This window comes from Mirounga leonina, unplaced genomic scaffold (genome assembly GCF_011800145.1).
Source record: "Mirounga leonina isolate KUSES-001 unplaced genomic scaffold, KU_Mleo_1.0 Mir_151, whole genome shotgun sequence".
Taxonomy (NCBI): Eukaryota; Metazoa; Chordata; class Mammalia; order Carnivora; family Phocidae; genus Mirounga; species Mirounga leonina.
Window position 1 is genome coordinate 26,330,370 of NW_023270377.1, and position 72,089 is coordinate 26,402,458.

The window sequence follows — 72,089 nt, forward strand, 5'->3', positions numbered from 1 at the left end:
CCATTCTAAGAAGTGTGTAGTGGAATGTCATTGTTTTAATTTGCATTTCTCCAATAATATATGATATGGAACGTCTTTTCAAATGCTTATTTATCATCTGTAGATCTTTTTTTGTAAAGTGTTAAAGTCTTTGTCCCATTTTTTAATTATTTTTTTTTGAGTTTTTTTTTTAATTTATTTGACAGAAAGAGAGAGAGAGAGGCAGGCAGAGGGAAAGGGAGAAGCAGGCTCCCTGCTGAGCAAGGAGCCGGATGTGGGGCTCAAGCCCAGGACCCTGGGATCACGACTGGAGCCGAAGGCAGATCTTAACCAACTGAGCCACCCAGGCACCCTTTATTATTATTATTATTATTATTATTGAGTTTTCAGAGTTCTTTTTGTATTTTGTATTTTTTTTTCTTTTTGTATTTTGGGTAACAGTCTTTTATCAAATGTGTGTTTTGTAAATATTTTCTCCAAGTCTGTGGCTTGTTTTCTCATTCTCTTGATATTATCCTTTGCAGAACAGAAGTTTTTAATTTTAATGACGTCCAACTTATCCACTATTTCTTTCATGTATCATGCCTTTGGAGTTGTATCTAAAAAGGCATCACCGCATCCAAGGTCATCAAAGATTTCTCCTCTGTTATCTTCTAGAAATTCTATGGTTTTGCATTTTACATTTAGGTCTGTAGTAATTTTTGAGTTAATTTTTGTGAAATGTGTCTAGTCTGTGTCTAGATTTTTTTTTTTTTTTTTTGCATGCCCAGTTGTTCCAGCACCATTTGTCGAAAAGACAAATGCTCCATGGTATTGCCTTTGCTTCTTTGTCAAAGATCAGTGACTATATTTGTATGAGTCTATTTCTAGGCTTTCCATTCTGTTCCATTGAGCTGTTTGTCTATTCTTTTGCCAAAACCACACTGTCTTGATTACTGTAGCTTTATAGTAAGTCTTAAAATTGGGTAGTTTTAATCTTCCAACTTTGTTCTTCTTCAATATTGTGTTGGCTATTCTGGGTCTTCTGCTTCTCCATATAAACTTCAGAATCATTTTGTCAATATCCACAGAATAACTTGCGGGCATTTTGATTGGGATTGCACTCTGAATCTATAGGATGGCAAGAACTGACATCTTGACAATATTAAATCTTCGTATCCAAGAACTCTCCATTTATCTAGTTCTCCTTTGATATCTTTGATCAGAATTTACAGTTTTCCTCATATGGATCTCGTACCTATTTTGTTAGACTTAAATCTAAGTATTTCCTTTCTTGTGTGCTAATGTAACATATTGGTAAATTGGTACACGGTATTGTGTTTTTAATTTCAAATTGTACTTCTCCATTGCTCGTATATAATATAGGAAACCACCTGACTTGTATATATTAACCTTATTATCTTGCAACCTTGCTATAATCACTTATTAGTATAGGAGATTTTTGTCAATTCTTTTGGATTTTCTACATGGACGATCATATCATCTGTGAATAAAGACAGCTTTATTTCTTCCTTCTCAATCTGTACATCTTTATTTTCTTGTTTTATCTTACTGCATTATCGAGTACTTCCAGTACTATGCTGAAAGGGAGTAACAGGAGGGGGCATTCATGCCTTATACCTGATCTCAGTTGAAAAGCTTCAAGTTTATCACCATTAACTATAAGGTTAAGTGCATGCTTTTTGTAGATATTCTTTATCAGGTTGAAAATGTTAAATTATTTTTACTAGTTCAAAAGAAAAAATGTCTTCTGTTCAACTAGATGATTCAAATGACATTCATTTTCTCACCTAGAGGACCTCAACTACAGTGCCCAACAGCTTCTTTCTTGATCTGAATAATCTATAGTTCTAATCTACACATAGAAAAACTATTTCCTTTACGAAAATAACCAGCATTACACTTATATTCTTATTTTGTTTTCTGTTGCATTGCTTAATAATTAAAAAAAAAAAAATCAACACTGGAGGCATAATCTTTTACACGTGGCTAATAACATTTGCTTTTAAGAATTTTTAGAAGGCAGGTTAGAGAAATGATGGATTTAATATGCCAACACAGGCTGCAATGCTTATATGCTGGGTTATCTCTTGCTGAAATACTCCTTTCCGTTTTGATTGTTTCTTCCATTGTGTGGTTCTCTTTTTTTAATGAGCCAGATTATGTTGCTGTGTGTGTGTGTGTGTGAGAGACAGAGAGAGACAGAGAGAGACAGAGAGAGAGAGAGAGACGGGGGGCAGGGATCGAGAGATGTATCAGGCTGAGATTTGGCACCATGTTATAGTCCCTATGTTTCTCTCTTAAGCAGTAGAGGGCACAATTGTGGTACTTACTATGTGCCAGACACTGTGCTCTGCCCTTAACAAAGCTCAGGAAATACAAGTTTCCCACACTCTTTAAAAGTAGAGCATTTCTACGAAAACTTTTGCTAGCCCAAATGTCATAAAGTGAAGAAGCCATTACTATTAATTTATATGGAAAATGCTTTGGAGTGTTCCTAGACCACTAAAATAACCTCTCTTAGGATTCTCTGATACCTCAGGACACATCTTACGAATGAATGCACAGCTGAATGAAGACACATTCAAAGCTACGGAGGCCTGATGCTGAGATGCTCAGGGCAGTTCCCGGGGGAGAGCTTAGCAGGGTCCGCTCTCGCTTGGAGTACATACTGTCTCTATAATTCTCACCGTAAAACAAATGCTGGAGGCTATTTTTGCTTTTCACCTTTTTTGTAAAAGCAAAACTCCTCTTCAGATTTCTTTCAGTTAGCAAAAACAGGCACTGGTGTAGGTCTTTTCATAAAAAGCGCAGTGGTGTAACATGAACTTTCAAACAGCAGAGGATATCTTGCTTACAAATTTAGGAGGCAGATGCTATAATTATCTCCATTTCACAGATATTGAAATGGAAGCACAGCAAATTAAGTAACTTGCCCCCCACCAAACAATGAACAGTAAAACCACAAATCATAAAAGAAAGAATGCTTTAGAGCAATTCCATATTTTCAATTTCTTCTTAATTATGAAGTCTAGCTTTCCCAGAATTAACACCATTAACAAGATAGTTAGAACATACCTGCTAAACTCTGTTCGCTTACAACTGACAAATGTTACAAATGGCAGAAGTTGACAATGTGGCGAATTCTTAAATTTATTCTTGAGCGAAGGATGAGAGTGGAATATTGGCATTCTCCAGCTTATGAAGAATATTAGATATTACTTGGGTTTCCCAGCTAGCCCACAGAAATCTATTTTACTCACAATGTGGTTGAATCATAGGACAAACCTGAGATGAAAGTGTTTTGGGGGAGCACAAGGCCTGGAACACGCTAATGGCACCACAGATGCTGAATGGATGACTCAAAGAAAGAAATATGAGTTGTAAATGAAGAAATAAAACTGGGTTTCTATTTCGACTTTTTGTACTGCAAACTAATAGATAAGCATCTTTGTTATTTAAAAAAGGTAGAATTTTTCCTTTGCTTGTCTATGCTCTCAATGTCTAATTTACTTTATCTACAGCCCAACCATAAGTTCAAATCTCAACAAAAAAATCCCCTTCAGGTCTTTCCAACCTCCCTGAATTTCCATTATACAAAATTGCCTAGCTCTCAGACTCCATTAAAACTCTCCTCCACAGCAAATTCTACCTGGAATATTCAAAATAAATCAATAACTGAACTGAATGGATGTTTACTGGCATCTTAGCTTTCTCAGAATACATGCACTTTTTTAAAGTTTATTTTTTTGGTAATCTCTACACCCAGTGTGGTGCCAAACACAATCCTGAGATCAAGAGTCACATGCTTAGAACTGAGCCAGGCAGGCACCCCTATATGCATTTTTTAAGGGAAATCTTTATCAGATGCTGTCTATCAAATAAACAGCCATGGTTGAATTCAAGGCAATAACATAGATCCAAACAAAACCCAGACATCATAGGGCACCTGGCTGGCTCAGTCAGAGGAGTGTGTAACTCTTGATCTCGGGGCGTGAGCTGAAGCCCACGTTGGGTGTGGACATTACTTAAATAAATAAAACCTTAAAGGAACAAACATAGTATCATAAAATTAAGAATAATCATGATTACAATGGGCGATGAGCACCCTTTTGCTGTCTTCCTATACAGATCATGGGCTATTTTCTACTTTTTCAGTTAGGAGTCCTGCGAACCAAGGCTGTATAATTGTTTTTGCCCTTCAATGGCTAATCTTAAATTCTTTCTAACACTTCAAGGCCTTCCTGAAAGAAGGCTGAGAATAACTAAATAAATTTTAAAAAACATGTGTATGTATACGTGTGTACAGATATACATGCACAGTTCGGTGCCTCCATGAGATTTACCAGGAGCACCCAAAGCAAACAGTCCCAATATTCCCACATAAAATTGACCAAGCAAATATTAAATGCATTTCTGGGATTATATATGTATATATAAAATCAAATAGTTACTGCTTGTTGAAATTCTGTGGTCTCAGTTTAACTGTTATTAAAATAAATGTAAAATTTTAACCCCAGAATATGCTTTTAGGCTTTCATTCTTCTTCACTCTGCTCCCCAGTAACCCAGTGTGGCAGCATATACATTAACTTGTGATGGTACCACAGATCTATTTGTCTGAATCATGTACGCTCAAGGGGAGGGAGAGGGGAGGAGGGCAGGGTACACATTGCTAGAAAGTAGGACACTTGCAGCCAGAGTGGTGGGCTTAATTTGGAGAGGACAGAATAAGAGCAGAGAACTCCTCCTGGAGACAACCTGGCCACCATGGGCTATAAGGCTGAGGCAAGCCAAGGTCTAGTGGGGAGAGTTTAGATAGAAATACCCAAGAGACTGAATTTTAAATGCTTCATTAGAGACCAGAAACAGATATTGTGGTGAGAGTCAACGAGCCAAAAGAGCACGAACTGAAGTCGAACTGTGCATTTCTGTCCATGGCTTTGCTCTCAGTATGTTCCACAGAAAAACAGGTGCCTTGAGGCCATCACCCAGAACACACCCATGTGATCCCAGGCCCGTGTGTGTGTGTGTGTGTGTGTGTGTGTGTGTGTGTGTGTGCTGAACCCAGCTCCTACCTGCTTGCAAGAGCCAGTGATGGGCTTCTCTTCCCAGCTCTGTGGTCAGTGACATCCTGATGGCAGCTTGGAATCAGCCACAGGCGGGGGCTTTACACACAGAAGCCCGCTAATTCTACAAATTGGGGCTTGTTTTCCTGCTGCACCTGCCTTCCCCTTGCGAGCCAGCTTGCCAGCACACTATTGACTCTCAAAAGTTTGAGATTCTTCCTTCTTTGGACAAATTCTTACACTTCTTTAGGCAGTGGTAACATCCCCAAATACCTCACTTGCGGATGAGGACAAATTAATTAAAATGGTACAGACAGTTAAAAAAATAAAGAGTAATAGAGGCATGAAAAGAGGAAAAATGACTTGAAATGACCTGAACTTCAAAGGAGTGGTTCCAGTTACCGGCACCAGGACTATTAGGTGGTGGTATTAATGGCAGCAATGATAATCAGAGTGGGCACTTACCCCTGGACATCATCGTATCGTTTATCAAGCCATTTCCTGTATGTTATCTCATATATTCTTCAGGAGAATCTTGTAAAGGTTGGGGGGCCTGGAAATTGTTCTCCTCCCACACACCCATTCATAAACTCAAACTTCTGGTTCCTGGAGAAAGCAACACCAGCACCTATGTTGCAAGATTTCCAGTTCTGGATGCTCCTCCTTATGCCACACTACATCCGAGAAATAAATGTGTGTTGTTCTTGCCGTCTCATGTTTTAACTCTCTGTTTTGTGATGACTCCGCACTTTCAAATAGTGTTTGTTAGATTTTTCAAAAATCCCCCAAGCTAAATTAATTTTCATTTGAGTTCATTTTAAAAGTGCTGTAAAAGCAACCTTTGGTCCTACACGTAAGATTTTTAAAAGGGGAGACCATATAGCAAAAGGCCTGATGTCATAACACCGTGAGGAAGGATAGAACTGCTGGCCTGCTTTCTTCACTCTAAATTCCGATGTTATTAAGAGCATAAATTCAACATTATTTAAATACATTACGTTCTTGGCACGGTGCTAAGTCTGCCTCTAGCCTTAAAAATAGAAGTAGATGGAATGGGTGCAGGAAGTTGTTATAAGCGAAGGTTCCAAATGGCAGCGGAGACATTTTTGTTCATAACAGGTTAGGGTTTGGCAACTTTACAGAAAATCGGAAACAGTAAAAAGAGCTAAGTCTGTCCATAATTAAATCTTATTTTATCCTAAATATTTTTATTTATAAGAGTTCCTATCTGTTACGTTCACAGTGGAGATAAAATTAGAATATATGCTCTTAATAAACACGTACACATCTTTTTGCCTCGGCAGAAACTTCCTGGGCTGTGACTCCATAACAGAAATAATTCATTAGATCCAAAAGTGCACTTAGTCACTTAGAGCCATTTAATTTTACCAGCGGCATGGGACACTGAGCAGGGCATGGCTTTGGGATGAGTCTCGAGTTTAAAATTGAGTTCTGCCATTTGCTCGCGGTAAAGCCGGGGGAAATTAAGCAGCCTAGACTCAATAAATCGCTACTTCATAAGACATCATGCGAAATACATAATTTGAGGTGGCCAAAGTAATAGTACCTCCTACCCTCCCAAAAAAGTTAGTCCCCTTTCTTTCTTAAGAGGCCACACCATCCTCTGGTTTCACTAGAAAGGAAATCATTTACGGCTTCCACAGAGAGAGCCTCTCAGGGCATGTACAGTTGCTCAAGCCACAGATACTTTTTCTGCCAGACTACCAATCTTTAAAATTGAAATCCTTATCTAAACCAGGCAAAAAAAAAAAATCTTGGAAATAAATACCATTAGGCGTTTCACTCACATTAACTTTGCACATAGCAAAATTCTCAAAATGTGTTCTAAGACAGGACAGGTACACTGGAGCTCTTCGGGCTCCAGGCAAGACCATGATGAGCACATTCCAAATGAAAACACGTTTGAATAATTACGAAGTTTACCTTACTGAGGGAACACAATGGGATTTCCAGAGTGAATAATGTAATAGAAGAGAAGGCTTCTAAAAGACAACATTTTATTAGGTCACTTTTCAAAGGAATAAAATAAAAATTGACAGATGAAATGGGGAACACTAACTGATCAAAAATCAACACTGAGGAAGAGGCACACTATGAGGACAGCACCTTTTCTTACCCAGATGACACTTTCTAACAGATACGTACAGACAATCTATTTCTATCTAATGCTGGGGAAGTTCCTTTGTTGCAGCTCTCCATTTTTCCACTGATACAAAAAGGATGGATTGTATTTTTTTTCCACCTAGCCCTTTAAGTTTGCACCCAATCAAATCTTTCCTTCCTAGGCCAACAATTAGTGGTATGGTAACTTGGGATCCTTTATAGGATGTCCTTGATGGTGTTTGAGATTAAACAGCATCATCATCATACATCTTCTTCTGATTGTGTTTTGCTTCGAACAAAACTGAAATAAAATATGCTATCAGAAGGGACAGGAGAAGGATCAGGGCGACCTCCTCAATGTGACCAGGAGACCCTACCTACATTAAAATCCCTCATGCAACGTATACACAACTTAGCACTCATTTGGGGGGACCTGAGATGACTAAACTCTGAGGAGTTTTATTACTTAATTATATTCGACCAAACAAGAGTACCTTATGAGAACTGTGACTAGTAGGAAGTGTTTCCAGAAATATTTTATCCATGACAAAACCAGCTCTATTCTTGGGTCTTCTGAATATTGCAACTGTTACAGCCTTTAGTTAATTGCAATAACTAATCTTGATTACTTATTAATCATCTAAAAATTGTCTCTTGCAACATTTCCTAAAGGTTCTAGCTATATCTGGTTAACTCTGGCTTAGAAGTTAAGAAATACTATCCAAGAGTCTGTTTTATAGTCATCATCAACATTTCAAAAGTATTGTTTCAGGTTCAGAGAAAATATCAAATGTAGGAATTAAAATCAGAGAAGTCAAATATTTTTGTGAAAAAAATGCAACAAACTTCCAATTTCTTTGAATCTTTTACTGAACTTTTCTAAGTGGACCTAATAATACATTTTTAACTTAGCACTCATGACAGTCTCTTGTTGAAATTTAGGGTAAACATTACTTTATAAAGCATGATCTATTTTATTGCTATAATCACAAGCATATGGAATCCCTGCCCATTCACTTTTCTATCAAATAGATGTTCTGAACAGCTTCACTACTGTTTTGAGTATGGTTTGATAGTCTCAGAGGAGAGGGAGATTAGGGATGCTGTTTTTAAACATGGCACTTTGTTAAGTATCTTATTCCAACAGCAACCACACTTTAAACATTTCTAATGTAAAATACAGAGTTGACTAATGCACCACTATAGCTTCCATGAGAATTAACAATAACGGAATGAACCAAATGTTTGCTTTCTTTCTCTAAAACCACTCAAAATCCCTTAAAAAATTTTTTTTGGGAAGATCTACAAATAGATTATGTTGGAACTTTGTGTTATAGTGAGTCAGCAACTTTTCCATCATTTGAAGCACAATAAAATCAAAAGTTATTAAAAAGTATCCAGGTTGGGGTGCCTGGGTGGCTCAGTCGGTTAAGCGTCTGCCTTCGGCTCAGGTCATGATCCTGGAGTCCCGGGATCGAGTCCCGCATCGGGCTCCCTGCTCGGCGGGGAGCCTGCTTCTCCCTCTCCCACTCCCTCTGCTCGTGTTCTCTCTCTCGCTGTCTCTCTCCCTCTGTTGAAAAATAAATAAAATCTTAAAAAAAAAAAAAAAAAGTATCCAGGTTGGGGCGCCTGGGTGGCTCAGTCGTTAAGCGTCTGCCTTCGGCTCAGGTCATGGTCCCAGGGTCCTAGGATCGAGCCCCACATCAGGCTCCCTGCTCCGCGGGAAGCCTGCTTCTCCCTCTCCCACTCCCCTGCTTGTGTTCCCTCTCTCGCTGTCTCTCTCCCTCTGTTGAAAAATAAATAAAATCTTAAAAAAAAAAAAAAAAAGTATCCAGGTAACCTTCTCCATATAATGTCAATGGGCAAAATATGCAATTAAGATCAGCTTGGCTTTGTTCACCATCAATTGTAAAGATGCAGAAAACCTATGGTTCCCAGAGGGTCGGAAAGAGAAGCTAAGGAAACTGGAGTTGCTCTTAAAGTGTTTAACAAGGCAGAAACTGTAACGGATGTGCCACAAACCAATATCCATACTGCAAAGCAATTGCTAAAATTTCTTGTAAAATAGCTATCAGCTGGCCTATTCAGCATCATCCCATTATAGCTAAAAAGAGCATCCAACTTGTGATTGTTACCATGAAAACAGCAGGCAGTAGAACATACAGTAGCTACAAAGAAGAAAACAATATGCTTCAAGAAGTTTTCTGACAAATTTAAATCTACGTCGGTTTCTCTAAAGATCTAAGAAATGTCTCTCTAAAAAGTGTTTTTTTCCAGACATCTAGTACGGTGACTTATTTATCAGTAAACAATGTGTTTCTAGTTATCCCTTAAAGATAATTAAAATTGACTTTCAGGAATAATAACACAGTTCTAGAGAGGATTTCAATGAGCACTCGATTGATTTAGGGAGGGTTATGGTGTGAAAGGGTGAAGCCACCAGAGTCAACTAACTTTTCTGCTGGTCCACTCTGGAGAAAAGACTGATTTTCTCATTGGTCAAAGACAGGTGTGCAGATACCATGCATTATCTATTCAATAGCAATTTTCCTTAGCCAGTGATTGGTTTGGAGTGGGGAAGTAACAAATAAAAAGGAAAATATCCTGAAGAGTGCCTTTTGTCCTAAATCAAAATACAAATCTTCAGGAGGAAAAAGCCTTTACTATTCTTTTTTCTTGCCTGGAATACCGACATAATACCTGAAGGTGCAGCAGCCATTTTGTGAGCATGAGGCAAAAAGTATGATTGAAAAGAAGTCAACATTATCAAGATGCAGAAAGATGTAAAAAGATATAAGGATACTAGGTATCTCATGATATCAATGAACAACTGATCGCATTTTTGGCAGATAGATTTCTGTACTTGTATCATTTCTATGACATCTGAAAAGCTTCTCTTCCTATATTTGTCAAAATGATACATAAAATTATGTGTGGATTCAGCCAAGAGCATAAACTCTGCTAACTCTAATATATATATATATATATATATTATAGCTAAAGGGAAAGGAGATAGAAGGTCTGGTGAGTAGCAGAAAGAGGTGAGTAGCAGAAAGAGGACAAATAAAAAAGTACAAAGCCTTCCTAGACAGACTGTCATCTTAATTGTCCCTCTAAGCACTGATTAATTGTACCTAGATACAAATACAAGATTTGTGGAATTCTTCACTTTCCCTACCAAAGCTGAATGATTTGTCTCCTTGTAGGGCGCCTTACAGGTTTTTATTAGAATAATGTACATTTAAGCTACTCACTCAGGAAATATTTTCCTACTGATGCCTGGATCCTGAAGTCTGATTTAGTGTGGGATGTTCAATGATTTACATGCGTAGATGAACTGAAGCAATCAGGACATTTTGTGTCCAGATAATAAACAGCAATTTATTTCTGGTGTTTTATTGAGAAAAAGTACTATATAAAGCTTCACTGTTTGAGTAAAAAAAAAGGGGAAAGGAGAAGCCTTGTGTTCTTATTTCTTTCCTTTCTTCCATTTAAAAACTGTCGCACAATGAATATCATTTTTGGTAAAAAGACTGACTATATTCTAGTATCAAAAATGTGAAAGAATTCTAGCCTTCAAGCACATTTACAAGTTTGTTTCCATGCAATATGAAATCACATTTATTAATAATAATAATGGAAATTACAGCAACAACTAATCCTTATTTTAACTTCACTGTGCTAAGTGTTTTACATGGATTTCTCATTTAATCCTTACAAATTCTTAGAACCACTATGAGGTCAATGGTTTTATTTTCCTCATTTGACAGAGGGAACTCAAGCACAGGGAAATTAATATGGCCAAAGACACACAGCAAATAAGTTGTAACAGCAAGAATTTGAACTCAGGTGATGGGACTCCAGAACCCTCATATTCATATGAAATATGGCTATTTTTATTACCAACAATACTTTTTTCCTCTTCTTTAGAACTTTCAAGCTTTAAAATCTGCTGGCATTTTAAGCATTGCTATAAATTAAATGTCATTATTTGAAGCTCATTTACCTTGAAAGTGGTGATGACTAAAAAAATTACAATGTGTAAAGAATTTAAAAACTGAGTAGGAGGAAGACTGGGGACTTTTACATTGGTGGAGCAAGCATACTGTTTCATTCAAATGAATGTTTCGCTGGTTTTCTTTTTTGCGGGAAGTGGCTTTGCATGCAGATTGGGGGGGGAGAAGTAGAGTACCAGAACCTCCAAGGCTATTGCTCCAAATCCAACTTTGCTCAAGGGTCCTGCTTCCGAGAGTGTCTCTTCACACAACCCCAGCACCAGCCAACACGAGTATTTATGGGAGATGCAGTTATACCAGTTTATAGTATCTAAAACAAAACCACAACTTAGGATATGTATAATCGGGTGATTTTTCCCAGTTGGACAGATAAAGTGAGCATTTTAAATACTTTCTTTCCAAATACATATCAGACTTTCCTTTGATTTCTTGTATTTATTGACTCACTAGAAAGTCATAATGTGTGCTCCATCTCTGAAGCATTTCTCTAGCAATTGAACTATGTAAATTCATAATTTCATATTTTAGTCAATCTTCCCGTTGTACTCAAAGACAAAACTAGTGAAAAATAAAGGGGAAAGAGTTTTAGTTACTTAATTCTTCTAAAAATCTGGATTATATGGAGAATTGTTACATAACAATGTTACAAAAATGCCTTCTAATTTGGGCCAACTACATGGTTTTGGAAGCCAAGCATATCATATTCTTTATCTCATTTTTAACAACGTATGTCCTTTTGAGACTCAGACAAATTCTTTCTTCACTCCTAGGGGCAGGTCAACTGCCTCTTCTATGTGCTTAACACATTTCATACTGCCTTATTTACTTCTCACAGCTTGTCTTTTTGACATACATTAATTTACAGGTGAGGCAGCTGGGGCTCAAAAAGATGAAAAAATAATATAAGCAGTGAGGGGCAGACACAATTGAAATTCAGCTTTATCTGATTCCATAGACCAAGCTTTTTCTCTATGACAACACTGATAATAAAGAACCACATGATCATTTGACTTTTTAGATATAGTATTAAAGATACTCTCGCACACAAATAGATACATAGATATCCATATGTATATGTAAAGATACATACATACATACATATTTAGTTGTGTAATTGAATATATATGTATACCAATGTGTATATACCCATATACACAGTGTGTACCTACATGCATGCTTACAAAGGTACACACACACATACACACACACACAGGTATATATGTACTATACAAACACCCATACACATGTGAAATGAACAGGACTATAAATTACAAAAAAATTGCATATCCTAAATTAAGCTTGTTAAATATCTACTGTTACATGTAGCTTTAACTCAGTACTATTCACTTCCTCACAACCAGCTGAAAACATAACTATTCAGTTTTATTTCCACAAAAAGCTTCTGAATTACACCCACCTTCTTTTCCTTTTAATTAAGGGTTTAAATTATAACAAAACCAAAATACAAGTGCAGCAGTTTGTGTGCTACAAACAAGCAATAAGGTAAGTTTTCATTTGATTATTTAAAGTCATCCTTTACTCTTACAAAAGAAAAGCCATGATCAATTTAAACAGAAAACAAACTCTGTGGTTAATAGGATATTTACTAATCATGTGACTTGACTAATCCTGTTACAGTACTGTCAGGTGCATTGTTTCCATAATATTGTTACCAGGTCAATTGATTTTTATTCCAAGCTCTACACTGTGAAAATTTTTTAAAAATCACCATTAAAAAAATATTAATTCCCTGTCTGTTGAATTTTACTACGACTTGTTTCTCTGATTTAGATACCCAACAGTGCAGGTTAGGTAACTTTACAAAAGTGGATGCCTTTCCAAAGGTGGATTTCATCTACAAGAGGATACTATAGGGAAGAATCTATTAAATCCTTAAGACATAGACAGATGGTAAAGTGTAAATTAAGGTTCAGCACATTGCAGGAAACTCACTACTTTCAGTAATTGGTAGAGTATAAATAACCTAATTTAAATGTGTAAAAAATCCAATCACTGCCAGATCACCCCACCCACCCAAAAAAGAAAACTCTTATCATTATCCCATAGTTGAAATCTTAAAAAATTAACAGCAGTGTTCTTCCTTAAAAAGTGGCAAAAATAGTTTGGATTCTATTTTATCTGCTACCATTTCCACTGCTCATGTTCTGATAGATATTTTAATGAGCAGTGAAATGGCCAGAAGAAGAATATTCTGCTTTAACAAAGGCTGATGCAATTTAGACCCTACCTACTGGAGCCCTGAAAAATCAAGTATTGGCACAATTGCATTTTATTTTATTTTTTTAAAGATTTTATTTATTTACTTGAGAGAAAGAGAGCACGAGCAGAAGGCAGTGGCAGAGGGAGAGGAAGAAGCAGACTCCTCACTGAGTGGGGAGCCCAACGTGGGGCTCCATCCCAGGACCCTGAAATCATGACCTGAGTCAAAGGCAGACGCCCAACTGACTGAGCCACCCAACTGACTGAGCCACCAAGCAGCCCCTCTGTAATTATATTTTAATGCACACAAAAAAATACTGATGGTTTGCAATGCTGACTACATACAGAATTTAATCACATTTATTGGGTTAGTATGTATTTTTTTAAATGGATCAGGAATCTCAAAGTGAGCAGTCCATGAGTGTGATTTCACTCTTATGTCTCTACCCAGCAATGCAAGGGTTTCTCAGAAAATAATAGCTAATATATATTAGCATTTACTGAGTACCAGTACCTTACATGGATTATCTCTTTTAATTCTAAAAAAAAAAAAAGCCTGCAATGAAGTATTCCCATTTTATACAAGAGGAACTGTGGCTTTAGAGGTGAGTGACTTGCTCAAGGTTCTATCCTGCTGTGCTGGCCTGAGCAGTGATTTGTGAATATATGGCACATCAACAGAAGCCAGAACCAAGCAGTTCCAAATGATAGACATAAAATAAAAGCAGGAGGGGAAGAATGAAGGGGGGAAATCGGAGGGGGAGACGAACCATGAGAGACGATGGACTCTGAAAAACAAACTGAGGGTTCTAGAGGGGAGGAGGTGGGAGGATGGGTTAGCCTGGTGATGGGTATTAAAGAGGGCACGTTCTGCATGGAGCACTGGGTGTTATGCACAAACAATGAATCATTGAACACTATCAAAAACTAATGATGTAATGTATGGTGATTAATAAAAAAAATTTTTTAAAAACCTTAATTATTTTAAAGTCCTTATGCTCCTATAAATAAAACCCACATATAATCCTCCCTTCCACAGTCAAGGTGAAAAACTGTTACTCTTCTTTCCCCACTGCCATAAAGATTCTTTCCAATTTCATTTTGTTATTCTTGTTATTTTCAATATTATCTTGATATTGCTGGGGCAGAGGAAAAAAAAGAAAAAAGAAAAAGGAAAAAGAAGGATTAAAAAAAGGATACAAATAGAATGAAAGCTTTTAGGGAGGGAAGCCTCATATATTTATGACACAATTATTATTTTTAAACAACTACAAAATAAAACTTGATACCATATTTTCATGCAGCTTTAAAGCCAAGATTTCAATGCTCTTTCTCTACAGAGAAATGTATTGAGAGAAAAAACATACCATTCTAAACAGCTCTTAAAATCTTTAAAATATGTGTGGCATCTAAAGAAACCTGAAATAATCCTAAAATATCGAAACAGATGCAAAATAGCTTTAAATGTTTTCCAAGTGTTATTTTACCCACCATGTTAGACTACAGTAGCCCTGATTAAGTACAAAAAACAGTTTTATTTTCTAAGCATATCTGCAAATACTATCCTCTATAACATAATTTATATGTAAAGTTTATTCATATCTGACACCAAATAGGACTTGTCTCTTGAAGTTTTATTTTATTAAATAATGATACATATATTACATTGTATATTTTTATTAGATATATTTTTTATTTATAGATCTTGAGACTTTATTCCAAAATATATGGCTAGAATATCAAACTATTCTCTTCCAAAATAATCCATCGACACCAATCTGCCCTATGTTACAAGTTTCAGGTTTGCTTTTAAGAAGAAAGAGTTAATAAAGTGCAATATAGCGGCACCTGGGTGGCTCAGTAGGTTAAATGTCTGCCTTCGGCTCAGGTCATGATCTCAGGGTCCTGGGATCAAGTCCGTCATCAGCCTCCCTGTTCAGCGTGGAGCCTGCTTCTCCCTCTCCCTCTGCTCCTCCTCCCTGCCTGTGCTCTTTCTTTGTCTCTCTCTCAAATAAATAAATAAAATCTTTGAAAACAAAAGTGTAATATATTATGGAAGGGTAAAGTGAAATATGTCTGGCACTGGAATCACACAAACCTGAAGAGTTTCATGACTTATAAATTGTATGTTCTTAGGCCAGTTGTTTGATTCCTCTGGCCCTCCACTATACAACCTACCTTGCAGAACTGTAGAGAAAAAATGAGAGCATGTATAAAAAATATAGAGTCTCTGCCCAGAGATGTCAATCAATAAACAGTAGTTATGATGAATAATTAAAACTTCATAACTTTCATAAAGTATAGACTTCTGCTTAGTATACTCTCTACCCTAATTAAGTTTCTTAAATTACAGAAAAATCTTTATTCAAAAATCTCCTCATATATTCTGAGTTAAAGATCAAATGAAGCTTTACTTTTTTTTCAAGATAAATTAGCATCCTCTATGCCAAATTTTAGGGCTGAAAACTAATGCAAAACTAATGCAAAACTAATGCATATCCAAGTTCAATTAAATAATGAGTCACTAGAAGAAACAATACATTTTTCAATATAATTTGAATTAATTTATACCTGGGGAAGCTCATGTATAAACTAACAGGGCAACTAGAAGCATAATGAAGAAAATAATTCTAGTTGTTTCTGTACTGAGACTATATTAGGATAAAATGGTTAAATGAACCAAAACTCTCATGGAACTTCCTAAAAAACAAATCATATGATTTCCTAGATAATGCATTTCAGAAACTAATTACAGGTGTGTGTATATTGTGTATTATTTCTGTAGGTATATTAGTTTTGTCTCCTTGTACTTCAACGGCTTTGAAGGTAATAGCATTGTTTATGTGCCTGCATATATCCCCCATCATTTCTGAGTACAATATTGAGAAACTAGCAGTCATTCTATTAGTGTTTGTTGATTAGTTTATAATTAAGCCAAGTCTTTCAAAGGTCTGAAATAACCTTAGGGTGATACTAATAGACCCTGGACTCACAGTGAAGACTCTCACCGATATTCTTGAGTATTTTACTTATTTCCCTCACCTGCCTCAGATTTAGCCTTCAATGCATTTTATGAGGAAACTGCATTACTGACTAATATGAGTTTAATTTCCTTTCCCTTCCACTGTTCACAGAGGTATTAAGAAGTATTGAAATGATAATAACGTCAACCATATTTGATGTTTGGCATCTGGGCCAAATGCTCTGCACATGATTTTATCTCTAATCTTCAGGTAATAATACAATAATAGATACCATACTAGTATCTGGCTCAGCAAGGTTAAGAATTTGCCCAAGGTCACCGTCAGGCAGATTCAAGTTGGTTCACCTCATTTGAGCATCATTACAGAATATTTTGATCACAAACACAGATCATCTCTGGCTTACATACAAAACTGCTGGCCAATTTTTGTTAAGGGCACTTTGGCATTTTGGATTTGTGCCTACAAATATTGTCTCCATTGGATACTTTACAAGTGGTTAACTCAATTTATGAAAAGAGAAGATAAATGAGCCACACTTTGAAGATAATGCTTAGAGGAGAGAAGGAAAACAACAGTGGAGTAGGTTGATATTTGGATTCAGGACCTTTGTGGTGACTGATACTAGGTTGAAAGAGCTGTTAGTAGATTTCCAACCATGACTGACATTTTTGCTATTTTAAATCATTGACTCACATGCCAACAAGTTCTTCAAATCCTCTTTGGCAAAATAATAATAATGAAGTATCCTTAATGTTTGCTACTTTTTTTTTTTTTGAGCCAGTTGAAATAAAACACAATTCAATCCAAAAAATATAGACAAATCAGTGTGTCAGACCTGTCTTCTGTGTATGTGGCTTTGGATATAAACGGTACTGGTAATAAACTGGTTTGGGAGAAATATGGTACACATCGGAAAAGATGAATGCAAATGTCTAGTATACTCTGTATTAAAATACATAGTAAATTTCCATATATTCCCCTCTGCCTCTGTAGTTAATAAAAACACATTATGAAACTGAGATGCTGAAAAATAAGTATTTCTTTTCCAGAACAGGTCACACTGATTTAATCAAATCTATTGTTGAATACCCTAATGCCTGTTCAGTAAGAAGTTAACCAACTCTTAGTTATGTGTTAGAATATGTAACAAAAAATATTGTTGTTATTAAGTTAGTTTTGGAAAAATAATCAGACCTTTCCTTCTTTAAGAATCAGGTACATTTTAATAGCTTAATTAATTTTTAACTCAAGACTATACCCGTAAAACTGGTTTTTCAACAAATTGTCAAAATGATACATTTTGTGTGGGACTGATGTTTAAAGCAGAGAGCGATATCATTTTGGCAACTGATGATATTCTTAAATTTTAGTTCAACTTCACGTTCATTTGACCTGCTGATCCTACAAGTGTCCAGGATCATTAATACTTTGGGGGTTACCATAAAATTTATGAATTATTTCTGTTCTTAAAGAGTGCTGAGTACAAAGACCAAAGTAAATATCTTATTTAGAATTAACTGAACAATGTTTCTGTAATAGATGTGAATGTACTTGGTTTGTAATGAATTGTTGTGCCTAATTAATTCTATATTCATATTCATTCCTTCATGATTCAGCCACTCAATTGACCTAATTTAAGACACGAATTGGAATATCTGGACTAGCCATATAAAGTAGGTAGGATCTTCTGCAAAAAAAAAAAAATTAATTTTCTCTGCTCTGAGTATCTAAGGAAAAAAATACATTGGCCTTTATGCTGAGATGCTCATCTGAATATTAAATATAGAAGAAATTTTGTGATCTTATTGTTCCTAAAGGACTCTTTTCCCTAAACAATATCCAAAAAATTGGTCTTAATTTTAGGACTAAAGACTTCATTGGTTGTCTTATTCTATGGTTTTGTGATCCTCATCATTGTTGTTGACTTGTTCTGAAAAGAAATCACTTATTACTAATATCATTTAAATCATTTAAATCATTATTAAATGTAAGCATAATTATATTATGCTTACATTTAATAATGTCAAAAATTTTTAATTTAAAAATTTAACAATCTACTTTTCTGTATCTGTAATGGGGAATAGTGCAAATTTGTTATTGACAAACTCAAGGAAGACATATTTACTTGCCCAAGACACACAAAAGCCACATTAATTTAGAATAGTGGATTTGGCCCAGAATCTGTCATTGAGAGTGAGCTCAGAGAGTATAAGAAATATGCAGTAACTACTTTCTGTGACTGTTGGCTTGAGGAAAAGTTAGAGAAAATTTTAAGGAAAGTAAAAAGGCTAAATTTTGAGGATTCACATTTATGTAAAGGATTCCTGGGTACTGTCTCCATTAAAAAATAAATAATAATAGGAAGCTAAGGCACTTTATAAGGTCAACATTAACTAAGCCCTTTTCATTCTCATGACATGCCAGTGAAGTGCATTTTCATGTTGACGTCATTGATAAAACTGATGTCTAGGGCTATCAAGTAATAGTCCTAAATAAAGTGAAACATCTAATAAATTTCAGGGACACAGCAAAAATTTTCTTTTTTTATGTTTAAAAAATTATTTATTTATTTATTTATTTATTTATTGAAGATTTTATTTATTTATTTGAGAGAGACAGCACGAAAAGGGGGAGGGTCAGAGGGAGAAGCATACTCCCTGCCGAGCAGGGAGCCTGATGCGGGACTCGATCCAGGGACTCCAGGATCAGGACCTGAGCCGAAGGCAGTCGCTTAACCAACTGAGCCACCCAGGCACCCTTTTTTTTTTTAGTTTTTAAAAAAGATTTATTTGAGAGAGAGAGAGAGCGTGAGTGGGAAGATGGGCAGAGGCAGAGAATCTTAAGCAGACTCTGTGCTGACCACATAGCCCAGTTCAGGGCTCGATCTCTCAACCTTGAGATCATGACCCTGAGATCATTACCTCAGCTGAAATCAAGAGTCAGATGCTTAACTGACTGAGCCATCCAGGATCCCTTTTTAAGAAAGTTTTTATTTATATCCCAGTCAGTTAACATACGGTATAACATTAGTTTCAGGTGTACAATACAGTAATTCAACACTTCCATACATTACCTGGTGCTCATCACAAGTGCAATCCTTAATCCTCATTAGGACACATAAAAATTTTTCAAAATATATTTGCTCTTGATATCATCAGGCTACTGTATTTACTATTTACTCTTGGGTCACCGATGTTTGATCACATAGGAAAAAAACCGTACAAAATGCAAGCCCTGCTGTGAGCTGCCTTCAGAGTATATGTGCACACATATTACTAAACATATTCAATGCAAACCCTGCTTTGGTGCACCCCCATAGAATGGAAATGGAAACAAAAGGTGAAGACAAAAACTTCCATCCTGGATAGGCATGAATACATGTTTTTTCTGCCCAGTTCACTACACAGACTTCTCATGGGTTTATAAAAAATATATATTTTAAAATTTCTCTAGATTAATAAGAAACTAAATTTATGTTTTGAAATAGCTTCATATTCTAAAAGTTAAGCATTGTCCTTATAAAAATGTGTCTGAAGAAGGCCATTTTTAAGCTAATATATCAATAATATTCACTGTCTTAATATTGCTTCATATTCCTTGAACAGATATCAAAATATGATTCCAGAGCTATTAAAAAAGAGGAGGTCAACAATTTTGAAGGCATGAAATAATTCCCAGAGCTACTACTGTGAACCCGAGTATATTAGAATCAAAACCACCTTGTAGGGGCGCCTGGGTGGCTCAGTTGGTTAAGCGACTGCCTTCGGCTCAGGTCATGATCCGGGAGTCCCTGGATCGAGTCCCGCATCGGGCTCCCTGCTCGGCAGGGAGTCTGCTTCTCCCTCTGACCCTCCTCCCCCTCATGCTCTCTGTCTCTCATTCTCTCTGTCTCAAATAAATAAAAAAAAATCTTTAAAAAAAAATAAAAAAAAAACAAAACCAAAAAAACCCCACCTTGTAGCTCAGCCAAAGATTTCAACTATATGGTGTTTATTCTAGAAGCTCTGAATCCATTCTAAGTAATCAGTCTGAAGAGATCATTTATAGCCAGAGCAAAAGCATTTAATGAGTTGGGACTTGACTGACAGATCTAATATTTTCCCAATACAAGCTTATATCATCAGTATTTAAATTTTTTTTTACAGGTACATAATTTGATTTGTAGTGTATCTGAATCCATGATCGGCCCTATTAACTGCACATCAAATCGCTTGGCTTTCCTGATGTCAGCTCAAACTCAAAATACATCATATTGATAAATCCATTAAAGCATTGGCAAGAAATACATAGATAGCTGGAGCAACAATACTATGAAAATGTGACATCATTTTGCCTGTGTATTTTATATTTGCAGGTGTCATAAATAATTGAGATATACCTGAAAATATCTAGTCCAGTTTATGGCACAGATCAGGTGATTAACAAATGTTTAGGAGAGTAATTTCAAAATTCAGCTGCCTCAGGGGCGCCTGGGTGACTCAGTCAGTTAAATGTCTGCCTTTGACTCCGGTCATGATCCCGGGGTCCTGGAATGGAGCCCGACATCAGGCTTCCTGCTCAGGAGGGAGCCTGCCTCTCACTCTCCTCTGTAGCTCCCCCTGCTTGTGCTCTCTCTCTCAATTAAATAAATAAAATATTTAAAAAAATTCGGCTGCCTCAATCTGAGACAGTGCTGAAATAAAAAGCAAATAATTAAAATGCCAATTAATTAGAATTTATTTTTACCTGTAACCTGTCTCATTCTAAGGAAGTTTTGAAAAAGCTAATTTTCTGCAGGTTTTTGATAAAATTCATTTTAAATTTACAAATGTACAATGACTGGAACAAAGACTTAAAAAACATAATCCCAGTTCAGTTACTAGTATATAATAGATCAGCTTAGAGGAAAAGACAATGAGGAAAAGAAGAAGTAAAAATCTTAATTATACTAGCTTCTATATTATTTTATTTTATTTTTTAAAAGATTTTATTTATTCATTTGAAAGAGAGATACAGAGGCAGAGAGAGCACAAGTTTTCTTTGCAAGAACCAAGACCTGTCTATGACACTGCAAAATTTAGGATACTAAATGCTCCTTGGAAATTATATGGATATCCTGGCATCAAGAGTGAAAATCCTTAGAGAAAAATATAATGCAAGGAACAATTGGGTATATGTTACAACTTGGATGAACTTGGAAAATGTTACATTAAATGGAAGAAGTGGGTTACAAAACTCTACATATTATACGACTCCATTCATATGAAAATCCACAATAGGGACATCTATAGAGACAGAAAGTAGATTAATGGCTGCTTAGGGATGAGGGTGGAGGGCAGGTTGGGAGGTGATAGCTATAGGGTTTCAGGATTTCTTCGTGACGTCATGAAAATGTTCTAAAGTTGACCACGGTGATGATTGCCCGTATCTGCCAACAAACTAAAGACCATTTTATTGTATACTTTAAATAAATGAAATGGATGGTATGTGAATTATGGCCCCCCCAAAAAAGCTATTTAAAAAAATAAAATGGAAGTATTCCCTGTAACAGAATACGTAAGTAATCTAGTCAATAAAATGCAAGACAGGGCTCATGACCTTCTGATCTCATGGACATTTCTACATGTCACTACAGAGTAGCTTTAACACTACTGTTATTTCAGAGCTTTAACACTACTATTATAACACAATGTTATTTCAGAACACTACTTAAATATTGAATTGTGAGTCTTGTAGAATTTGTGGCAATTGAGAAAGATATTCTTGTTATATAATTCTATCTTCTATCTAAATAAAATTGAGGTATAGCTTAAAAAAAAAAAAAACTGATAGAATCAAGAAACCAGAAAGAATAAAAAGGCCAGGATATTTCCAAGTCAGGAGATAATTTGAATATCTGACATATTTACAGATCAGGTTATATAAAGTAATTTGGAAGGGCCAAGTAATGTTATCTTTGTACATTACTTTGAGGACCTCCAGAAAAAACTGCCTCCCGCTACACACATATGCAACAATTTCTTCTAGTAGAGTAGGATCCCACCATAAACCCCAGACAAATGGCTAAATCCTACACCATGTGGTTGCTAAGAGTAAGAACTCTGGAGTCAGACAATCCCTGGGCTGGAATTTCTATTCCTCTATTTATCCAAGTGGCCTTACGCAAAGCCATCAACTTCTTAAGGCCTCTGACTCCTTATCAGTTAACACGGAGATCCTAACAGTGACTGACTTGTAAGGGCTCGGTGAGTTAACACCAGGACAGGAGATAGATTAGCCAGTGCTGGACACATACTCAAGCAATGTTAGCTGTTATTAATGACAAACTAACAAAAGGTCTCACATCAGTTACCTGCAGGGCTCAGAAATAATCAAATCAGCCTATGCTTTAAGGTGGAGGTTCCACACATTTTGGCAGGTCATCTTGGTATTTTGCATAGCCCCTTGGGGCAGCCAGGCTGCTGACTGGCCCTTTGGAACCCAGGTCTCTTGGGATCCCCTGGCTTCTGCCAGCACTCAGCTTCCATTCCCTCTAGCTGGACCAGGTCACTGATTACACCCTCCTTGTGTTAGAATTCCTAGAAAGACTTTTGCTACCTGGACTAGCTATCCTTACCCTGCCTCACCCCAGTTCTCTAAGGAATAGTCTTGATCTGTTAGCAACTCTCTGGTCCTCCCCTGGAGGGTGGCATTACATCAATTTTCCCAGCACAAACCAATTTAGGTCCTTAGTGACCCACCCTCCCCCCTAGAATGACCAGAAACTTTTGTCTAATCTGAACTGGAAGCAAGCCCTGACAATGAATCCTTTGTTTTACAGGGCTGTATCCTATTAACAAAATAATTCCTCATGCCTTAGAAATTTTTCATACAACAAAGGAAGACTAGAAGGAAATTTGCCAAAATGCATACTGTAGCAGCATCTGGGTGGTACAGTCACGGGCTCTCTGTCTCTTTCTGCTTCTTTATACTGTTCTGCACTTTTCCTAAAATTTCCACAGTGAGAACAGGACAATTAGAAAACCAGAAAAAAATATTTAAAAATATATCTTGACTAGGGAGATAGGGCCGTAAGGAAAAATAATGTGAAAGCAAAGTCACACTTATTTTACAAGATTTGCTTCTGAAGAGGTAAAAAGGGGGCATTGAGCACAGAAGGCAGTGTGGAACTCTTGAAAGGAAAAAAAAAAAAGGGTCTGGAAGGACAAGTGGTGTGTGTAGGAGAAGGTGAGTGGTGGGCATACCTCAGCTCCTTCATGAGTTCACCAGAGAGCAGGTTAAGCCTTGTTTGTAAAATTAATTTGCCGGTGAAAAAGTCTTCAAGCTCGTTGGTCAACTAAAACAACCAACCCACTGAGTCAAATGGCAAATGCGAACAGCCTGTAGGTCTAGTCCACATCCATTTGTAACCCCGAATTCCAGGGCACCAGCTAAAATGAACACAGAAGATTTAGTGAGAAAGCCCTGAAGGCAGGCCGTCTAAACATGGCCAGTTCCAGATTTAAGAATCTGTGAGTTGGTATTCTGGGGCCTCAGAGCATGGTTTAGATGGTAGGCTCCGGGTTGTCTCTACTTGGATCCAGACCCAGTCAGTTATAATGTGCAACACCATGGGTAAATTGTTTACCTTTACCTAAATCTCAGTTAGGTCATCTTTAAAATGGGGATAATAACAATACCTCGTTCTTAGAACTGTTACAAGGATTCAATGAAACAACATATGGCAAGAGTTTAATACTCTGTAAAAATTAGACATGACGATGTAGAAAATGGTTATGCTAATGAAGAGCTTGTATAAAATAAGTAAACCCTAGATTGTATGAGATTTGAAGTCATACCTAAGGATCCTATTTTCCAATGAGCAGAGGAAGGATATTTTAGAAAGGAATGACATTGTTTAAAGACACTTTTTCTCAGGGACGCCTGGGTGGCTCAGTCGGTTAAGCGTCTGCCTTCGGCTCAGGTCATGATCCCAGGGTCCTGGGATCGAGTCCCGCATCGGGCTCCCTGCTCTGCGGGGAGCCTGCTTCTCCCTCTGCCTCTGTCTGTCTCTCATGAATAAATAAATAAAATCTTTAAAAAAAAAAAAGACACTTTTTCTCAGTAAGATCTTTCCCTTAGGTTCCTCAGGTTGGTTGTCTAAGAATACCCTAATTTATTTAATGACCAAAACTGTTTGTACCTGGATAATTAAACTCACTTATAAATTTAGCCATAAAAGCAGAAAAAGGAACTGACTGCAAAATTAGTTCAAACCGATGATCCATATACTACAAATTTTATTATTCAAACTTATTCAAATTTTCTTAAAATTCAAAACTTTTTAGTCAAATTAGTCAAGATAACTTAAATTTTAAAAACCACTTGAAACCATACTGACAAATTAGTCACATTAGTCAACCAATAAACATCTCAAGAGTATTGGAGCAAAATTTTATTCAATTTCTGTCTCAATATTCATTAAGGCTAATATGCATAAATTTAGCAAACACACAATTAATTTATAACTTATTTCACAAAAGTCTGTTTCAGGCTCATAAAAGGACTGTTTGCATTTTCTTTTCTGCAGCACTCAAATATAATAACCACTAAATGGCACTAGACATGCCTTCCTAAATCGAATGGCTTTAAAAGTCATGCTATTAAATGATGAAAAAAAACCCCAAACCTCAGGAGAGGAAGCGCAGATGTTTTGGGAGACAGAATATGTACAAAACTAACACACAACATGAAAAGACTTAGATGCAATAAGAACATAGAAACAAAGAGAAGGACATTGTCTTTTCCTTCCTTTTGCTCTGTTTCTTTCTCTCCTTTGTTTTTCTTATGAAGAAAAGGAGTATTTGGAATTTTCCACTTATCATGCCACCTAATTTGCTCAATAAAATTTTAGTCATTACTTGGATTTGGTCAGAAATTAAACACAGCAAAGGCACTAGCTAGCTTTGGACAGTCTGCAAATGAAAGAAATATTTCATGGCATCAGCAAGAATAGTGGATTTAGTATTTCATTCATTCAATCAGTAGCTACAGGTTATTTCCCTTAATAAGGAGGATCTAAAGATAGATGAAGCAAATTGAATACCACGCCAGTGACACTGGGGAGCCCCTGGGACACAGAAAAGTAATGGGGGGAGACACATACTTTGTGATCACATGGATATGGGTAAAAATCCAGCTCCATTTTTTTATTATCTATGTGACCTTGAGCAAGTTAATTCTTCCTAATCCTCAGATCCTTCAACTACAAAAGAAAGTGAATTACCAGATGGTTTTAAGAAAAAATTACTGGATGGTTATAAAGAAAAAAAAATCAGGAACCTAACATGCTACCTGGAACTTCATAAATATTTGTTCTCTTAACACAAATACTAGGATTTATGGTTTAATTCAAGCTGAGAAAAATGCTGAGTCTTCATAAAAGCAGGCAACGTTAAGGTCTCAAATTACACAATTTGCAGAAGATATTTAATTTCCTCTTGGTTGTCCTATCATCACGTAACTGATCAGTAAACATTCGCGGCAACCCTAATAATCTGCACTTCCTCCTCTGATTAACAAAATAAATACAGCTAATTCCAGTGTGGCAGAGGCTACAAACTGTCCTCCATTATCCATTCTCTCCTTCCTCTTCAGCAAAGGAATCCTCAAATGTTAGTTGGGCACATATTCATCTGAATAAACATTTTATCTCAATAACAAGGTATAATCAATAGCTAAGTTCTGGTAAATGGAAATTTAGAACAAAGGGTGTGTTTGGCTAGTAGGAAATATGCATGCAAGGTAGGACCATGCCCTTCTCCTGTTCTTTTCCCTTCCTGCTCTCTGAGATCCCTACCTATCAGACAGTGGGCAAGGAAGCAGCCATCCTGGACACAAAATGGAAGTTGCAAAATGGAGGATGGCAAAAACAGAGAGGACATTTGAGTTCTTGATGAGGATGGAGCACTATGCCAAACTTAGACTGGCTTAAGTTATTGTTACTTCAAATTTGAGACTTTAGTTAAGAAAGCAAATTTTAAAAACAATTTTAAGCCATACTGACAAACATTTTTCAGGTTTTTTTTTTTTTTTCATTCTCTCCTGGATCTAGTCAAAATTAAAAGTACCTAAGAAAAACTCTGCTCTTAACACTCATAGAATTGTTGGATTCATTTTCCTTCCACAGTCACTAATTGAAAAGAAAAATGGAAGAAAACTTAAGGCATATGTAATCCTAACAAATTACTTCAGCAGTCCAGAAGTGAGTAACTGGTCTAGGGTAGACAAGAGTACAATTAAAGTTTATGGTTAAAATGAGAAATAAATAGCTTTTAGGTACTTAGTGACATATACATATTTGCTCAAAGTATTTATTGCTTTTCCCTAGAGTATTTTTCATCTTGCTGATACCCTTTAGGGGTTGATGAATCTGATTGCCTCCTACTTATTTCAAATGGAATTCTACTTTTAGAGCAATTAAAAAAAGGGATTTTAGGGGACTCTTTGTCATTATAAGACTGAATACATGAATAAATAACATTCCTGGTTATTGAGCCATATTTTTTTCTTGAAGAGCTATTTTAATGGACTTAATGATAATGCCTATGATTTGCAGACAAGTGTGCTTTTCTTCCCTCACACCAGGCAATGCCCCTCATTCCATAAGTTCAAACACTACCTCTTCATCAGAGCACACATACAATCATTTGCTGAGAAGTTCACTACAAGTTGGTTTGAACTGAATGCTCTGCTAATTAGATATAATCATGACAACACAATCCCAGTTTTCCAAAACTTGCTTATTTCCCTTCAAAATGCGATGCCCTGGTTGCTCTAATACCTGCTGCTGCTTCATCCACATCCCCCCTTTCCTAAGTACAGCCCTCCTTAGTTCTCATCTAGACCAGGAAAACTCCATTTTGAAGGACAAATAGCACCTCCTATTCTTAGTTCAGACACAAAGATTATTAAGGAACCATAATTAATTGGTCTTCCTCATAAAGAGAGGCTAGAGATGTGATTCTGCTTTTAAATGTGTAAAAAAAAAATGATTGAGGAGAAATATGGATATATATTTCTGCAGGTCAGAAGATAACACGAGTTCAGCTACCCTTCCAGTTTCTTTTGAGAGACAGCCCTAAATCCTGGTGCTCTTTTAGCCATAGTGAAAAGGTCTGGGGGCTGGAAGCAAAGCTTGCAAGACTAAACTCTCAGTACATTAATCAAACTATAATCAAATTAAGAATGACATGTGGCATCTGAAATATCTTCCCATAAATGGTAGAAGCAGTTTTAGCCAAAAAATAGGTGCTATATTATATTATTTTATAAACTAAGCAGATTTTGCACATAAACACTTAAAAATGGACAATCATTCCCATCTTTCTCTAAAACAAATACATAGGATTTCTAAGGGAAAAATGTATAATATCTGGTAATATTTCCTGTTCTAAAATATTTTATTTATTTATTTATTTATTTTAAGATTTCATTTATTTATTTATTTGAGAGAGAGAGCACAAGCAGGATGCAAGGAGAGGGAGAAGCAGACTCCCCCCTGAGCAGGGAGCCCCATGCGGGGCTTGATCCCAGGACCCTATGATCATGACCTGAGCTGAAGGCAGATGCTTAATTGACTGAGCCACCCAGGCGCCCCTAAAATATTTTATTTTTTAGTCTTAGACCCAATCAGTTATTTTGAACATGTTCCCTAAAGAACAATGGCTCATCTCTAGCAGCTTCTGGGGTTGAATTTACATAGGTCCTTTCAGGGGTGGATTGGAGGATGGAGGAAGTAGACATATAACAAGGGGTTGGGAATTATAGTCAAGTCTTCTAGAAACTTGACTTTGAATATTTTCTGGAAAAAAAAAGTAGCTTCCACACTGCAAAGTAAAATTCTACAAAGACACATAATTTAAGAGATTCTGTCCAGCATGCCCACAATCTAATAAATACATTTTAAGCCCCTGTATTAACCTAGAAAGAGAAGTGAGTATAATGAGCCCTTGTTGGATCCCCTAAAGAAGTGAAACCAGAGAAATTACAGGGCTTTTAGAAAGTTAAAAACGATGTCAGGGATGCAACCTGTGTCCTACCACTGACTCTCAAATGTTAGGATCAGAATCATATGGAGGGTTTGATAAAACGCATCCATGCGTTTCTAACTCAGTAGGTCCTGGGTGGGGCCCCCAAAAAGAAATATGCATTTCCAATAAGTTCCCAGGTGATGCTGATGCTGCTGGTCTAGGGACTACACTTTGAGAATCACTGCCATACATAAAGGAAGAATATTAAGGAAGCCAAAGAGGGAGCTCAATCTTCACTTCTAAGAGAACACAGCCACATATGGTGGCACACTAAGCATCTGAGAAAAATCTAGAAGAGATGGGGTTCCTTAATCACGTGTGTAACCTCCAGTTATGGAGTGAATGAGTCATGGGAATAAAAGGCACAGCATAAGGAGTACTGTCAATGATACTGTAATGGTGATGTAATGGGACAGATGGTAGCTACACTTGCAGTGAACATCCTACACAAACTTGTCAAATCACTAAGTTGTACACCTGAAACTAATGGAACATTGTGTGTCACCTATACTCTAATTTAAAAAAAAAAAAGAAAGAAAAAATCGAGTGTGTGTAACCTCATTGTAGTGAAGCAAGCTGGTACTGACGATGGGAATTGTGGAAAGTGGAGAGAAAGAGCAGAGAGGGAGAGTGCATGTGTATGTGGGGCAAGAACAAAGACCAGTGGACATCCATGGGTTCATGGCAAAAACAACTAGATTTCTTTATTCAACAAATATTTAATGAGCATCTACTATGTAATAAAAACTGGACCAGGGGTTAGGGATTCATCAGGGGTCAAAAGAGAAAATGCTCCTGCTCTCACAAACATTCTAGTTAGAGGAAATAAATAATTACACAAATACGTTTAAAAAAATACCAGATATTTCTACAATATATAAGTGTTATGGAGAGAAAAATACAGGGTTAGGTAGGTTGGAGTTAAGTGCTCATTTTTCACCCAGGGCAATATGGGAAGGATGCCTACCAGATATCAGACATAAGAGCTGTGGCAAGAAACTCAGACACAATTCCAACCTGTAACTTTAGCAATGACTTATCCCCTAGATGCCAGGATTAGTATAAAGAACTCCAGATAGTGAGGGTGTAGAATTCATGGGAGCCTTCCAGCCTAGAGGTCTACTGCATTCATATATTCACAGATTTAGTTTAAGTAGGTCTAGAAGAGCAGAGAAAGTATTTGTTGGTTCTGTGGTCTTTCAGCGTTACAGATTCTGATATCTGTGGATACAGATGTGTTGTGGATGATCAGGCTTAGGAAAGAGGTTTGCACATTTTATATTCCAGGTCTGAAATGAAAATTTTCCAGCACGCAATGACCAAGAGGCCAAGATCAGAAAACAGGAATACTGTTTGATTTAGTTACCGCTTTTATTACAGCAACACTTCCTTCTTTCACTTTCAGAATGGCAGAAAATAGTCAGGACTGAGGTCAGCCAATGCTTCTGAAAGGATCTAGCACAGATAGTTCAATTAGGAGGTAAATTCTGTGAATTCTACTGCAACTTCTTGGTTATTTTTCAACATATAGTGTAGACATAGAAGGACAGAAGGATTTGCTCCCAGGCAGAGTCCCAGGCTTTTTAAATTTATAAATGCTTACATGCTTAACTGCAAATGCTCATGTAGCTTTCCCAAATAGCTCTAGAGTGCTCTAAACACACACGACCCCCTACTCCGCACCGCCCCCCCCCCAAAAAAAAAACCCGAAAGAAACAAACCAAGGAACCAAAAGACTGGGAAAAGTCTCACTCACTCCAGTGCCTCTCTCCATGCACTCAGATGTGGACACTTAGAATTGCAGTTTGAGAACTCCACTTTGAGAATTCTCGGGCACTCAGTGAAATAAGCTGTTTGTCTTTGTATATTATTATTATATCTCTTAGTTTTCTGCATTCTCATGAAGCTACTTCCTAGACTTGTAGTTTCCTCTTTTAGACCACAGCTACATCAAGCTGACTGCTACACTCAAGAGCATTGGACACAGGAAAAAAGTGATGGGGCACTCCCCATCCACTAAGGTTGAGAATACGTTCTGACTTATCACTGTTTTTCAAAGTCCATGGAATGTTTAATTATGTGGACATCTCCTCTGTATTGCTTTTTAAGCTTTGAAAACATCAAAATCATGACATGACATGGGAAGAATTCCATTCTGACAAAATGAAAAACACAAAAATTCTTCTACTGAGAAAAAAATGTAATGGAGAAAATAAATGCAAAAATAGAATTGGCTAGAAGCCAGCAACTACAAGAAAAGAAATATTGCAGGAAACGGAATTAATCAGTTACTATAGTGAAGATTTTTTTTCCCCCAGACTTTCTTTGGGAAGGAAAAAAAAAGAAATTGTAAATTAATATATAAACTAAGTTTTGACAAAGCTACATATGTAGTCTTGAAGTACACTGAATTCCATATGGATGTTTTTTGAAAGGACAGCAGAGTTTTTACTTAGTGGAATTTCCAAAGTTAATCTTCTCGAGATTGATCTGATAGCCTAGTCAAGCTTTAGTTAGAAAGGTTGAAGCTGTTGAGGAGTAGGGTCTGTATAATTGTGCCATGATATCCTTTCCAAAGGCATAAGTATCTTGGTCCCTAACTCAAGTCACTCCAAGGGTCAGTCCATTCAGGAATGGACATGCTCTGCTAGAACCTTCCTCACCTCAGCAACAGTCACTGCCTACAGATTAGCCTTCCATGAACTAATAGTTGTCCGCACACACAAATTTGATAATATGAGAAAGTGGTTCCTTTGGGCCGTCTCTCACTGTAACTTCCTCATATCACTTGGTTATTTTGGTATAAAATATACCAATTGTTTTTTAACTGTTTTATGCCTAAGAAATACCAATTCTAAATATGGACATGGAAAATTGGTATCTGTGTTTTTAAAAATAGATTTAGAAATAATTGTCATTTATTTTCTAGGGATTTTTGGAAAATCGGTATCATCAAACTTGCCAAATATGATTCGAAGTTTAAAAAATTAGTTGCCTATTAACTTAAAGTTATTTTTTTAAAAGTTTGGCAGCCTTTGGGCATTGCAGGAATGGCAGATTTAGGGCTATGAAGGATGAAAAATAATCTTTATTATATAATGTCCAATATCATATGTGAGTTTAGTATGTGGTGCCAAGAAAAAAATGGTGTCCAGAAATTCAGACCTTGTCCTGACACCCAGGTTGGTAACAGTCACAGTATTAAAAAGCTGGAATATATAGACATTAGAAACCATATGGCTTATCTCCAGTTAATTTATATGTCAGAAAACCCACGTCCTGAGAATCAAAGTTTGTTATTCAAGGTCATACAGCTGCTTAGCAGAAGAGGCAAGAATCAAACCCAGCTTTCTGGATCCCCAGGGACACTGATGGTCACTGTCATGGGGTAAGAGAACTCCAGTCAGTAACAGAACAACACAATAGGTAATGAATTGAAAAAATAATTGATATGGAACTGTTTTCACACCTTGTTTTAATCCACAGAAGTTTATGCAAATACTAATTAATAAAGGCCTGGAGACATTTTATAACCAACATTCCACAATATTCAGGCAAAAGGATGGAAAAAAAGAATGGCTAATGAAAAGGTTTCTGAATCAAAGTATTTTGTGGAATTTTTCTTTTACCTGCTTTCCTTGTATTTCACAAATATAAGACTGAAAGTTGATGAACATGTACCTCATGCAAGACACTCTCCTATGTACATTACATATGTCACCTCATTTATTTCCTTTGATTCCTATCATATCAATTTTTAATCTCAATTTTTTGAGGCTATTAATATAGCAATTGTTGAATAGCTAGTAAGTGTTAGAACCTGCATCTGAATCATTTCTATATGATTTCACCATCTATATATGTATCCAATGAATTAAATCCCTTAATTCTTGAAGATTATCCCCCTGGCCCCGCCTACCTACCTCCTTATTATTCTCTAATAAAAAATATATTTCTTTAAAAATTTTTCACTAAAGAAGTTACTTCTGTTTATGGAAAATATTTCTAAAATTAGATAGAAATAAGCATTAAAATTGATTCTAAATAGGAATGAATAAGAGAACCAGGACTTTCAAAATGAAAATCCTTATGTATCGAGCATCTAAAATGCCTTCTCGAGGTTGCCATGCCAACCATTCTAGGTACTAAAATAAGCTGTGAAACAACATTTACTCACACCACGTTATGTAGGCCTTTGATACATTCAACTGTTTTAATAAGCCCAACTAAATTTTGCATCTTTAGCAAATGGAAGAAATAACACTGGCACAAACCATCAGGGAGGCAAGCAACATAGTTTTTGTGTTTTCTAAATGAGAGAAGCCTTAACAAACAGATTTAAAGGGGACTTTTCATTTCCGTTAACTTTCTTTTTATGTATTTCCATAGTTAGTCATCGCTTTTCAAAATAGAGTTTTATAAAGTTACGCTTAAAATATAAACAGCACTGTAAGTGCTTAACACTGAATCTGTAGGAAACAGATCTGGAAATGTAGGGCACTTCCATCCTTGATTCAGACCACCTGGCAAAAAAATAAATAAATGAATAAAAAGCCAAATGGAGCTCAACAGGTCTGCGGATTCCTGTCAGGCAGTTTGAAGAGATTTTGTTTTATTCACCAAGCTCCGTAAGGGCTAGTATGTTGCAGTTTGACTGACTGCTGAGTATGACAGGGGTCTCCAGAGGGGAAAAAGGAGGGACTCCCGAAGGGCAGGAGAAGGAAGGGGCATCTGGCAGGTAGACCCAGCCTCAACATGCAGAAGGCCCAGGAATACGGCAGCCCAAAGAGGGTGATTAGAAAAGGCACACAAGGCACTGGGAATAATAGCAACCAGCAACCCAACAAGGGAGAGTGAGCGGAAGTGTACCTAATCGGTAGGAAAGCTCTATCGGGCAGGGTGCAAGGTTACAGCAAGAGGGTAATGACAAGGCATATATGGTCTCTGCCTTCAAAGAACTTAAAATCTAATGAAGAAGAAAAATGAAGGTTAGTTAAGCAATGCAGATAAAGTGAAGTACCATGATAGAAGAACGTCAGGGCGTTCTACGAATGCATAGCTCAGACATCTGGCCCAGTGGAGGGAAGGCTTCCCTAAGAAACTGACATGTAAGCACATAATCTCAACAGAAACATGGAGAGTAAAGGGAGAGGAGGTAGCAAACTATTTACTGGAACCAATTTCAGGGGAATACAAATATCAGAATTTAATTTGTGTCTTATCAGCCTTTGCATAAGCATGCAATATGTCATATCTAAAAACCAGATTCAGGCACCCACAGATAAACAGGAAAGACAACTATAAATTCATTAGAGTCACGACTACTCTTGTTACATCACCTGTAATTGTGGGCTGCGCTGAATTGATATCTCTGGTTTATTGGTTTGGGTTTCCTGTCCCTAAGAACTGTAATACGTCTGACTGGAACACTTCTATTTCTGAGGCGGTAGCAACAACTATTACTTTCCCTGAAGGAGGAAGATTTAAGATTTGACCAAAGGTGAGGAGACCAAAACAAACTTCCAAGAGCTTTTAGAAAGACCCTAATTAATGACTCTGCTAAAAACAGTTTCCTGGACTGGGGGCTCAGGTCACACCCACCTCATTGGGAGAGACCTACAACTGTAAGCCTCCTGTACATATTGATAATTTCAAAACATTTTATATATGATCTAAACCCTCAATCAGTGGGGCGCCTGGGTGGCTCAGTCGGTTAAACATCTGCCTTTGGCACAGGTCATGATCTCAGGGTCCTGGGATCGAGCCCCACATCGGGCTCCCTGCTCCACAGGGCGTCTGCTTCTCCCCCTCACTCTCCCTTTGTGCTCTTCCTCCCCTCTCTCTCTCTCTCTCTCTCGCTCACTCTTTCTTCTCTCTCTCAAATAAATACATAAAAATCTTAAAAAAAAAATAAAATAAACCCCTCAATCAGTGACTCCAAATCATAAAATACACTCACAGTACTTTCAAGTTACTTCGAAAAGTACTTGTCACAAACATTTCTTAAAACATCCTCTAAGACAATATTTTCCTCAATCTAAGATTTAAGATTTGTCAACCTACTTCAATGATATGATTTAGTATCATTCCTCTAAATCTGTGAGACTTCTGCCAGCTCACCCTTCTTCTTCTGCCTTTAGAATTCAAAATGCTATTTTGTGGCAAATGACATCATTTTTGCTCTGGCCATGTTTACAGTACTCTTGACTTCTGCCTTGTGCATGGCCATGCCTTCCTGCTCTGATTAGCTCTTGATGTCTATGTTACTCCCTTTTCTAGATATCTTCTCTTATACCATAGATGAGATCCAGTTGGTGAAATGAAAGGAGCACCACCATTTGCACCAGAGCACTGATAGGAAAGATGCTGAAATGAGCTGTTTGGTTCTGTATCTAGTATGAGGAGAATCTCGCCACAGGTTTTGCTACTTCTCTAAAAGTTAGCAGACTGGGGCGCCTCAGTGGCTCAGGCAGTTGGTTAAGTGTCAGCCTTTGGCTCAGGTCACGATCCCTGGGTCCTGGGATGGAGACTTGCATGGGGCTCCCTGCTCATCAGGGAGCCTGCTTCTCCCTCTGCCTCTGTCCCTCCCCCCCACTTGTACACTCTCTCTCTCTCTCACTTTCTCTCTCAAATAAATAAAGTCTTTAATAAATAAATAAATAAATAAATAAATAAATAAAAGTGATTAGACAAACTCTCCTCATCTGAATTATATTTATGAAGACAACATACCTGAACCAAATCTCTAAATATATGGCCTGTCAAAAAATTTTTGTGTGTGATTTATGATTTTACTTATAGGAAGTCTTATAATGCTGAACAACTGAACTATATTATCAAATATTTCATCTATCATTTTATTGAAAAGAATATCAAAGGGTCTCTGATACTTATGAAACAATAATTATTCAATTTAGCAATTTAGCATGTGAAGCTTCTCCTTTAAAATATGCTTAAGAATTTTATATGTAAAGCTTAAACTTTTGATCTCAAGATCCTAATCTCCTGGCGTATCGGTTCAGATGGAACATGAATGTGCTTCTAATGTCATCGTTGAAAGGCACAGAGTCCCAGCTGACAGAGTTCCTAATGTGGCCAAGTCTCTCTATTGTTCTTTCTCTGAGAAGTTAGAAAAGAAAGATATCAATCCTTACAGCTGAAGTAGATTAAAAAAAAAAAAAAAGATTAAAGAGTTTACAAGAAGCAAGGCGGGAGCACAAAGAGAGACAGATGAAGGTAGGAGGAAAAGGTTATGATCCAATCAGACATCCTTTCTTCCTTAAGAATAAATGTGTTATTTCCTAGTAATGACAGAAAAAGGGGTGGGAGGGAAACTTGACAGGTGCTGCCACACACACACAAAAAGCTTTTAAAAGCCATCAATAGATGCATTTTTAACTTGTTAATAGATGAAGACAAATCATTTAGCAAACTCCATATTGCATGTGGATATACCACATAAATATGCTATAGAGTAAATGTATGTACTTCAAAGACTGTTTGAGTTAACTCCTGAATATGAGAAAGCTAGACTGTACCTGTCATGTTCCCTTTGATGGGTTTCAGGGTAGGCCACCCCAAAATGTGCCACTCTGGCATATCGATTATTTTGAAATTAAAATTACTTAAGAAACAGCTGATGTGGGCGCCTGGGTGGCTCAGTTGGTTGAGCGACTGCCTTCGGCTCAGGTCATGATCCTGGAGTCCCTGGATCGAGTCCCGCATCGGGCTCCCTGCTCGGCGGGGAGCCTGCTTCTCCCTCTGACCCTCCCCTCTCATGTGCTCTCTCTCTCATTCTCTCTGTCTCAAATAAATAAATAAAACCTTTAAAAAAAAAAAAAAAAGAAACAGCTGATGTAAGAAGGACAAGTTGATCCTTCTCTGTGCCCATGAAAGCAGGAAGTAAATTGCCCCTGTGAAGGGTGCCCTCCCTGCCCTTGGGAGGATAGAAGGCATCCTTATGGCCATGGATGGGGATTTCAGGGCCAAGAAGGCTGTATAAAGAAATCTTCCTACTTCATTAGTTTGCTACCCAAGCCCAAACTTCTTTGCCTTGTCAGCTCTTCATGAATTTATTGTGTCTTTGTCTAAAAGGTATAAAAGTACTTCTCTGGATCTCCTATCTTTGGGGCCCCTGCATGTACAAAATTAAATTAAATTTGTTTTTCTCCTGTTAATCTCTCTTTTATTACAGGAGTCTCAGCTGAGAACCTAAAGGGGTAAAGGGAAATTTAGTTTTCCTCCCCTATACCTAGCACACTTCTTGCACGTCACGGTACTCACAAAAGCCATTTGTTTAATGGGTCGGTAATTTACTATGTGTCATTTTACACAGACTGGAAATAAGCTTTGTCAGCCTCAACACTAAAATAGGAAATTATAAGCTCTAAACCTGACTTTGGAGGCAAGTTGGCACTATATACGGTTTTTTATTTTTTTTTTATTTTATTTTTTAAAGATTTTATTTATTTATTTGACAAAGACAGACACAGAGAGAGGGAACACAACCGGGGGAGTGGGAGAGGGAGAAGCAGGCTTCCCGCCGAGCAGAGAGCCCGACGTGGGGCTCGATCCCAGAACCCTGGGATCATGACCTGAGCCGAAGGCAGACGCTTAACGACTGAGCCACCCAGGCACGCCTATGAGGGATTTTTAAATGAGGATGCCATGCATTATCTTTAATTTCACTGTCATAAATAACATCACCTCAATAAGATAGCAATTCAGCATGAACAGAGTTTTGCTCAAAGGTTACCATGTGATACGGGCCAGGGTAAAAATAATCCAATAATACGCGATGAAATTTAAAACTGAGTCCACTATAGTCTGAAAAGCATTAAGTAACAGGGACCAAGGTAAACAATACTGCTAAAAAACCATCCTGTGAAACTATAACCTCTTGAGAAGGAAATGGCCTTACTTACATGGGAAAATAATTTCCCTTGCTGAAGAATGACTCTCAGAAGCCTTATGCTGTCTGGAGAATTTCCCCTTAAATGCATACCCTTATGAATAGAAGTTAGGTCTTCATCCCCAAATTAATAAAACAAAACAGAATAAAATGATATGAAATAATACTTTTGCTGGAAATATTAAGCCCTTGTGACCTTCTTTTCTCTGCACAGAAAACTAAAATATGTGTAGGTGAAGGATGCTGCTTCATTATTAGTCATTAAGAGTTTTCTCCGTGTCCTTCTTTAGCATGCTAATATATTCACACACACAAATACACATTTTCACCTGTTCCAACTAAATTTAAAGAAGAATTTTAAGGAAAAAAACAACCTGTATGGAAAAAGAATGCTCTTATTAGAGCATATGGGTTTTAGCTCTGTATATTAAGAAGTGAATAACTGGATGTCTTATAGGGGAGCCTGGTCTTGGTATACTATCTCCGGATCTATTTATCATCAGCAGATGCTCACTCTGGGTGCAACCAGAGTGATTACTCCCAGAAAGCTCATAATTGCAGTAATTAGGGTCACATGACCTCCAGCTTGCATTGCTTTAAAAAAGCAGAAGGCCAAACATTAGCATTTGAATGAGCCCCAGAGGTCCACCAGTTGAGAAAGTTTAAGTTAAATGCACCAGAAAGCTTTGAATGTCCAATCTCAAACACACTGAAAGGAGTAGTTTAAGTTATTTTTATATTGTCCTTTCTGCCCTCTGCAGAGGCCTGAGCCTTCCCTTACAAAGGCCAAATCTCAGCAGTACAGCCCCACTAATTTACCTGGAAACAGGTTACAATGACTCAGAAGAAGGAATGATTTTACCTAAATCCTTCCACTTTAAAGCCTATTTTTTTTCCTTTGTTTTAGAATATACTAGCAGTATATTTGGAGGACCAAAACCATCCATTCACTACTTTTTTAAAGAAATAATGATTTAATTCATTGTAAGGGCAAATACAAATGAAAAATAAGAGGCTTAATTCTGCCTGTTCAAAATAAGGGTAGAGACTTCATCCGTCTCCTTTATCTTTTAGAATTTCTTTCACTCCCCTTTTCAAATGTATATAAATCTTTACAATGGCTAATTAAGCCTCAGGCATCTCTCACACACAGGAATGCTTCTTCAAGGGCCTGGGAGCCATCTTTTTAAAATGCAAACATGGAGGGAGGTAGCTTCTTTATCTCCAGTTCCTGTAGGAAATGAAGAGTCTAACTTCAGTGGACTTCTTGCTCCAAACTGTAAAACTAGTTGCTATCATAAAGGTTATGAGAAGTTTGTCTCTCCTCTGGGGAAAGCCAATTAGCTAACACAGATTGTCACTCCAATTACCAGGTAAATTTAGTGCTCTTACTGAAGGATTAGTTATCGTTTCTCTTGAAAGCATGTATGTAATGGGTTTTATCTGCTTGATTATAAAAAAGGGTGAAGTTTCTTTTGGTCTTTGCAATCTCTTAGTGGATTGCCTGTGATGTGCATCACATTCTAGTTTAATGCTTACTCAATAATAGAAGTTTTGTTTTTTCTCTCCCCACTACCTTTGTGGAAAGGATTTCTGTGTTGGGAGAAGTTTACTTTTAATTATATTTCCCCAACAATTTCTATTCCGATTAACCCTTCTCCCTGTAGTGGAGCCCTTTTAGATAATTTAACAAATAATTTAAATGGTGAAGTTCCAAATTTCTCCATGTGAAATTTAACAAAGAGATACAGTGCTTAATTTCACTACTTCATTTTACCTTTAATTATTAACAAGCTTGGTAACATTAAAGTCAAAATAAATCCAGATAGCATGAATATCAGTTGGAACATTAGTTCCCTTGTGTTGAGATATTAGTATTTATTTATTTTTTTCACAAAATCTAACACACAAATGCAACTTTCTTAATGGAAGCTTTTGGAACAGACATTCACGTTAATATTTCCATACGTAACTATTCTTTGTGGACAAGAAGAGCATGAAAGATCTAATGATGGATTGAATTTCTGTTCAGAGTTAAAAAAATGGACACACATAAAAGTAGATAAAGGCTATGCCCAACCCAGGTCACAAATCTAAACTTAAGTCAGCCTGTACTTTGGGAAATAACTGTCAAGGAATCCTAACATCTACCAGTCACAATCCTCCAGCCCAGCTTTAGTTAGCTTACCTTACCCTGGATGATAGAACCTGCTTATAAAGAAATCCCCAACCTCCTAGCCTATCACACCATTTCTCCATTGCCTCTTCTAATGCTCTATAAAATTCAATGTTAACCAAAGTCCCTCAGGAACACTTCTACTGCTTGCGAGGCAGTGTATTCCCCCAATTCACGGATTGTTTCCCCTTGAACAGAGGACATCAAACTTGTTACTAAATTGTATTATTTCTGTCATTTGACATAGTTTAACAAATATTGGTGAAGAAAGAAAAAAAAAGGAAGGCTGGGACAGAAGAAGAGAGGGAAGAGGTAAAATACAGGTCCAGAGTAAACCTGTCCTACACCTTTGTTTCAGGTTTCCCAACTTCTCAATCTTTGGTATCTTCTCTGTGCCTTGGCTTCCATAGAACTCTTTGAAGAAATGCCCTTCTTTTTCTACATCTCACTCTCTATTTTACCTATTTAAAATCTATTCACCTTTAAACCCAACTGAAATTCCTTTTTTTAATGAGATCTCTGTAATCACAGTGAATTGTATCTTCTCTAGATCTCTCTAGAAAGCTATAGCTATACTTAGTATCTGATTGTATCATCATGTATTAATTACTGATTTATATACTTTAGCTTTACCTTAGCTTAATTTGACTGCAAGCTATCAGAGAACAAAGGAACCATTTTTAATACTTCTAAAGCATCCACAGAACCTAGCACTCAACTGAACTGCAAGTGTATTCTCAATATTTGACTTATTAATAACTATTCTGTTCCACTGGAACTGTACCTTCTCATGTAGCCTTACTTCATATATGCAAAGATTTTAATATGAGAGTACAAATAACAACTCCTGATTTACAAATATGTCTAGGGCTATTTTACTCCCCACCAACCCTTTCCTTTTTAAAAATTTCCATTTGGCTATCAGGCATTTATCTGTCACAAGGATTTTTTTTTTTTTTTTCATAAACTATTCTCTTCCTTGGGCACATTTCTTGCTTCCCCCATCCCCCATCATCATCCCACCCTATGAAGTGGTATACTTCCACCTGGGGCACCTTAGTTGATGACTCCTGCATCCAAGAAAATGGGACATTGTTTGATTAACTGAGTTGGACACCGTATATGGCAGAATCAAAATGATGAAATAAAAAAAAGTATCAAGAATAAAATCTGTGTGGTCTTTGTGAGATAAATAATGAAGTGGTCAAAATATCACTGAGCAAACCATGACATGGAAGTGAAGAAGATACTATGTTTAATCCAAAGATAAACTAGATACAGGAAAATCATAAAATTCACAAATATTTATTCTCTGCAATGTAAAAAAAAACCAAAAAACAAACAAACAAACTACCCCCCCCCCGAACCCCAGCAATTCCAGGTATGGTGGAGGAGGCAGAATTAAAATAAAAATAAAATAAATAAAAACTCTTTAGGTAACTTCTCTGGGGGATTTATGTTTATAGTTGATGCATAGTTATTAAAGTATACTTTAAGGTAATTTATGTAATTATTAACAAGTAACATGTGTTTCTTATATTGTATAATACTTGTATGAATAGGTGATCACACTATACTTAAATACCTATATATAATAGCCTAGCCTGAACATAAAAGTGTAATTTCTTTTTGGTCATTGATTTCACCTAGCCTACATAGCTGCTTGTACATGCCTCATACTACTAATAGTGAAAAATTTATATCCTAATTTCCAATTAGTTAAAACAGGTGGAAAATCCCAAAGGGAATCTAAGTGCAAAGGTCCTCTCCCCGTGATATGATTGCCAAATCGTCTGTATTAGATCTCTGAGTCCCTAAAAGATAATGGAGTCAAGCGAAATTTAAAAGTGTTTGCATCTATAAAGTTGCCTATTAAATTAAACACTCTACTCACTGACCCATTTTTCCCATATTAACAGGCTTACCAAAAATCTTTAAACAATGAAAAAAAACTTGAAAATAAAAAAAAAATCACTATTAGAAGAGGGAATTCTTATTAATTTTACTTTCCCTAATGGTTTCATAAATGAGGTCCTTGGTTCCTTCATGGACAAATCTGTTTTTTGTTTTGTTTTGCTTTTTAAAGATCCATTTATCCATTTAAGAGGGAGAGGGAGAGAGTGGGGGCAGGGGCAGAGGGAGAAAATCCTCAAACAGACTCCCCACTGAGCCCAGAGCCTGACCCTGGGCTCCATCTCAGGACCCATGGGATCATGAGCTGAGTCAAAACCAACTGAGCCACCCAGGCGTCTCAGACAAATCTGTGTTTGAAAACAAATCCCTGTTGTTTAATTTGTCCTCCTCTATGGGGCTGATATCCCTCATAGCTGGCCTAAGACCCCTTAAAATGCCAGCACAGGTGTTTTTTAAAAAAATGAACTAGTGCATTTTTCACCTTAGTCTTGTACCTAGAGAACTACTTCTGGCAAGGCACTGATTACATGGCAATAGATTTAAGGATGAGACTGAAAAGGTACTTACACTCTCTAAGTAAACATCTTCAGGCAACAGATATCAAGTTCACTCTTACTTATCATTCTGAAGATTAATATCTTATAAATGAAGCCATCACTAAATGGTGTATACTTACATATTATAAGCAAGTAATTACATTTGGGTAAATGTATATTTTTGTACTTATTTTTATCCCCAAAAGGATTTCTCTATATTTTTAAGAGCTATTACATTTTACACAGAAATAATTTTTATAAAAATTGTGTCTAGTTTGTGACTAAGTTTCTCTACGCATAAAATGAAGATGATAGTATCTAAAGTTTTAAATATCTATTTATATTCTAAAAACTGGCTAAATATGCTTGCTCTACTTTTGAACTATAAACTTTATGTGACAAACATACAACTCTTACTATAAGACAGAAGGGGGGGAAGAGAAAGAGAGAGACATGGGTGGATATAGAAATATAGACACAGAAGCATGTGTATAGTAAGTGTTTTGTTTTTATTCAGCTCTTTACTAATTAGATTAAAATCATGGAAAGAAAAGTAAACAAAGCAAAGACTCTGAAACAATGTACGTTGATGGTCACAAGACATTGAATAATAATGAAATGAAACCAAGTCTACTTGGTTTTTTAGCTAACATTTTTATATTGCTAAATAACTGTAGGGAACTAGTTCAGAAAAGGCAGATAATTTAACCTTCTTTAACAGGAATGGCCCATCAAGTGTGCCCAAAAGCAAAGCCCTTGTATTGTTCATTAGCAAAACTATCCAACACTAGTATACATATCTACGTAGTTACCTAACTTATATGTATTATATGTTACATTCCTTTTTCTCCTATGCAACCGATGATTGTCTATTCTTAGATGAGTAACTAATGAAACTAAATAACTAGGGATTTAGAAGCTGAGGAAGAAGCAAGCATGTCCCCTTTCAATAATACAAAGTTATTACTTTGCAGTAAATAGGCTATAAAAGAAATAAAGGATTTCTAAATGAATGGACTCCTTATATAAGAAGCAAATGTACTTCTTATGCTTTTAAATCCTCCAAACTTCCCTAATAAGATATAGGCCCAAATTAAAGTCATGGTATTCTTCAATGATATAAATAATCTGCAAAAACATCAGCTGTGCTATTCTTGGGAACAGCATTCTTTCTTCCCCATGAATTCAGGAAAAGAATAAAAATTAGCTGATCAGTGAATTAAATCCACAGGATTGATTTCAGAAGCAAGGGGTTTATATGAAAACATAGCCAACGGACTATCTTTTGTAGCCATCTGATACTATAAACATTTAGTTAAGAAAAAAAAGGCGCAGCTAGAATTTTTTTTTTTCAACATGGAAAAAACAGACTCATTAGCAGTTACTTAATATAGTTCCAGCAAATTCTGTTTTTCTGTTTGCCCTCTGTGGCATCAACAAGCCTATTTCCTCAGTAGTATGTCAAGACTGTCAAAATAAAGGAGCAATTCTGGAAACATATTTTCCTGAGGTATTTCACTAGATCATAAAGGAGATTGAGAAATGATAGCAAGTTTGCCTCTGATTAGGTTCTGGGCAGGCTACCCTAAAATATGTCACTTTGGCATATTGATTATTTTAAATACAAGGTACTTAAGGAACAACCAGTGCAAGAAAGACACTCTAACCCTCCTTTGTCCTCCTGAAAGCAGGAAATAAATCTCCTTTATGAAAGGTACTCTCCCTGTACCAGGAGGTAAAGAGCCATCCTTATCACTGGAGAGAGGGAATTTAGAGTCCAGAGGCTGTATAAACAAACCTTGTCACTTCCTCACTAATTTACTACCCCCAAGCCCAAACTTCTTTATCTTGTCAATTTTTCACAAATTTATTGTTTCTTTGTCTAAAAGGTATAAAAGCTGCCTGCTTTGGTCACTTCAAGTCTCATATTTTTATAAGCTCCCATACAAAATTGAATTTGTTTTTCTCCTGTTAGTCTGTCTTATGTCAGTTTAATTATTAGGCTAGCCAAAAAATATAGAAGGAAAGAAGGTAAAAGTTTTCCTCCCCTACACCTGTCACCCCCACTTTAACCTGCCCCCACCTCTCCCATTCCAAATCATGTCACAAGCTTGTTTTTTGATTTCGATGTTTGTAACAGGAAAGGATTACTTTTTATAAAAAGGAAGAAATAAGTATTTATGATGCTTCAGATTTTGGAAAGCTGCATAGGAGAGAGCAAATTCTCCCTAGAACCAACTGGTCTTTCCAGTTTGAAATGTGATTCTAGCAGCTTTGTATCTCTCCTTAAAGTGGTAAGCAAATAATTAGGCATTTTACAAATCTTTCTGGCATCTCAAAGTCACTTTGTCACATGTCAATCCAATAATTAGAATTCTGGGTAAGTCTTCATCCATAAGTACATTTATACTAAATGGAGGAATAAAGCAGAATGACAAAACAATTACCTTTCTCATACCTTCACTTTTTTAAATTCCTCAAATTAAACCTAATGATTGTTACTGTTTCAAATGTCTTTTGGTGATTTGTTCAAAGTCCTTGCTTTTTTGCCCAAATTTTTCTATCACCAGGGAAGAAAATACAGTGATTAATAATTATTAGAACATATATATACATACATATCCATATATATTTAGCTGTATATTTAGTTTATGGGTATGTAATAAAATGGTTCATTGTGGCTTCTAATCTTTATAATTCATAAAGTAAGCATTTCCTGGGTGTCCACTCCTGCAAGGCCTGACTAGGGCATGAGATAAAATGGCAAAGACCCCAGTTGCTATGAGTTAGCAGGAGAGATAAGAAATGTCCAGAACTAATCATAACATAAAGAAGCCTGAGCAAATGCTACAAGGAATATGTGAAACAATGTGAAGCAAGGGAGAGGGGAAATATGGTTTCTCCCTGAGGTGGTACTGAAGGTTGACAATGTCGCCAACCAAGACTGGTTGGTCTTGACTCTGCAAAGCTCAAAGTACAAAGCTTACTCAGAAGACATAAGAGTATCCTCTCTCCCACTCCTATTATATTAGAGTGTTCACATTTTCTACACTATTTTTCTTAAGTGAAAGTCCACCCAATTGTGTAATATGCTGCTTAGTTTGTTAATAGTATCTTGAATAAAAGATATAGTATCACTCAGCAGAGCATAGAGAAATTACTTTCTGGTCAGTTTAAAATATATATAAATGTCAGTGTGTGTATATATAGATATATATACATACACTTTATATATATATAAAACTTCTGGCGTCCTTCATTTATATATTTTGTTTTATGACAATAATTTAAAGATCTTCATTAGTTTTATTCCCTGTCTTAAGAGAAGCACCAGAATTTATTACTCATGTAAAACCCAGGGGGGATAAAGGCTTTTGATAGAGGTTTTAAAAGTGATTTGGAATCCTCTCTATTTAAGACTCTATTTAAGACTTATGCATTACCTCATTTAATCTTTAAGTGAAGTAGAGATTATTTTTGTTCCCATTTTATAGATAAGATACTGAGGTCAAAGAACTTAATGGCAAGCAGCTCAGCAGTATGGAAACATATAGAAAACATCAGAATTTGAGGCAGAGGTCATAGACTAGAATTTGGAGGGAGGTCCAGGTCCAGGTTGAAACTGGAAATAGTCTGAACGTCCAAAAATAGGTAGAACAGTGAAAAAAATTACAGCATATCTGTAGGATAAAACAACATATAGTCATTAAAATCACATTTTCAAGTAACCAGAAGGTACAGAATACAAAGTTTAACTTCAATTTTGTGAAAACAAAGTAAGACAAAAAGTGGAGGGAAAAATACCAAAATACTGGTAGTGGTAGTAATAATGAAGAGAAAAAAATAAATTGGAAAAATCAATACATATTTTTTTAAAGGTAAAAAGTGTGGTGCAAGATGTTTTTAAACATCAGTATCAAATTTGACTTTCTGGTTTCTGAATTTCACTTTGATTCCCTTTTGTAATAACTTTAGGGAATTTATTTTTTTTCCTAATCTAAATTCAATAATACTGTATTTCATAGAACCTAAGATACAATCCATTATAAGACATATTTCATTTGACAAAGAAAGAAAAAAAATATCTGCCAAATTAACTATGGCATTTTTTTTTTTTTATTTTACATAGTTTAATGTGAAAAAACATCTTAGAATTTGATAAAATACTGCAAGGACATTTCTTTTAAAAAAAATTTTTTTTTTAAATTTTATTGAGGTATAATTGACATGCAGCTTTGCATTGCTTTCAGGTATATACCATGATTCAATATTTGCAGAGACAAAATATTTTATTTATTTTCTTTTTACATGCTTCTTTTTATTTTTTTCTTCCTTCTGAAAAGTGGCCAAAATGAGATGAGATTTCAAGTTGCCATGCTGACCATACCAACCGTAAAACAAAATCCATAAAGGAAGAGGGACAAAATGCAAGCATTTCGAAGTTAACCCTGTGTATTAAATATTTCTGATTCAAAGATTTGTACTTTGCCAAAAATCTCATTCTACTTGTCATTTCTGCTTGGCAGGACAGAGGCTAGCAGGGAAAGAGGATCAGCAAAAAGTTCAAAGTCTTACAAGAAATTCCATGTTTAAATATGTGCAAGTTTACACAGAATGTACTGAGTAGTGGATATGAAATGAAGCCAGGCAACATGAAAAAGTAAAATAACCGTCATGCATGCCTGTGTGTGTGTGCGTGCGTGCGTGTGTGTGTGTTTGTATTGGGGGTGGAAAAACAAGGTCAGAATTTGAAGCCAGAAAAGGTACATATTTACTGTGTCCCTGCTGTGTGCTAGACACTGCGATTTGAAGGGTAAATATGGGCTTTGAAGGCTAAATTCCTGCTTAATGTAAGCATAAATGAAAAGCCAGTTTTTCTCTATGTTAATTAGTAATCAAAGCCCTATACGAAAGATTTAGTAGCACCTGGCATTTTGTTCTTACATAAGCAACAAAAGCCCTCGTTTCATTCATGGATTAGCTTCTTCTTTTGTTTTAAAACCTGAATACATATTCTAGAGAAGAACATAGAAGGAATAAACGAAATTTCAAGCCCACTGATGTGAGCGCCCTCTAATGCTCTGTTAATACTCTCAACTCAGTTAAGCTGGTTTTAAGTCTCCCATGAAACCAACTAACAAGAAAATAGAACAAAAGGAATGACATCGTAGGATTTTTGCCAATTAATTGAAATTGGCAACTGAGAAGCAATGTTTCGGCTCCACCATCCCTAGGAAACGTGGCTACCAAACTGTGGGCTTGAAGTGTTTGCCTTCAAATTCAGGAAGCTGACCATTCTTCCTTTTTTTTTTTTTTTTTAAGATTTATTTGTTTATTATTTTACAGAGGTTTGGGAGGGGTAGAGGGACAGGGAAAGAGAGAATCTCAAGTAAACTCCCCATGGAGCATGGAACCTGACTTAGGGCTTGATCTCAAGACCACAGAGATCATGACCTGAGCTGAAACCAGGAGTCGGACACCTAACCGACTGCACTACCCAGGAGCCCAGGAAGCTGACCATTCTTGAAAATGTTAGCCAGTCTTACAAAGAAGTCATTCTTTTGATATGTGTATTTATTAAATGAATACATCAGAATTGGATCTCTTCATCTGAACAAAATTCAGCTAGTAAGACAGGTAAAACAAGTGAAACAATAGTTGATAATTAAAGAAATTATAGGAACCAGGAAAGCAAATGCTGCTCAGGGAAACATGTGTGTTAAGTGCCCCAAGTCTGAAATGTATCCATTTCTCACTAAGTTTCAGCTTTCTACACCACACTCTGCAAGTGTTATTTGACCCAGCTGTCCAAAGCCCCAAGATGCTTCTATTTTATTTCACAGCTTATTCATAATCAATATAAACACACCACCAACCTTAATTCCAGCCAGCAGTCCCAAGATACCTTGGATCAGATTAATAAAGTCTGAAAGATAAACAGAAAAACATCCTGTAAATTAAATCAATCGAATGATTCAATCTTCTATTTTACTAAAGAAGATGAAGTTACTTGGTTTCTTGCACCGTAAAATGTCTGGCTGACACCACATACATTTACAACAAGGCGGGGGGGGGGGTTATGTAGTTATAAAACTTCAAATTATTTTCTAGCTCTCCTCTAACAAGATCTATTAAATGCCCAAAGTAGGTCCTATTTTTATCTTCAGCAGTTTTTATGTAAAGCAGAACAACGCTTGTGCTTGTCTTCTAAAACATCAACAAAAAAAATTTTTTTAAAACAAATTCTGTACTCCGTGTACTACCATTTCTCTTGAAAGATGTTTAATTGAAAATGACACAACGACTGCATTTGGATCCTGAATCTGGTCTAACAGTCTGTAGATTTTTAGTTCAGGATCAACAATCTGTTTCAAGGCAACAAAAGTCAAGTAAGACGATTCCAGTGGCAACCTGTCCATCTTCCCACTGCTTTCTTACACTTAAGCCTTGCCAGTAAATTATGCTGAGAAGCACACTGTCCAATGGAGGTACAAAGAAGGTCCACCAAACCCAAAACTTCTGTGCCAAAAGTCAGCCTGTCTTTTGGACAGTTAGTCAAGAAAATAACTAAAATGACATAGAGTAAAATTCTTGACTTGCTGCAGGGAGTGTCTATGGTTAAATCGCCAATTAAAAAAAGTTAGTTTCCAAAAGTGTGTTTGTGAGTTAACTGGTTAGAAGTTAGAATATGTTCCACATGACATTGTTACAGATGGTTCATTATTAGACTCCTAGGTTAAATCCAAAAGCTAAATTGACTGTAAATGGTAATTATTTAATGAAAAGAATAGTCTAAAATAATACTCATACACTCCACTGAGTTATGTTAGCTTGCCTATAGTAATCATTTCACTCTGTATATCCAAGCATCATGTTACCCACCTTAAATATATAGAGTTTTTATTAAAAGAAAATAAAAAGGAAATACTAGTAAACCAGTAAATCCAAAAATTGGATTGGAAGTGAAGTTCCTGCTTTTTAATCTTAAGGGTAGGTGCTTAAAAGAGTGAACCTTATTATACAAGAATGAAATGATAGGTGGATACATTTGTCAAGATGAAAAAAAAGAATGTGGGGACATTTTGATGGACTTTTGAGATTAATGATTTTATTTTATTTTTTTTTTTTTTAAAGATTTTATTTATTTATTTAATTGACAGAGAGAGAGAGACAGCGAGAGAGGGAACACAAGCAGGGGGAGTGGGAGAGGGAGAAGCAGGCTTCCCACAGAGCGGGGAGCCCGATGCAGGGCGAGATTAATGATTTTAATATGTGTACTTCCACTTCAAGCACCTGACTTAATTTTACTTTGATACAAATACTATTCTTTTTCTATAAAGCCACCAGCTCCCAGACTGTGTGCCATGGACACCACTGTAAATTCACAGAACGATAAAATATTTTCAGTACCTGAAAAAACACAGCAACATCCATCAGGCTTAACACAAATTACTCACCTGAAGTAATGCACAGTTTCAATATCAGATTATGCTACATTCGTTTCAATGATAGGGTAACTTTGCAAGGTTGGATTTTTTATAATATTTGTAATATAAAAGCAAATACTGCATGAAAACTAGTGTGGAGTGAGAAATGAGGATGACAACATCCAATCTGACTCCCAGCTTTGAGGACTGGGACGTACCCGGCAGGCAAACACACACATACCATTAGTAAGTAACTGGGTTTCTAAGTATGAAGTAAAGAGATTTTTCTTTCAATTTTCATGTATTTTTTTTTTAAAGGGCCACTAAGTTGTTAGGACATACATACTTATTTTACTAATTAAAAGGAGCCGTGAAGTATTTCTTTTGGCCGACAGGACACCATGAAAAAAATTATTAGGATACTCAGAATGCCATAAACTTGAGAAAGTTTGGGACACTCGCTCTTACGCATAGTTTTTCTTGTTTCGTTCTGTTTCATTTTTGCTCCACAAATTTAAAGAAAAAAGAAAGCAGGAGAGATTAAACAAAGGAAAAAGACTAGTAAAGGAGAGAGGAGGGAAAGGAGAGGAAGAAAAATTTTCCTAAAACAAGAAGAAAAATACAAGCAGAGCGTGAACGACAGTGGTTCACCACATTGAGTGACTCCATGTGTGGCCGGGTGTGCTATATATGTATGTGTGTTGCATGTGTGAGTGTCCTATGTGTGTGCAAGAAGACGCTAAAATAGCACACTAGAAATGAAAGACAGGGCGCCTGGGTGGCTCAGTTGGTTAAGCGACTGCCTTCGGCTCAGGTCATGGTCCTGGAGTCCCGGGATCGAGTCCCACGTCGGGCTCCCTGCTCATCGGGGAGTCTGCCTCTCTCTCTGACCCTCCCCCCTCTCATGCTCTCTCTCTCTATCTCATTCTCTCTCTCAAATAAATAAATAAAATCTTAAAAAAAAAAAATGAAAGACAAAGAACAAGTAGAGGGCAACTGCGTACATGTACATTTTAACCATGTTGATTACCAGTCACCATTCCCTAAGAGAATATGGCTCCCTAGCTGCCCGGAGCCAAGGAAAAACTCCCCAAACCTGCACATTTGTTTGTGTGCAGCTCTAAGCCACAATTTACCATTTGGCCACAGCTACTTCTTGCTAAGACCCCTTTAACACACGAGATCAATATCCTTTCATATCCTTTCATATTCTTTTAAATTGGTTGGATTTTATCTTTTCTACATGCACTTTCAAATATATACATGCTTCCATAGTAAAAACAAAATGATACTTATGGAGCTTTTCAAAAGTTAGGCTTTGTGATACAGGAACTAGGCTGCTTTCTGTGTTCCATACGTGGGGAGGAATTCTGACTTGCTGCCACCACTGTCCCCCCCCCACCCCAGGCCTGCCTCCCCAAAATTCTAGTTTATTTTCTTTTCAATATAGCATGAGACAAATTCAAACTTTATTTAAAATATTAGTGCTATCTTAGCTATGTGAACCTTGTAGTCGAACCCGTAGACTTAGCAAGATGTTGAGCACACAGAAGAATATAAATATCTGTCAAATGAATGAAGGTGCTTAGTGTTGTGCTTTTCTGATGCTTTGCCAAATTTGAAGGAATCACTGAAAATTCCCCTTTTGGCAGAAGTAAGAAAAAAAAAATCCTATCCTTGTCTCACCTGCCTCTCATCAAAAATATTTCATGGAAACAAAATTCTGAGGAAGAAGAGGTGCTCATTTTTGACCTTTAACGCTTGCTTGGGCTCTTAGGGTTTTTGTTTGTTTGCTTGCTTTTCTTATCTTAAGGGGAACATGTCCATTTGCAGCAAGAGCAGCTGCTTTGTAAATAACTCTCTAGACCTTTTTTTAAATTATTATTATTCAACCCAGTTATTGAGCAAATAGGCACAGAATAGTGAAGATTTATGTTGCCCTAAGGCTCAATCTTCTCTGCGAACATCTGCCATTTCAAACACACAGGTCAAGACTCTTTGTGTAGTATTCTGCTAAACAATGCCCTAAGCATAACTCAAATGAAATTCTTTTCAGTAGGATTCAGCATCTGCTTCCAGGAAGCTTAACTATCAGCATATAAAAGCATCACTTCTCCATCTTCTTGCTCCACAACAAAAAGGTAGGGGAAATGTCAGAAAATAATCTTGAGGGTTAACTGCTAAAGCTTTTTTCCCCCCTCTTTTCCAGTAAGAAATGATCTCATGCCTATGTATTATAAGTCATATTGTGATGATGAGATGAAATTATAAACTCTATATCAAGCTGAAGTGGGCTTATTTCCACCTCATGTAAAATAAAAATTGAAAATAGCAGACATATTTTAGCTATTAGATTATCAAGGCTCATTGTCAATTGAAAAAACACCTTTCACACTTGCTGCGCTTTTCCCTTCTTAAAGTTACCCATGAATCTCAATTTACAGAAACTGTTGCTGCTTGAGAATAGAATTTACTGTTGGAGTTTCAATTTACAGATACAAATGTAGGGAATATTGTAGTTGCAAGACCAATTAAAAATCAATTCTATTAAAAAAAACTGAAGTGCTTTTTAATTGTTTATAATCTTTATTTTTTTTAAATATAGAGCAGTTTTGGGGGTTTTCTTTTTTTTTTTTTTTGATAGCCTTGTTTAATATTTCAGGGCTCCAAAGTTCTTTGCCATCAAAGAGCTTAGTTAGAATGTGGTAGGATGGGGGTGGTTGTGAAAAGCCAAAAGACAAAGACTATGATACAAAGCAGAATATGCGTGCTGTCACAGAGAAATGCCAGCAAAGAGCTACAGGAGATCAAAGAAGGAAAAAAAAAAAAACCACGTGAAATCCTATTATATAGATAAGGATTCACAGAGGATGTGCGTTTGAGTTGGACCTTGAAGGAGGTAAAAGATTTTGATAAGTGGAGATGGAATGGGGAGGAGACCAACTCAGACAATGGACCTAGCAGAAACAAAGTAATGAAAGAAACTAACCCCGAGGGCTGTCTGTACAGACCACCTGCAATCCTACCTGACTGGAATATAACACACAAGAAAAACACTAACTGGGTGAAAGGCTAGGTTGGGTCGGTATAGGGTAGTAACCTTGAATGACAAGCTGAGGAGGCTACATAATTAAATATATTTAATTTTGTATGCTAAAGTGAACTACTTTAGGTTTTAAATTCAAGAATGGCATAATTAGGTAACCGAATCTGGCAACACTGTGTAGATTGGATCAGAGATGAGAAGAGATTAAAGAAGAATCAACCATTTAGGTGGCTCCTACAGAAGTCCAAGGGAATGGTAATGAAGAGTCAACTCAGGTAGAGACAGTGTCAGTGCAGAGAGGGAAGAATACTCTCATTACTGCACAGGCAAGTATCTTAACTCAGGATGCCGTATAACAAGGTGCCATAGATGAGGTGACTTAAACAATAGAAATGCATTTTCTCAAGTTCTGGAGGCTCGAAGTCCGAGACCAGGGTGCTGGCTTGGTCGGATTCCGGTAAGAGCACTCCTCCTGGCTTGTATATATATATAGTCACCTTCTCACTGTGCCCTTATATGACCACTGGCAAATGAGGGCTCCACTTTTATGACCTTATTTAACATTATCTACCTTCTAAAAGCCTTATGTCTTAGATACAATCACTTTGGGGTTAGGGCTTCAATATATGAGTTGTAAGGGGATACAATTCAGTCCACAGTGGTGTCTATAAGTTATGGGACTAGGGGACTGGTAGTGAAAGGCACAGGACGGAGAAAAGGAGCCAAAAGAATTCTGAGACCAACTCCCAGAAAGATGGTGTCATTCTTAGAAACAGGTAAGGCTGAAAGAAGATCAGTTTGTTGAGCAAGAACAGAGGGGCTTTTTCTGACATATATAGTTTGAGTTTCCAGCAGGATTATCCAGGAAAGGTATTTATCAGACAACCTATTCATGGAGAGTATGATCTATGTGATATGGAAAAAGAATGAAGTCTTACTTAACACTAAAACAGAACAAAAAGGAATGAAAATGGTGGTGATATAATTAGGCTAACACGTATCAATATAAAATCAGAAGTATATGTGTGTGTCCCAAATCATAGAGTTAGGTTGTCTAGCCAGCCCACATTATTGCATATTTAATCATTCCCTTGATAGGTAGATATAACATTAATAGATACTGGCCACATGTAAACCCATATTGTTCTTAATGAATGCTGTATCCTGCCGAGACCATGGGCTCTCTGGGTCAGTGACCCAGCAAATCCATGTTTGTATCTCAAGCACTTAGTGTGGCATGTAGCATAAAGTCAGGGATCTATCTATAATTGCGGAATGCGTCACTATCTGGAAAAAGAGGCTGAGTCATGGACACTCCAACTAATTTCACCTCTAGACTTTGTATTATTCATATAAAAACATCGTAGGAAGCTAGGCACTCTGTATGGCTTTTAATGGAATGTTCTGTACTCGGACATGTTTGCTGTAACTGCTGTAATAATGATTGCAAATAGAGGTTACAACTAAAAAGGGCCAGTTACATGTGTCTAATTCACCCATCTACTGTCACAACACAGAACAAAAAAATGACTGGATGATACAGCAACTGGATAATAACAACTCATTTAAAGTGAAGAACTTTATGGGGCACCTGGGTGGCTCAGTCATTAAGCGTCTGCCTTCGGCTCAGGTCATGATCCTAGCATCCTGGGATGGAGCCCCGCATAGGGCTCCCTGCTCCGCGGGGAGCTTGCTTCTCCCTCTCCCACTCCCCCTTGCTTGTGTTCCTCTCTCTTTCAAATAAATAAAAATCTAAAATAAATAAATAAATAAATAAATAAATAAATAAATAAATAAATAAAGTGAAGAACTTTCAAACACCTCAGTCACGGAATTTGCTTTTTGAAAACTATTATACTATTTGCAATACAAAACAACAGCAATAATAGGAAATGATCATTAAGTGTTTATATAACTCAGGCTTTGTACAAAATACGCCACATGCATTATCCATTTAATCCTCACAAGACCAAATACAGCAGATACTATTATTACTCCCAGGAGGAAACTAAGCTTATAAAGATTAAATACCCAGTACCTATGGATAAAGATTCCTATTAATTGATATTACACAAACATCATTTATTAAGACAAAGAAATAACAATAGAAGTCAGAGACAGTGAAATACATACATATATTTGGGTATAGGGCCTGTGTATATTTATATATATGCATATTCTTTCATCTCTTGTTTTAAATTAGGATACCAATGGTTCTTCCTGTGTGATTCCTTAAGGAATTCTAGCATATTCAAATTCAGGCAGAAACAGTGAGGGTAAGCATGCTTTAAAAAAAAACTATCAAAAAACAAATGACAAACTTTTGAAATAGAAAGAGCCCAGTTCCCTGTAGTCATCGAAGTATTTTCAGTGGGACAAAAATTGGGAAGATGGCATTATTTATTTTTTAAGGAACTTTTTGCTGACACCACCTCAAAGGTCTACAGCAAAAAGGCCTTACATATTCTCATCCAAGAGTCTTTTGGGTTTTTTTCTTTCTTTATAATTTTTATTTTATTAATGTTAAGCATAGAAACAGGTTAAGAAATTAACCTATTCAAGGCTTAGGATGAAAAACAGCAGTAAGAAGCATGAGTTATTTGAGAGTTAAAATGTATCTGAATAATGCTGTCTTTATTTCTGTAGTGAGGTGGTACACTTGAGTGACAACAGAATCTGCAAAAGCCAATAAGCTTACTCTTTTTCAGGATGAAAATCTATGGGTTCACTCAAACCATAAGTCTTTAAAATACAAGGTCTCCTTTAAAATGGTTTTACAGTAAAGTGAATGCATTATTAATTATTTGTTCAAAATCTTTAGTGGAGAATCTTGTCATTAATACCTAGATTTACAGCTGAGATTTGGAAAGATGCAGGAAACACATGAGACACTATTCGAGAAGAAATGTTGCTTGTGTCTGTCTAACATCAGGATATATTTTTTTAAGATTTTATTTATTTATTTGAGAGAGAGAGAGAGAACATGTGAGTGTGTGGAGGGGCAGAGAGAGAGGGAGAGAGAGAATCTGAAGCAGACTCCATGCTGAATGTGGAGCCTGAGGCGGGGCTCGATCTCACAACTGCTAGATCATGACCAAAGCAGAAACCAAGAGTCAGATGCTCAACCAACTGAGCCACCCAGGCGCCCTAACATGACGATATTTTTTAGGATTAAAGTCACAACCTTGATTGTCTGTAATTCAGAAAGCACACATTCTCCTAGGCCTACCAATAGGTCATTTTGTCATCTCATTGAAACTTGGATTTCAAAGGAATGTGTAGTTACAAGCAATCCTTACACACTAAAGTACATCTGTTGCCCAAAGCTCTAATTTCCTGAAAACTCTAGTAAGGCACTAACAAGCCAAACTGAAGCATTCCACACATTTCTGAACCTCCTTCTCTGAGTCACTGGCTTTCTCCTGGGTGAATCCAGGTACACTTAACTCCTACATATGTTGTTATTATAACTCAGTTCCAGCATCATTTAATTAATTTAGTAAAGAATTGCAAATACCCAAAAGAGGTATAAAAGCACTGACTTCAGAACTATTATTATAAAGAACATTTTCATCCATTTTAATATTCTTATTGCATTTCATGTTAAATACAAAGGACCAAAAAAGGTTAGAACTTATACATAATAATGGGAAATCCTATAGCTGGAACAGATGTGGCTGCAGCAAAAGTTAGGGTTTCCTTTAAGTCTAAAAGCATTAATGTAGGAAACAGATCTGCTGTTACCAATGTTAAATATTAAGTACTTTCTCAGACTCCTGCCAGCCCTCAGCTGAACTAATGAGGGGCTCAAGCTTTAATTTTCCCCCAAAGTAGCACTGAACAGAAAAGCATTATAGTGGAATGAAAATAACTTAAATTAGCTATACATATTTTCCCTCTATTTCACATGTAGGCACTCCTATACTTATAATTTCCTGAACCATTTATTTAAAACTATAAAGAAAATATTACAAAGGATGGTTAAATTCCTAACGTGGTCTATTTAATCCTTAGTATAATTGAAATAGTGCTCCATAGCTAAAGAGAATGTGTAAAGCCTGACAGTGACCCCAGACATAGCTTCGTTGTTATATTACTGTAAGAATATTTTCCCAAGCAAATGGAGTACACCTGGGATTTAGTTATTCACTCTTCTAACTAATGATTTCTGAATACCCGCTTCATGGCAGTCACTTTTCTAGGGACTGGTATATCATGGTGATATACCATGGTGGCCAATAAGTTATCAACAAGGTTCCTGCCCTTTGGGGGCCTGCATTCCACCATGAGAACACAAATACATTAAGACAGTGGTGATTTCTATGAAGAAAACAAAGCAAGGTAAGATGTGAGTGAATGAACGGTAGTTGGGAGCCTTCTCTACCACCCAATTTCAGCAGCAAGAAGTAGAAGCTGAAATGGCATTTACTGCAGCAAGAAAGCTAAACCCTCACTTGCTGCCCTTTGGAGGGGAACATTTCAACCAGCAGATCCCTGGCTTTCAACTGTCCTCAAGTTGGAAAGTGCAAATGTAACACATTCACGTGCATTTTCAAAATGCACCAAAAATGCAGTTTGTGAACTAGCCTGGGGTTTTGGTAGTAGTGTTGGTGCCAACACTTAAACTAACACCTTACAACTGTAGATTTGAACAGTTCTTCCACATATATAGTGTTGCTTAATCCTGTAAACTAAGACACCTCTGTTGACCTAGATTTAGTTGGCTCTGACTCATTACCAGGCATTTTACCTGCTTCCCAATGAAAGGCAATCTCTAGTAATGGGTTATCCTCAATTGTTAGCTTGCCAAAATGTCAAATGTCATGCAAGAAAGAAACTAATTGAGAGACAAAGGAAAACAAATGACCTAATTTTTGATACACTCATGCACTGAAATATTTCCAAATAATTAACATGTGTTTCATTTCCAAACTTCAGACATAAAAAAAAATTACAGAAGGTGGGTTCTGTCATCCATTCATAATAAATTAACTCTTCGTGCTTGGGCCAGGCCCAGAATTACTTACAATACACGACCCAAAATTCCCATGGGTACAGACATCTTCAGTCAGCAGAGAGGGAAATAAACTTTGGCAGCGATCAGGCAACCCTAACACGCTGCACCATGTGACTCATATGAAAACAGCCAGCAGTAGCCTGGACAGCTGGTCACCCTGTCACTTCTTGGAGCACTTGGTGCCTGATGGACCCAGTGCCACAGCACAGCAATGATGTATACTCTTCAGGAGGAGAGAAAGTCAACAGGCCTCTCCCTGTCCGTAATAAGCAACCCAATCACCAACTTCTGTTGTGGGCGTCAAGGTTGCAGTCATGCTACACAATTGCTATTGTGTTTCCATCTGCCAGTTTCAATGTGCTTTTCCGAACAGAGCTAGAATTTTTAAGTTCTTTCACATGAATTTTTTTTTTTATTATAGCTTATAGCTAACCAGGGATATTTAAATAATCAAACAGGCATTATTTTCTAGCCAATCCCAAATCAAGAAGGCCAAGTTTCTAAAAAGGCAGACTGAAAGCACAAAATAAGTATTTCCTGCCTTGCAATAATTCATTCCCAAGCAAATTTGTTGAGAAAGAGAAGATTCAGTGTAATGATGCCTCCAAGAAACTGCCTCGAGTTCCTCGTGCTACACCATAAACTCCCAACTGCCCGTCAGGAAACATTCACCGCGGTAAGAAGGCAGCCTGAGCTTCCAACTGAATTCAGGGGAAGTCATTTGACTGTTTTGAACACTCAATGCAAATGGCTCCCACAAGAGTTAAAATTACCTTTTTTTCAAATGCAAATGAATTTTTCTTTCTATCATCCTTAGGAGGATTAGAGGGTATCAGGGTCCTTACCCATATATTTGGAAAATAGAATCAAACTTCAGGAGATTAAGGGAATGTCCTAAAGTCATCTGAATTATCAGAAACACAATGAGGTCCAGCACCAAATTTCCTGATGGGATGATAACCTGGGCGAAGCTGGCAGAAAATGCTGCATAATCAATCTTCTGGAAGGCTCTGAGGCCTCTACAAAAATCTCTCCCAGCTGTCACCCACCCTTCCAGGCTCCACACATTCTATTTAATCTCCTCCAGGATGAAAGGATGGACAGACGTAAATGATGTGTGCTCTCCTACGGCAAAACATGCTGATGCGACTCGGAAATTTTTCAAAAGATTACTACAAACTCTGACATTGCCAAAAGGCAAATCGACCAGTGAATTATGACATTTTGGTCTCAAACTTCAAAATGCATTTCTTCTTGTATATAAACAGGAACCATAATAAGTAGACTGTATCAACAAAATATAATAAGTAATTTCAAGAATGACTTTTTTCAACAAGGGATAAATGTGCCATTGAATCTTGGTACAAATACTAGTGATAAAGTCAACATTCAAACAAGGTATATATTTCAATGCTGGGAGTTTTCTCTTCTTTTAGATTTATCTCACTTTTCTGTATTACTAAGTTTTCTTTAATGAACATGCATTATATCCAATAATAAAAATGTAAGCAAAAATAATTCTTAGAACATATTTTTTTCTGTGGTCACAGTACAAAATTTCACATTAAGAAAAATATTCTAAAAACAGAATTTCAGATCATGAAGTTTACACTCATTAGTGTGTTATCGGCAATTAAGATTTGACAAAGCCCAAAGGACACCTTCATGACTTTATTTCTAAATACTCTGCTTTGTCAACTTAACATTTTAACTTTGTGCTTCTGTTTCAAATTACTAAAATGAGAATATTAAAATCCACTCCTACTTAATTGATAGGCAGTTGTAGCAATAACAAGATAGTTATCACCTGTTTAAGGTGGCATTATTTCCGTAAAAACAGGCTATGCTTCTGTAAATGTAGATTGTTTTAATCATACCACTATCATGTGTTACATTAGTATTCCAATTGCATTACTACAAACAATTTATAATCTTATAGAAACAAAAATTTAAGGTAGTTGGCACAACGGAAAGAACCCAGGCAATGTGTTTGAGTCCTACTGTTTTTTTTCTACCATTTAGTGTTTAAAAATGTATGAGCCTTAGCTTTCTTATCTTTAGAATGGGGATAAGAATGCCTACTTCTCAGATCTCTTTGAGGATTATATGAGATAATATATGTTCAGAGCATATCAGAAAATTTGGCATATAATAGGGACCCAACAAATGAATTTTTTTTCATCCTACAACATGCGTATGCAAACTGCTTACATTTTGAGATTGATGTTTATCTTTGCCGATAATATATTAACCTGCACACATTTCACCACATGCGTCAAATGGGAAAGGGTTTGCCTAGTTTTTAATAAGGCTGACTCCGATAGGCTAACAGGTACTAACTAACACTGAAGTCAATGAAGCTGACATTGGATTTCTGATGGTGATGTTAATTATTTTATTTAATATAAGCCTTAACTACCCGTGATTATTATGGCTTTTTTAAAATAATTTTCCTTTTTTTTTTTAAGATTTTATTTATTTATTTGAGAGAGAGAATGAGAGAGAGAGAGAGCACATGAGAGGGGGGAGGGTCAGAGGGAGAAGCAGACTCCCTGCCAAGCAGGGAGCCTGATGTGGGACTCGATCCCGGGACTCCAGGATCATGACCTGAGCCGAAGGCAGTCGCTCAACCAATTGAGCCACCCAGGCACCCTATTATGGCTTTTTTAAATCAGCACAATTGACTTATGACAGATTCACTTACACAAATATTTCTATGTGTCTACACTGTGCAGGGTTCGGTGCTATGTGATCTAAGTGATACAAGGTAAGTATAGCACTCCACTTTGAGAGAGTTACAATTGGATAAGAAAGCTAACTTATGACCAATCCTTATAATGGAACTCCAGTTATTAGTTTTTGTTTGTTTGTTTGTTTGTTTTTTAAAGATTTTATTTATTTATTTGAGAGAGAGAGAGAGAGCACATGAGAGGGAGGAGGGTCAGAAGGAGAAGCAGACTCCCTGCTGAGCAGGGAGCCTGATGCGGGACTCGATCCTGGGACTCCAGGATCATGACCTGAGCCGAAGGCAGTCGCTTAACCAACTGAGCCACCCAGGCACCCCAGTTATTAGTTTTTAAGTATGAATAGACAAGGTGTCAAGACTGATTCCACTGTTGTCTTGGAGACAAATTACTTTAACCCCGCTTTTTCTATGTGTTTCCTTGTAGGATGCTCTATATTTTTTTTAAAGTTCCACAGTTAAATGAGCTTATTCATACACATAAGAAGACATTATTTTGGAAAAAAAAGAAAAAGAAAAAGAATTGGATTCTTGTACAACTCAGAAAAAAACTGTAATCTCATAAACTCCATATGAATAAGAAAGTCATGCAGACTAGCTGTCCTTTAATTTCTATTATATGGTGAGCCAATACATGCTTAATAACAAAGGAGAGGATAGATTTAGAACAAAAACATATCCAAGTTCTATGTTCTGAATAAGAATCTACCGTTATACTTTCCTTTATTTTCAAACCTTAAAGACAATCTGGCTTCATAGTTAAGGGACCTATAGCAGGGATTTTCATGTATATGTATGTTGGTATAACACCTCTTCTTCTGGACCTGAATTCACCTTTCTGGGGACAAACCAATTTTATATGCTTTAGATGGCGCTGACTACACACAATCCAACCCCACCCCAGCCTCAGTCATAGGACATTATGGCTCAATTTATGGACTCCTTTTTCTGGACACATTCATTGGTTGAGAGCGTCTCCACTCTGTGGCAAATTTCCTAAACTATTTCAAGGAAAAAAGAAGTCACTTAATTTGGTAACTTGAAAATGAATCAGCATATACTAGGACATCAGATATTGATATTCATTGTATTCATTATACAGAATGTTTTATTAATTGCTTCTCAAATATAACTGCTTAAGTGAAGACAAGTCAATAAAACTGTGTGACTGGGTAAATGCTAGACACTTCTTTACAAAGTTGTCTCAAATCCTGAAGAGTCTACACAGCCTATTGAATTTCATCCCATTTAGTTACAGTGAGGATGTCCAGTTGAAATATGGGCAACTCCTTTAAATTTAAGACATATCACAGAATATCAATTTTAAAAATTTACATTTACATATTATATCTGGAGGAGAAATGGTTAACATATGAACAAAGTAACAATGCAGAACCTTATAGTGAAGGGAAGGTAGCAGCCACTGCATGTTGGTATTTTAATAATGTATGATAAACACCAGCAGAAACTAAATTATTTACATGAGCCTGCCTGACATACATTTGGAAAGTGGACTGTTCAGTAGGAGAGTCTAAGTAGCTGGGATGTGCTAAGTGTCCACAACACAATAGTCTTTTACTGTTCGTATTTCATATTCTGCTCAGATGAAGTGTTGTAAATTATACTTCAAATATCCAGAAACATTTTTGAAGACTTGGCAGTTACTAACCATTAGCCTGTAGTTAGATAAATAATACTCACTGTTATTCTATGTTACACACACACACACACACACACACACATATACGTACTAACTCACACAGTCCTTGTAATACACTTAACATGTAGATAATATCATGACCACCCCCTTTTAAAGATAAGGAGATTAGGCACTAAAGGTCACATGTAAGGAGCATGATCTGGATTTGAATCTGTGCTGCTTGATTTCAGAAACCGGGCTCCTAACCTAACAATAACTGACGTCCTTCCCTTCCTAGGGAAGTAGCAGCTAACTGTAGCAATAAGGACACGTTTACCATGATTTTTTTTTTTCATTTTCTTCTCCCCACCCCTAACTGATCCAAACCAGGCTCTATAAAACTTTAGCCTGACTAGTACTTCTCTAATGCAATTGAATTAGAGTAATCCAGAGTGTCTGGGCAGCTCAGTTGGTTAAGCGTCTGCCTTCGGCTCAGGTCATGATCCTGGAGTCTCAGGATCGAGTCCTGCTTTGGGCTCCCTGCTCAGCAGGGAGTCTGCTTCTCCCTCTGACCCCCCCCGCCCCGCCCCACACACCGGCTCATGCTCTCGCTCTTTCATTCTCTCTCTCTCTCAAATAAATAAATAAAATCTTTAAAAAAAACCCATAACTTTGTTTTAAAAAAAAAAAGAATTAGAGTAATCCAGCAATATATTTAATGTCAGAACTGTCAGAGTAGAGGGAGGGAGGAAAGAGAGGTGAGAGGAAGTGAAGGAAACCTACATAGAGACAGGGACAGACTTAAATATCCATTTATTATTATTATTATTATTTTAGATTTTATTTATTTATTTGACAGAGAGAGACACAGCGAGAGCAGGAACACAAGCAGGGGGAGTGGGAGAGGGAGAAGTAGGCTTTCCGCTGAGCAGGGAGCCCGATGCAGGACTCCATCCCAGGACCCTGGGATCATGATCTGAGCCTAAGGCAGACGCTTAATGACTGAGCCACTCAGGCGCCCCTAAATATCCATTTATTATTAAATAACCACTTTGCTTGGGTTAAAGAATAACTGAATAACTCAATACCTTCTACTACCCCCTCCATTAAGTGCACTAGTAAAGGGTTTTAGGCACAGAGTAAGCCTCACATGCATGTACTTAAAGCCATAGAAAGAAAAAAAACCCTGTGTTTTACTTTTTATTTCCTCCTTACATAAGTGATTTTCTTAAGATAGAGCCATACTTCTATATTACAGTTTGATTCTTTCATATGTAGTTGTTCCGGCTGCCCCTTTTAGAATAGAAAAATTTTTTATTTTTAAATAGTTTAAGCCTAAGTTGTAAAAGTGGCACAAGTTATCGCATATCTCTCACCCAGCTGACCCCAAATTCCATCCTTCTTTTTTTTTATATGAGAGAAAGCAAATGATCACTTTATTTCCAACTCTACCATCTGAAAAGCAGGGAAAAGAATACTTGTGCTGAACGCACACCGCTGGCCTGCAAGGTGGCTTCCCTGCGTGACTATTGAGGAAGCTTTGAGCAGACACAGTGAAACACTGGACTTGAACGTTAAACCTGCTGGCAATCTGCCCTTGCACAGTATGGTCTTCGTCATGGATGCCAACAAGACTTGGCCTCATTTAAAAAGAAAAATAGCTCAGCCAATCTTTGTGGCTAAGTTTTTGAACACTTAACTGAATTCAATTAAGACAGGAAAAAGGATTTGCCCTGATACATGCAGAATGAAAAATCTTTGTTGGTCTTTTTTTTTCCTCCAACAACATCACTTTTCTCAAATGAGAGAAGACACTTCGTTTAGTATAAGAAAGATGAATTGTAACAAAGAAAACTTAAAAGGCTTGGTATCAAGAGAGATTCCATTCAAGAGCAATATTCAGGTGATGGGTTAAACGAACAGATGAACAATTAAGGCCTGAGTATGCAGCCTACGGTGAAAAAGAAACCAAAGAGCATTTAATCATATGGACATTGTGTATTTTTCAAGAAATAAAACCTCCAGTGTTGCTCTTCCCAGACTAAGGTTAGCGAAAAAGCTCTGAGACTGTTTTTATTACTTTGGGCTCTCAGCCCAGTTTTAATCACCATTAGGGAAACGGGGCTCTGACCAGGATACTATGTTTCACTTTCAAGATAGCTAGTGGTAAGCAGCAACATAGTTCCTAAATTATGGCCTGAATTATAAGTATAAGAGAATGAAAAAAACAAAAAACAAAAAACATTGTGGAAGGATTACTGCAGTTTGGCTATTTTACTTTCTTCTGTAAACGAGCCTCTTTCTTTAGCATCTGTTTACGGAGATGCTTAATTCCAAAGTAAGAGAGACAATCTAAGTCAGAGGTCAATGGATCTTAGTCCTGACTGTTATCACTTTGAGATGGACAGGACTCTTATTTCCAAAATTAGGATCTACCATTATGTTCTTGGAGAAGGCCTCAGCTTAAAATTCATAAGAGTATTTTCTAAATGTTTGTTTCTTCCACAGGCTTTTTCCTCTATCTTGGAAGATAAGAAAACCTGTTTCTTGACATGCAAAGTTTTAACTGTAATAAAATATATTCAATCTAAAAAGATAAAATCATTTTACCATTGAAAGCATCTTCTATTTTGAAGAAGAGAAAGTTTCGTCTAATAAAAGCCCAGAATGTATTGACTGACTATGTTAATTCTTGCTTATAATTTTCCTAGACAATCCTCATAGAAAGATCTAGAATACTGCTACATTGTGACCCACCCTATCCATGTTTCTTGTACTTAGGTACTCAGAATATTTATAGTCCATGTACTTTGAGATAATTACATAGCATTAATGTAAAAAATGTGTTAAAAGACAGGAGAATGCATACATACAAAGGTTGATACTTACTCAGAATTGATACATAAATAGAAGCTAAAAACAATAGTTCAAAAAAGTGTGGTGGTTGTTTTTGTTGTTTTTATGGATTCATATAAAACCAGAAGGATGGTTGTTTCTGTTAGAACGTAACAATATCGATTTGACCCCTAAGTTGTACTTCACTATTCAACATAATTTCTGGTGATAAGTTTTGTGAGGCTTCTCCTTTCAAATATACCCTTGATTGAAATAAGAATAAAACTATTAAACATTTACTGCTGGGGAGCCTGGGTGCCTCAGTTGGTTAAGCATCTGCCTTCCACTCAAGTCATGATCTTGGGGTCCTGGGATTGAGCCTCGCATCAGGCTCCCTGCTCAGTGGGGGATTTTGCTTCTCCCTCTCCCTCTGCTCCTCCCTGCTCCTCGCTCATGCTCTCTCTCTCATAAGTAAATAAAAAATATATTAAAAAAAATAAATAAGCACTTATTGCTAAATAAATATTATTTTTTCCCAAATGTTATAAAATATTGTGCCCTCAAGACAACTGCACTGGAGTGGGAATAAGAGGGAACACGTGTAGTTGAGTTGTATACAGTGGCTTAAATTAAATAGATAATAAAATTCCTTCCACAATTTATACTTTTTACATTTTAAAAAAAACACAAAATCTTACAAATATGTATTTTTAAGAACTGATTAGAAGGTGGTTTTATACTCCCTGACTTGTGATTTGTCTATGACATGGTGCATATATTATAAGCACATAGTAGGATGTTACCTCCTTTATGCAAATTCCATGACATAAGCAAACTGCTTTCCCATAATACATTGGTGTTTAAGGATATATATAACTATAAATCAACTTTCCAGTCTATAGGACCAAGATAAGGAACAGAGCTAAACTCACTCCTCTTTATATACACAGAAAATTATTAGGTAGGGAGAAAGGTGCTTTCTACAAAGTGGATAATATAGTAAAAAGCTATCACTTGCAAAAAAAAAATCTCTATTTGAAATTATATTTGAAATTATCCCTGTTAGAAAGAGAGGATAAATCATGACCAAACTGGATTCAGAAATGCTATTGGTTGAACTGAGAAAATGATCTATGTTCTCTTCATGCCTGTTTATAGGTTTAAACTATATATATCTGGGTGCTTGGGTGGCTCAATCAGTTGAGTGTCTGACTCTTGATTTCCACTCAGGTCATGATCTCAGGGTTGTGGGATCGAGCCCCGTGTCAGGCTCTGCTTGTCCCTCCCCCTCTGCTGCCCACACTCCAACCAAATAAATAAATAAATAAATAAAATCTTTTAAAAAATAAACTATATGTATCTATGTAAGCCTGGAATAATAATTTCCATGCATTTTACTCCTTGTGAAGTAAAAATTACTTAATATTTTGTCTGAAAATCACCTATATCAGCCTCTAAGAAGCACTGCTCTTTTCCCTAGTATTTTGTGACTTACTGAATTTGCCATTGTTACTTACATGCACATCTGATTTTTGTAATAATATATAAGAATATTTTTGTAATAACATAATTTGTAATATAATGTATAATGTTTTCGTAATAACATATATAAAATACACAGCTCCCCTCTCTCTTTCTCATAACAATACTGATCTCCAAAGTGAGGAATATTGAATATAACATACTGAATATAATGGGAAACGATTTGTCAGAAACAAATATTGAGAATCCTTTTCCTACAGATTTTGCTTTTTTCCTAGGTTACTAGAATAATCGAATAATAACTATTATAAAAGCTGTGTGATTGCCTTTCTACCAACCTGTACCATATGAATTATATGAAGGACTCATAATTTCCCTTTCTGACCAAGAAAATAAAAAAATCCAGCTGACAAAACATATGCATAATGTCATTGTCTTTAGGCACTTACCACACTTGGCTCCACTGAATTGCAGTGACTTCCTAAAACCTAGATCAAAGTTAAGTACATCTGCAAAGATCAAACCACAAGTCAGTTGTAACCAAAATTGCTTTGGTTCATCTCCTGGTAGAATGCCCATGTCTCAAGCTCCCCTTGGGTTAACCACTATAGAATGCATCTAACGTAATGAGTACCCATTTCTAAATTTGCCTCCCTAGATTGGTTCAATGTCATAAAACACTATGAATCAGGTTTGTGAAATGTGAGTAAAGTGTGGGGTGGTGTACCCTCAACTGGTGAAGCCAAAGAGAAATAGCAGGGCAAGGATTGCATGGGGTGAATAAATTCAGTAAGCTGGAAGAACTACTAGAACTGATAAATTAATTCAGTAAAGTCACAGGATAAAAAAATCAATGTGCAGAAATCTGTTGCATTTCTATACACTAATAATGAAGCAGCAGAAAGAGAAATTAAGAAAATCCCATTTACAACTGCACCAAAAACAGTAAGATACCTAGGAATAAACCTAACCAAAGAGGTGAAAGACCTGTACTCTGAAAACTATAAGATATTGATGAAAGAAATCGAAGACAACACATAGAAACGGAAAGACATTCCATGCTCATGGATTGGAAGAGCAAATATTGCTAAAATGTCTATACTACCCAAAGCAATCTACACATTTAATGCAATACCTATCATAATACCGACAGCAATTTTCACAAAGCTAGAACAATCTTAAAATTTATATGGAACCACAAAGGACCCCAAATAGCCAAAGCAATTTTGAAAAAGCAAAGCAAATCTGGAGGCATCACAATTCCAGACTTCAAGTTATATTACCAAGATGTAGTAATCAAAACAGTATGGTACTGGCATAAAAATAGACAGATAGATCAATGGAACAGAATAGAAAACTCAGAAATAAACCCACAATTATGTGGTCAATTAATCTTTGACAAAGCAGGAAATAGGCAAGAGGAAAAAGTCTCTTTCACAAATAGTGTTGGGAAAACTGGACAACAACATGAAAAAGAATGAAACTGGTTACCAGAGGGAGTGGAATGGGGGGATGGGTGAAACAGGTGATGGGGATTAAAAAGGGCACTTATCATGATGAGCACTGTGTGATATATGGAAAAAAAATGCAATAAGCTGGAAATACTAATATTTTCTCCTAGTGCAATCTTAAAAGGAAATATGCAATACTACTTTAAAAAAAATACATGCTGTAAAATACTGTGGTATAAATATGTGTTTAATCATCATTTGACAAGGTAGTTTTAAGAGAGTAATTCATAATTTTAGTTTTGTTCTCTGATATGTTCTAATTTATTATAGTTGCTTCATATCTCAGCCCTTTATTAAATACATTATAAACTAGTCCCACACACTTTAGAGGGCTCTATTAAGAATTCTTGTATCTTTTTCCTTACAGGCCAAAACTATCTTATAAAAGTAGGCAACTACTCTATTGTATCTCTATGTCTATCTCTAGCCCCAAGAACAAAATTTAAAATTAAGATCCAGACATTTGGGAGTGATGGATCATAGTAAAGTCATGCAGGCCCCTTGACAAAAATGTGCTTGATTAATGCAGAATCCTTGAGTATACGTTACTATAGCTCCTTCTACCTCCTCAGTCCTGCTGTGGCCTCTTCCCTCAAGTCCCTAACTCTATAACAAATGGATTTTCATTAATTAATCTACATTAAAATACTCAGAGGAATGAAGGAAAAAAAAAATTCTACTTGTAACTAACTAAGTAGATTGGTTTATGATCATTTATTTTTCTCAGCAAAAACTAATTATTGAACACCAACAGCTTATGAATCCCTTATAAAACATGTGGAGTTCACAGATGAACAAAACAAAGTCCCAGTGATGATATTAGGCAGTGGAGCCAGACCAGACCAAACACACCACAGTCCCAGGTGGGAAGCTGAGGTAGGGACGATGTCCTGTGACACTCGGAGAAGGGTCTGACTTGAGTTGGGCCAGAGAGCAACACCCTGCTCCTGGATCTCAGAGTGCAACACTAGCCGCAAAGGTCTTCACTGGATGATGGGAGAATCCGACAAACACAAAAATAACATACATAAAAATAACCTGGAACATATTTGCTTGACAATGGCCAATCCACTAGCTTTTGTTTCTGTAAAACAAGACTGGACTAGAAGATCTCTAAACTTCATTCTAATTCAATGGAAGGATTCTATTAAGTAGTAAAAGTATTTTATGCAAATTCACAGTCATCTCTTCTTGGAAGTAAAACAATGACAAAGCAATAACTCAGCAATATCATTCAATTGAGCAATCTGAGCCATTCATAACTGTTACATAATTCTCTTCTTTATTTTTCCCCTTCCTCTCTCAATGTTTTAGGGGCAAATGGTCATTAGTAATTAGGGTTTAACTTCTCTTTCTTTCATCAGGAAGAGCCACTTCAATGTTGATGCTTTTGTTAATATTTTGATAAATTATTACTTTCAATCTTTTGGAAACAAAAAGCATGGACTGCAAGCTTTGGCTTTTCTGAGATTCACCTAGCCCTAAGCCTCAGGAGGGTTACTTGACAAAGTCCAGTGTAACTCAGAACTGGTGCTGCCCATTGGCACTCTGGTCTAACTGAAGTCAAGAACCTTGACTGTACTTTTCAGCATGGCTTTAATACACCTGCAACAATCCTAAGGGACTCATTTCTCCTTAATATACCTAGTTGCCAATTTAAATCCCTGGCTAATGGCCCAGACACACACAGATGCTCTGCGGGGCATCAGGAATATATCCCAGAGGGGCTGCAAGTGAAAATTAAAAATCGAAGGTCACATAATATGTATCTGACTGTTTTTCATAACATATCTAGTATATTAACCTAATGGAAAATCATTAGGATGAAGGAGGAGTGGGGACAGCAACACAGTCGACTTTGAAACCTCTTCTAACCGTAACATTTGAGTTATTCATCTTTTTAACATAGCAGTGAAAATGTGCAATATCTAATTTGCATGAGCTTCTGTTGGCCTTGGTAAAGCCAGAAAAGCTTTTTGGACTTTTAAAATCCAGAGCTCCCAGTGCTCTGTGTAGGTAGTTCTGGCCCTTAGGAAGGTGTTCCCTTTCTGTATTCACTTTTGGAATCCAGGTATCTGATCTTGGAAGATGATGGACCAGACTGAGGAGGAGGTGCCCCTAGCCAACCTTGGAGTTGAAAGCATACCATGTATAGGAGTCATGATGCAGCTAGAACAACCAAGGGTGTTGATGGGGCTGAGGTTGAGAAGCTGTGGATGAGAAAGACAGGGTCTCGTCCTGATTGGGTTTCTCTATTACCCACTGTGGCTCAGGGACACTATCTGCGTGCACACACACACACGGAGGGGAAAGGGGATTATTGAAGAAAAAAAAGTTTTGAACTGAGTATCTTCTCTAAATAGGGCAGAAGAGAAGTCTACAAAGGGGGGAAAGTATTTGTAATTACAACATAGCATAAACTCAAACTGCTAAAGAAGACACATTAATAATATGCCCGACTGGATAAATATACAAGAGCACTTTGCCATATGTAATTTTTTTTTTTTTGCCTTTAAAACAGTGCCAAGGGGGCACTGCTCATCTACATGACAAGCTGTTTCCAATGATCATCTTCTCCTGCACATCATTTGCCTCGCCCAAAGCATTGTTTGGATTTTCACTTCTTTCAATTACAAGTGTTTAAATTCAAACATGCCATACTAATTCTGAACACTGAAGATTTGCTATATTAAAAAAATATGGATGACTAAGGTCTGAGAGCAAACATGTGTGTTTGATGCAGCAAACCATAATAAAACTGGTAGGTGGGCTCTCGAGAATGTAGACCCACACTGGAACGGAAACTCTACAGTTCTTAAAAACTTATTATAAGCCAGGCACTCTCCCATTTACTATTTCATTTAATAGTCACCACTTGCCAGTGAGAGAAGAATTTAATTTTCCATTTTGCAGGTGAAGAAATGGAAATGCAGTGAGTTATGATAACAGAGCTAGTAAATGGCCATGATGGAATTCAAATCCTAATGTGTGCAGCTGAAAGGCAAATTATCTCTACAATACTAGTCTGCAAGCATGAAGTAATTTGCTTAGGCAATTCTTAGCCTGGGTAGGAACCATGGCACTGAAGTGTGCGTGTGCGTGTGTGTGTGTGTGTGTGAGTGTTCGTGTGTATAAGAGAGGGAAATAGAGACAAAAAGAGACAAAGAGACAAAGAGGTTGAGTGTGAAGGGAGGAAGCAGGTGCAGTAGGAAAGCAAAAGATAAAGAGTGGAATGAGCCTATCACTGCTTTTTCTCTTCCTAAGAAGATGGAGAGGAAAAGAAGAGAGAACCCATTAATTGCCAACGAAGAAAAGTATACTGTACATACACGTACTTGAGAATGGTCAAAAAAGGAGGTTTTTGTTTTTAGATAAGATATGAAAAATTGGGTCACATTAGAAACCTATGAAAGAACTAAGGATATTCAGCTTAGAGAAGAAGACCCAGTGATGGGGCATGGTATCTGTTGTCTCATCCTGGAACAACCTTCCTATGGAAGAATATCAGACAAATCATGAATAGTTAAGGGAAGAAGGGAAAAAACTTGCAAAATGAGCAAACTGCAAGAAGACAAGCCATGACTTGGTACTAAGAACTCCTTCTAGAAAAATGTGATAAGCCGACTTAAGAGATAATGAGTTCCTTAACATTGGAGGTATTCACATAAGGGCTGAATGAGCTCAGGTAATAAATTTGCTTAAAGGGGATTCATGTGTAAGGAATTGAACAAGATGATATCCAAGATCTCTTCCAACTCTCTGATTCTTATTAAGAAAATTTCATGATCTGATGCATTCTGTGGCTCACAGTGTGGTCCTGAGAATCTCATCTTGGATATTACCCCGGACCATTCGGAAGTAACATATCCTGGAAGTTCAGAGCAGCAGAGAAATGTTCCCACATGTTGGCAGCCCCGGGCACTGGAGGAGTCAGATGGCTCTAAGTCCCATCCACATTGCTTGGCTGCCCCGTACCTCTGCTTCCTGTTTCCTCACCTACTAAGTAAGGGTAATACATACTCAAATCAAAGACATCTCCATGGCTTAATTAGATACAATCTGTAAAACCCTTTGGCTAAGGTACCATATCATTATCTGTTGGTACAGTTTATAAAAACACAAGAATCATAAAACCTGTGAGGTTGAGGACTGAAGGGATAAACTCCCAATCAACTGAATCTAAGGTTTTGTGTGCTTAAAAAAAATACTAAACTGAAAAGCCCCAGGGAGGATTTTAACTTTTCAGTTTTCTTACAAACTCAACTAGCTTGCTCAGAGAGATATGGCACAACTAATAACCAGATAAGGCTGGCCCAAATCTTAGAACAATTCTAACGAGTATGAAGATAAAAGTTCACTCTTTCAAGGACCAAGTACCAAACCCCATTATGTACAAATACAGTGAAAAAAG